We start from the raw sequence: 72089 nt of genomic DNA, 5'->3' as shown, positions 1-72089 counted from the left end.
GCTAATGGTTCTCTCGTCCAACCCATCTCTTGCTCTCAGCTCCTGGGCATACCCCAAACATTTGGGCTCTTCTACTAGATCTTTCTACCTGACTCTTCTAAGGACTTCACCTAGGTGGATCCTAAGATGACCTCACATTCTATCGCTCTTGTGGCCCACATCTAGCCCACCGGAAACAGACATGGATTCCTCTTCTTTTTTTTTGAGTCAGAGTCTCACTCTGTCATCCAGGCTGGAGTGCAGTGGCACACTCACAGCCACCACAGCCTTGACCTGCAGGGCTCAGGTGATCCTTCTGCCTCAGGCTTCCAAATAGCTGGAATCACAGGCGTGTGCCACCATGCCTGACTAATTTTTTTGTTTGTTGATTATAGAGATGAGGTCTTGCCATGCTGTTCAGGCTGGTCTTGAACTCCTGAGCTCAGGCAATCCTCTCATCTCGGCTTCCCAAAGTGCTGGGATTACAGGCATAAGCCACCATGTCTGGCCCAGACATGGATTCTTTGAGCTCTAAGAAATCCTGGGAGGATCGATCCAGCCCACGGCAGTATTTCCTTATTTCTGTCTCCCTTTAGCCTTTCCAGGTGAGAGTTGTGACCAGTCCTGGGTTTCCTGAAAACTTCAGAGGATGCTAATAAATATCACTGAGTGACTTCCTTGAAGCTCTTTTCTCTTAACTTGAGATGGAGGGAGAAACATTCCCATCCTTTCTTCTTGGGTGTGGAGCGGGGTCACAGCACACCATTAGTTTTCTCCAAAAAATCCTTTTCTCATCTTGAGCTGCTGACTCTTATAAATCACTTTAATAGTAGCATGCATAGTTTTTGGGTCACTTCTCTTGTAAGTGTTTCCAAGAGAGGGCTAGCCTGTGTAGAGCTACCCAATCTCGTTTGATCACAGAACTCCCTGTCTGTCATGATGGTACCTAGAACCTTAGAGGCATGCATGCCTCATAGGACTGCTATTGTTCCTTTACTCTTCCAGTTCCTGCCCAAACAGAAGATTCACCCATCAGAGCTCAGCCCACTTCCCCCGGCCTTAAGGAAGTATCCCGTGCCTCCACCAGTCGAGGTAGATATCTCATAAGTTCACAATACATGAACTGGAAGGTGGCAACTCTTTTTAAATCTATCCCTTGCAGGGCTCTAGTGAGGTGGGACTACGTATGGGTCACTTTGATATTCCTAAAAAGCAGCCCATGGCTGACATTTAGTTAATGCTCAGTATGGGTTTATTAAGTGACTGAATGAATCCTTAAGATTTGGCAAAGTCAGTCGGACATGGTGGCTCATGCCTATAATCCCAGCACTTTGAGAGGTTGAGATGAGAGGATTGCCTGAGTCCAGGTGTTCGAGACCAGCCTGGGCAACTTGGCGAGACCTCATCTCTGCAATAAATCAAAAAATTAGCTGGGTGTGTTGGTGAAAGCCTGTGGTTCCAGATACTTGGAAGGGTGCCTTGGCCTCTCAAAGTGCTGGGATTACAGGCATGAGTCACCACGCCTGGCCAGGCAGCTAAGATTTCTTCTGATCATGGCGGTGCTCTTTGCCACCTCACTATCACCAAGTTTTTCACAATTCCTCAAGCTCTCTAGTTTCTGTTCTACAGTCTTCTAAAATAGATGAGTTTCAAGGAAAAACCTATGGATGAAAGAGTGTTGATTTGATAGAGTGGTGTGTAAGCATCCTGTTGTTTCCACCTTTGCAAGAGGAAGGATGGTCCAAGAAAAGACACTTAGAACAAAGTATGGGCTGGGCATGGTGGCTCATGCCTGTAATCTCAGCACTTTGGGAGGCCAAGGCGGGAGGACTGCTTGAGCCCAGGAGTTCGAGACCAGCCTGGGCAACACAGGGAGACCTCGTCTTTAAAAAAAATGAAAAAATTAGCCAGGTGTGTTGGCATGCACTTGTAGTCTTAGCTACTTGGGAGGCTGAGGTGGGAAGATCATCTGCATCCAGGAAGATGAGACCGTGGTGAGCTGTGATTGTGCCATTGCACTTTAGCCTGGGTGACAGAATGTCACTCCAAATCCCCCCAAATTCCCCCAAAACAAAGTGTGATGTCCGACTAACTGATGCCCATGTATTTGGGAGATTGGGGAAAAACAGTGGTTTCAATCAAATGGCTTTATTTTGAGGTTTGTTCATTTACTCATTCATTCCTTCGTTCATTTATTCATTCATTGGGCCACTGGTTTTGGCCCAGGTGCTGAAGATGCCAGAGACAGTCAGCTACTACTTGTGAAATATTTAAATAAATAAGTTGGGTGCAATGGCTCATGCTTATAATATCAGCACTTTGGGAGGCTGAGGTGGAAGGATGGCTTGAGGTCAGAGTTTGAGACCACCCTGGACAGCATAGTGAGACCTCGTCTCTACAAAAAAAAAAAAGAAAAAGTTAGGCTAAGTGTGGTGGCTCACGCCTGTAATCCCAGCACTTTGGGAGGCTGAGGTGAGAGGACTGCCTGAGCCCACGGGTTTGAGACCAGCGTGGGCAACTTGGCAGGACCTCATCTCAAAAAAATTAGCAGAGCATGGAGGCGCTTGCCTATAGTCCCAGCTATTTGGAAGACTGAGGCGAAAGGATCACCTTTCCTTCATAGCCTGGAATTTTCAGGTTTCCTTTATGCCAGAGGGGGTCTGTCCAGTTGGTTGGAGGGCTTACAATTTTATTTTTGGTTTACAGGTATGACCATAGGGAGATCATGACCTGCACAACCTGGAGGGAAACCACATCAAAGAAAACCCAAGAGCTAGCAGGACTAGGGAGACAGATGAGCTGTTTCCAATCCTGTGTGCTGTGCACATGATCAAAAAGCTCCAATTTGTTGGTGAGGATAAGCAGAAGTTAGCTGAGGGTTTGGCTGCATGGTTACTAGAGGAGGTTCCTGCTACATGGACAAAATGGCCCATACCTGAATACAGTAGGAAAGCCATAGCACCACTAGAACTGAGGTTAGGTCAACAGAGGAAGGCCATAAATTCCTGACCAGGCCAAAGAGAAGACCAGATCATGAATCCCTCCAGCCACAGACACCCAAGGCCAGTGTCAGGGGAAGGGGCAGGTCAGCCTTCAGCAGTCACCAACCCAGGGAGCAGAGGGAACCGCGTGCCTCATGGCAGCGCACAACAAGGGCCCAATAGGACAATTCATGGACTCAAGAGCCTGCTGCCTCCCAGGCTGCCATGCCTATAAGCTTTCTGCATGCAACAAACACCATCACGGGTTAGGCAAAGACGGTGGGGACAAACCTAAGAGATCACAAATTTTACCTAAAGGGACTGCCTGAATTTGCTGCATTGCAATAAGATTCCAGGGTGGGATTACATCCAGTTAGCCTCCTCCCCTTCATACCTTGGTCAGGAGGTAGGGATTTGTAAAGAAAATCACAGTAGCTGCAGAGAATGAGTGTCCTTTGTTTTGTCCATTCAAATTGCAATGTGAGTAAATGTTCCAACTCTGTCACATTTATTTACTTATTTGTTGATTTTTTTTTATTTTTGGGGGTTGGGGTCTCATGCTGTTGCCCAGGCTAGAGTGCAATGGCACAATCACAGCTCAGTCCTGGGCAGCCTCAAACTTCTGGGCTCAGGTGATCTTTCTGCTTCAGCCTCCTGAGTAGCCAAGACTACAGGTGTGTGCCACCACACCCAGCTAGTTTTTTCTTTTTTCTTTGTGAGTTGGAGACTCTGTCTATTGTCCAGGCTGGAGTGGAGTAGCATGCTCATGGCCACTGCAACCTTGACCTGCTGGGCTCAGGCTTCCTTCCTCCTCAGTCTTCCAAGAAGCTGGAACTACAGGTGTGTGCCACCACACCAGGCTAATTTTTTGGTTTATTGTAGAGATGAAGTCTTACCACGTTGCCTAGACTAGTCTCGAACCCGTGGGCTCAGGCAATGCTCTTGCCTCCACCTCCCAAAGTGCTGGGATTACAGGTATGAGCCACTGTGCCCAGCTGGAGAACACCTTTTAAGACATTTACTACCTATTCTCTTGGAAGCTGATACTTAGAGGCTTCACTTACATAACAAGAACCTTGACTTCTCCAACCCCCCTTATCTTAATTCAAGCATTTCTTTTACTTACTTCAAACTCTTTTTATTTTGAGTTGGAGTCTCGCTCTGTTGTCCAGGCTGGAGTGCAGTGGCATGCTCACGACCACTGCATCCTTGGCCTGCTGAGCTCAGATGATCTTTCTGTCTCAGCCTTCCAAGTAGCTGAAACTTCAGGTACGTGCCACCACATCTGGCTGATTTTTTGATTATACTATAGACATTAGGTCTTGCCAAGTTTCCCAGTCTGGTCTCAAACCCCTGGACTCAGGCAATCCTCTCACCTCCGCCTCCCAAAGTGCTGGAATTACAGGCATGAACCACTGCACCTGGCTAGCTTCAAATTCTTTAGACAGAGCTTAACTATTTCTACCAATTGCCAGTCAGAAGATGCTTAAATTGATCAATCTATATTTGACCTAAAATAACCCCTCTTCAAGATGTCCTGCCTTTCTGGGCCCAACCAATGTGAATCGCACATGTATTGATTTATGTTTTGCCTGTAACTTGTGTCTCCCTAAAAATGAATAAAATCAAGTTGTAAACTTAACTACTTTGGACACATGCTCTCAGGACCTCTTGGGTCTGTGCTGCAGGCCTGGGTCACTCATATTTGGCTCAGAATAAATCTCTTTAAATATTTTAGAGTTTGGCTTTTTCGTCAGCATACTGGAGAGGTGTGTCCAGCTTAAATTGAGCAAAAACTTTTTCCTAAACTTCCATAAAATGTCAGGATCAACATACTACACCCTCTTTCCCTTCTCTTACAGATGTCTCCTTCCATCCATCATTCTTTGGAACTAGAGGCATAGGCTCCAATCTTTCTTTTCTCTATGTTGTACCCTTTTCCTCTAGGCTAGCATCTTAGGCCATAGTTTCTCTCCTAGGCTAAAGGTATTTCCTTTATTTTTATTTTTGAGTCAGGATCTCACTCTGTCACCCAGGCTGGAGTGCAGTGGCATGATCACATCTATTATGACTCATGGCAGCCTTGACCTCCTGGGCTCAGGCGATCCTTCCACCTCAGCATCCTCAGTAGCTGGGACTAGAGGCATGCACCACCACACTCAGCTTATTTATTTGTCTATTTGTTTCTTTGTTTGTTTATAGAGATGAGGTTTCACTATGGAAAGACTTCACAGAGTGAGGGCCATCCCAGTAGAGAGAAGGACCTATACATTGGTGTGTAATCTTGAAAGGCCCATTCAGAGTACGTAGATTTCAAAGGATAAAGCCAGTTGAATTGTTAAGAACCATACTGCCCTGCCTAAGCAACTGAATTACCTATTGACTTCAGTATTTGTAGTTTTCTTCTGATTAAAAAGTAATAAATGTTCACTGTGAAAAACTGAGGAAAATGAGATAAGTACCTGCACTGTAATTTCCAGTGGGTCTCCTTAACATGTATTTTGCATGTGTTGATCAAAGACATCAAACCCTATGAAATATTTAAGATGGTCTATTCTGAGGCAAATGTAAATGGCCTTACGCCTCAACGTAGCCATTTTTGCTTAGACTAACAAGCTTTGAATCTAGCACAGATTAGACACAGATAAATTTCCAATAGGCAGTTTTTAGGAAGCGTTCAGACATTTTACTGTTGGCCAAGCTGGCAGCCTATCTTATTCCCTCAGTAAACTCTCCATCAGATGCAGGACAAGAACAGCCCAAGAGGTCCTGAGAAGGTGTGCAACATTGGTTATATACATTTTAGGAAGACAGAAGTTACAAGAAACCCAAATTAGTACATGTGAGATTTATACTGATTTACCTGGAAAAGTGGAATATCTCCAAGTTGAGGCTTGCAGGTCACAGGTGAGTTCAAAGATTTCCTGACTGGCAATTAGAGTTCCCTAAGGAATTTTGAAAGTGGCAAAGGAAACAGGTGGCTTGAGGAAGGATGAGGAAGTCAAGTTTCTTGATATGCAGATGAAACCTCAGGGGTGGCAAACCTCAGAATGGTAAGAAAGGTGATAAGTGTCTTAAAAGGTGACCGATGTCCAAGAGTCCCCAAGAGACAGCTTTGCTAGTTCATTAGATACTTTTATTTTCCTTCTTTATCTGCTATGTGATGTTATGCCAGAGTCAGGGTGAAAAATAAACCACATTATATAGGGTTAATTAAAGAAAAAAATCACCTCTTCAGACCTCTAAGGAATTTGGCAAGGGAAAGAAAAAAATGTCAGGAGTTCATATTAGACTTTCTTGTGTGCAAGCAAGTGACCTGTACTAAATCACTAAATATTGGAATTAATTTGTGACCATAATAGGCCCTGACTAATTTGAAAATTGGTAGTAGAAGTGGGATGCTACTATAATAAAAAAAATTGAGGTCAGGCTTAGTGGCTTATGCCTGTAATCCCAGTGCTTTGAGAGGCCGAGGCTGGAGGATTGTTTAAGTCCAAGAGTTTGAGACCAGCTGAGGCACAGAGAGACCTCGTCTCTGTAAAAAAAAAAAAAAAAAAAAAATTAGCTGGTCATGGTGGTGCCTGCCTGTGGTCCCAGCTACTCAGGAGGCTGAGGAAGGAGAGTCCCTTGAACCCAGGAGTTTGAGGCTGTGGTGAACCATGATTGTGCTACTGCACTCCAGCCTGGGCAATAGAGACCCTGACTTAAAAAAAAAAACATTAAAAAGTTAAAATACATGCTTTGACAGATTGGTCAGGCAACAGCAGTGAGAAAACTGAATCAGAGGTTGAAAAACCAGCAACTCCTGTTATGCAGTGGTAAAATATTTATAACACTAGCCTGCAATAAGTTGGAAGGGGTACTTGCTTCCTAATGAACTGATAGCTCTAGGGGAAAATGTTAGAAATAGTATGTGCTGCTTGTTACTGTGGTTAACGAGATGTTACGAAGAAGAGATGGGCTCAGAAAATAATTGACTAATTTCTAGAAGTAATAAGAGGGATTGGAGAAAGGCCAGAAAGTAAAGTAGGAAAATGAACAGCATCTAGATAATAAATACTAAGTAATGGGATTAAGAAAGGCTTTGAGCCAAGTATGGTGGCTCATACTTGTAATCCCAGCACTTTGGGAGCCTGAGGTGTGAGGACTGCTTGAGCCTAGGAGTTCAAGACCAGTCTGGGCAACATAGTGAGACCCTAAAAAAAAAGAAAAAGAAAAAAATTAACCAGATGTGGCGCTGCATACCTATAGTCCTAGCTACTCACGAGGCTGAGGTAGGAGGATCTCTCGAGCCCAGGAGTTTGAAACCGCAGTGAGCTATGACTGCACCACTGAAGTCCAGCTTGAGCAGCAGAGTGATACCCTGTCTCTGAAAATAAATAGGCTAGGCTTGGTGGCTATAATCTTAGCACTTAGGGAGTCTGAGGCAGGAGGATTACTTGAACCTAGGAGTTCAAGACCAGCCTAGGCAATTAAAAGGAGGGACCCCGAAAAACTCAGAATAAACTTGGTTTACATTTTGCCTCAGCATAGCCATTTTTGCTTAGACTGACAAGTTTTGAATATAGCACAGATTAGACATAGATAAATTTTCCATAGGCAGGTTTTAGAAAGTGTTCAGACATTTTACTGCAGGCCAAACTGGCAGCTTATCTCATCCCCTCAGCAAACTCTCCATCAGATGCAAGACAAGGACAGCCCAACCTTTCAATTCATGATTTAGCTTAATAATCTCTAAGGAACTTTCAGGTTCCTTGTCAAAGGCAGAAGACCAAAGATCACCCCTTAGCTGGCTGAAGCCATAGAAATAAGACCACCTTTTTGGTTAAGGAGTTTGTAGACTGGAAATGTCTCACAGGTCTCTTGCAGAAAAAAACCCTCCCCTGGTCTCCTTCCATCTAGCCCACCGTCATGGCAACAATCATGTGACTAACCCACCCATCTGTCTGTTGCCCATTACCTGATGTCCGTATCTGCGCTTACCTGCCCCTTCGTGATGACATGGAGCAGACCACCACCCAATCACCTTAATGAACTACTCCCATCAAAGGGAAGGATAAAAAGGACTCAACCACAAGCAACCAGCCATCATCACCTTGCTAAGCTATGGTGTGGCCATGTGCTCTTTGAACTACGGCCAGGCCATGTTTCCTGGCTTTGGCCCCCTCCCCTACCTTGGTGAGGTGAATCTCCTCTTTCTCTCTCTCTCAAATTTACTTTCTAAATAAACTATATTTCCTAATCTGACTTCTGTGCAATTCTTTGCATCTTTCATGTGGCACTGGATTGCACATCAGATACCCACAACACAGCAGACCTGGCCTAACAGCAACATAGCGAGACTTTGTCTCTACAAAAATGAAAAAGATTAGTCAGGCGGTGGTGCATGCCTGTAGTCCCAGCTACTGGGAACTGGGATGGTCTGAGACGGAAGGATCACCTGATACCAGAAGGTTGAGGGTGACGTGAGCTGGTGAGCCTTGATGGCGTCACTGCACTCTAGCCTTTGTGACAGAGTAAGACCTCCGACTCAAAAAAATAATGAGATTAAGAGTATACTTCCCAGTTAGAATTAGGGCAAAAGTCAAATTAAGGGTGTGGCTCTCATACCTACTATTAAACTTTCCATCTGGCTACAACATGTCAGAGTAAATATCAGATTAAGACTGTGGCCTTTACAACTATTGTTCCAGGTTGTCTCAAGGTAGCCATCACTACATGGAGGGAAAGAATGAAGCAATAAAGCAGACCCGGAAACCAAGTCTGGAAAGAACAATGGGTGTGGTTCCTGGAAGAGGAACGGGGTACTACATTTTGAGTATCATTCTGCCAGCAAAACAAAGCACCGCCCCCAGCATGAGTCTGTCCTTAAAGAGCCTGTGATTATTTGAGACCAATAACCAGGCTTGAGACTTCAAGAGGCAAACAGGCGGAGGAAGCTCTGCAGCCCCCAAGGAGGACACATCATCCAAAGCTGGCCAAAGAGGCAAGGGAGCAAGAAGAACTTCCCCAAACGGGACCTTGCAGAGCAATAAAAAAGGGAGTGCCCAACAGAGAGCAGAATAAGGAACTAACCAGGGAACAGCCCCCCCACCCTCAGGGTCAGAGGTCTTTACAGTGGCTGTCAAGTAAGGCTTCAGGATTTCTATGGAGTCTCCCGTTTTTTCTCTCTATGCGATGACCATTTAAGTACCTAACCATGAATTGTACCCCACATCTTTTTTTGTTTTGTTTTGTTTTTTGAGTCGGAGTCTCACTCTGTTGCCCAGGCTAGAGTGCGGTGATACACCCACGGCCACTACAACCTCAACCTGCTGGGCTCAGGTGATCCTTCTGTCTCACTCTTCCAAGTAGCTGGAACGCCTAGCTAATTTTTAAAATTTATTTTGGAGACGAGATCTTGCCAAGTTGCCTAGGCTGGTCTCGAACCCCTGGGCTCAGGCAATCCTCTCGCCTCCACCTCCCAAAGTACTGGGATTACAGGTATAAGCCACCGCACCTGGTTACCCCACATCTTTAATATTAAATATATATATATCTATTTAATTTTTAAAATTTTTTTATTTTTTGAGTCGGAGTCTCACTGTCACCCAGGCTTGAGTGCAGTGGCATGCTCATGACCACAGCAGCCTCGATCTGCTGGGCTCAGGTGATCCTTCCGCCTCAGCCTTCCAAGTAACTGGAACTACAGGCACATGCCGTGACACCCAACTGATTTTATGTTTTATTGTAGAGACAAGGTCTCGCCAAATTGCCAAGGCTGGTCTCAAACCCTGGGCTCAGGTAATCCTCTTACCTCCGCCTCGCAAAGTTCTGGGATTACAGGTGTGAGCCACCATGCTCGGCAAAAAATAAATTTTAAAAAAGGAATATATATGGCTATTGTCCTGTCCCTGTTCCACCATTGAATACTAGGTGTGGAGAAGGCAAGTAACTTGACCCTTTAGATCAGCAGTTGGCAAACTATTGCCCACTGGCTAAACCCAGCCTTCTGCCTATTTTTGTAAATCAAGTTGGATTCCAGTGCAGCCAAGCCAATTATTTACATATTGCCCTTGATTGCTTTTTGTGCTACAACAGCAGAGATGAATAGTTACAACTGATATGTTGTGACCTAACATATTTACTCTCTGGCCCTTTAAGGAGTTTGCTGACCCCTTTAGGACAGTAGTCCTCTAGACTCAGAGGAGCTGCTCTGACTCCATGGGAGACCACTGTGCATCTATCTGCTGAAGATTCTAATCTTTTGAGCCATATGCCTCCAATGGAGGGGACTTTGCATTATCTCCCATGGAGTAAGAGTGAGTGTTTTGTCGTTTTAAGGAAGGAGGGAGATAAGAGGTATTCGTCTAGACTGTGGCTGAGACATGGAATGCTCACTAAACACCCACATGCTCTGCCTAGCTGACTTGTGGTTGGGCATGATCAGAAGGTAACATCTAGGCAATAGATCATGAGTGAAAGTGACATTTATCACGTCCAGCCTGAGGCATGGAAAGGCCCTTGTTTAATTCTCTATGCTCTCTCATCCTCTGACGTTGGACTCTGGAGGCATCAAGTTGAGACAGTGGAGACACAAGGTGGAGACAGCCTGAATTCCTGAGTCACCTCGTGGATGATCTGACTGGTACAAGAGGCATCACTCTTATGTCATAATCCAAACAAAATTGAGTTTATACTTATATACTATTTATAGTCAAGAATACAATTGTATACTTATGTTACTAATAGTGTCCCATGATATGTAAAATAGTCTTTGAAGATATGGCTTTTAATAACTTTGAAATATTTCATTAGATTGTTTCATTAATAATGCTCTATGCTTGGGAAAATATCATGAGAACAAGTCCGTTCACTGCTTATAGGAGGGTAGCTTAGTGCAATATTTTTTTCTTTAAGTTATTGATAAAGACAATTTTTTCTTTCCATTTTGAGACTCTGCACATTGCAACTTCACACTCTGGGGCTCAAGCGATCCTCCTGCTTCAGCTTCCAGAGTAACTGGGACTACAAGTGTATGCCACCAAGCCTGGCGAATTTTTTAACTTTTTTGCAAAGACAGAGTCTCACTGTGCTACCCAGGCTGATATCTACCTCCTGGCTGCAAGCAATCCTTCTGCCTCAGCCTCCGAAAGCTCTAGGATTACAGGCGTGACCCACTGTGCCTGGCCAATTTTGTGCAATTTTTTTTGAAGTACAGTTTAACAAAGTGTTTATCCCCTTTGATCCAGTAATTCTATTTCTGGAAATTTAGACTTAAGGGAAAAAAAAGGAGAAATGTGGGCAAAATTTTATCAACCAAAATTTTTGTTTTCACTTAATGTATAATATCAAAATTGGAAAGAATCTAAATGTCCAGAAGTAACTAATCTGTTACATACAAGGCAGTGCATTTCCAGGCCTTTTCTGTTTGTTGATGTGGCTTGATTAGCATGAAGGGGCTGGAACCTGAGACGCAGAACAGGGATCTGACCTCACAACTGGCAGATTGAATGTCTCTGTCTTTCACACTGTACTTCTTCATTTCCTGCTGACTGCCTTGGATTATGGATGGGCTGGCCAAGCTTCTTCTCCTCCTAATTTCCTTGGCAGCGCACGATTTCTGGCTGCAAAGATTCTTCAGATGGTCTCTTGGACATCATCAAACAGCTACAGCCAGGCATTTGGTTACATAAAGTGCAAATGAATCATGAACACGCGGATTATATTTCTGTTCAAACACACGGGGATTTCAAATTATGGGCAGTGGACTATGGGCTGTACAAATTAGCACTAGCTTGGGGAAGACTATGGAACCACTGAGCAGAGCCTCAGTTTAGATACGACCATCTGTCCTTCCCCTAAACTTTCTTCTTAGCACCCTAGAAATGAGAGCTACTTAATTCAAGAGAATGCTGAAAGCCAGACTTGCCTCCAAGAGAGATGGAGGCCAAGTGGATTTGTCAGAGGTTCCTAGGGTTTATTTATCTTGTCCCAAAGCCAGAGAAGGCCAAACAACATGCAAAATGAAGCCTCCTTTCCCCTTGGCTTCTGTGTTGGAACTTTCTTAATTTTCATCTTTCTTTAGTCTCTTCTTTGTCTTGATGTCACATGCCTCTTTTGTTGTTTGTCCCTTGCGTGTTGGTGTTTTTTAGGGTTTCATCCTTAGCCCATTCTTTTTTCTTTTCTTTTCTTTTCTTTTTTTGAGGTTGGAGTCTCACTCTGTCACCCAGGCTGGAGTACAGGGGCATATTCATGACCACCACAGTCTCAATCTGCTGGACTCAGGTGATCCTTCCACCTCAGCCTTCCAAGTAGCTGAAACTACAGGCGTGCACCACCATGTCCAGCTAATTCTTTGATTTATTGTAGAGATAAAGTCTCATCAAGTTACCCACGCTAGTCTCGAACCCCTGGGTTCAGGCAATCCTCTTGCCTCCTCCTCCCAAAATACTGGGATTACAGGCATGAGCCACCACGCCCGGCTAGTCCTTTGTTTTTACTGTACTTTCTAGGTTATTTTATGTGTGTATATTTGTATTTAGAGTCTGAGTCTCCCTCTGTCACTCAGGCTGCTGGAATGCAGTGACACACTCACAGCTACAGCAACCTCAACCTGTTGGACTCAGGTGATCCTTCTGCCACAGCCTTCCAAGTAGCTGGAACTACATGAGCGTGCCATCCTTCCCAGCTAATTTGTTAATTTATGGTAGAGACAAAACCTTACCAAATGGCCCAGGCTGGTCTTGAACCCTTGGGCTCAGGCAATCCTCTCACTTCCCAAAGTGCTGGGATTGCAGGCATGAGCCACCATGCCTGGCTAGGTTATTTTAAATCTGAGCTTCTGACTTCAACTCTTCTCTCTGCACTGGTGATGCTCACATTTCTGTCCCTATCCCAGATCTCTCCCCTCACCTCAAGTTCCTGCATGTGCCCACTGGCATCTCTACTCTCTGTAGCCCACTGATGCATCAAACTCTGCATGTCCGGACTGAATTCATCATCATCCTCCTCATTCCAGCTGTGCTCCCTTCATTTATTATTTGAGTAACCGGCACTATCAGTCATTCAAGAATCGATGTCATTATTTCATTAGTTTAGACAATTTTTGAGTTCTCACTGTGTGCCAGGCACTGTGTTCGATCAGGGGACACAAAGATAAATAAGAGCCAGCTCTTGTCCAAAATGTGCTCACAGCTTAGTGGAGAAGATGGCCAGACAACAAATAAGTATAGAGACTGGGTATGGTGGCACACACCTGTAATCCCAACATTTTGGGTGGCAAAGGTGGGAGAATTCTTGCAGTCAGGAGTTTGAGATCAGCCTGGGTAATATAGTGAGCCTTGTATCTATAATAATAATAATAATAATAATACAATAAATTAAAAAAATTAGCCAGAGGTGGTGGCATGCAATTGTAGCCCCAGCTACTTTGGAGGCTGAGGCAGAAGAATCACCTGAGCCTAGCAGGCCGAGGCTGAAGTGGCCCTGAGTGTGCCACTGCACTCCAGCCTGGGTGACAGAGTGAGACTCTGACTCTAAATACATAAAAGTAAAAAAAAAAAAAGTTAAAGAAACCAAATAAGTTAGAGGTAGTACAACATTAGAAATATATAGAGGCTCTTAGTAGCCTGGGAAAGGGACATGAATTACATTGGTCATGGGGGGACTTCAGAGGAGGGTTTCAGGAGGAGCATCCCTGAGCTGAGAATGGCAGAGTGAGTAAGGTCAAGTGCAAAAGCATGAGTGTGAGAGGCAGAAGGATAGGAGCAGGCAATCACGACAATTTCAGCATTGCTGAGCATGATGTTTGAGGCAGGGGAGGAGTTAGGTGGGGCTGCAGGAGTGCATGGAGGCCAGTTCATGAAGGCCTTACGTGGCTTGTTCAAAAGGTTTGGATTTTATTGGTTAGTTGCTATGGACTCTCAGAGGAGTACTCAGTAGGTGCAGTGGCTCACACCTGTAATCTCAGCTCTTTGGGAGGCTGAGGTGGGAGGACCGCTTGAGCCCAGGGGCTTGAGATCAGCCAAGGCAACATAGTGAGACCTCACCTCAACAACAAACAAAATAAAATAAAAAAAATTAGCCAGGCGTGTGTCATGTGTCTGTAGTCCCAGCTACTTGGGAGACTGAGGCAGAAGGATTGCCTAAACCCAGGAGGTCGAGGCTGTAGTGAGCTGTGATCGTGCCATTACACTCCAGAGTGAACAACAAAGTGAGACCTTGATTCAAAAAATAAATAAATAAAAGGGAAAGAAAATGTAAGGGTCAGATTTCTGTGGCTATGGAAGAGGATGAATTTGAGGAGAATAAGGCTGGCTAAAGGTGGAGAAATTAGGAGACTCTCGGATTACTTGGACTGCATAATATGAGTGCCCTAACCAGGTAGCAGAGAAGGCAATGGTTTGAGATATGTTTAGGATGTATAACTGTCAGGACTTGAGTTGAAAGTTGAAACAAGAAAAAAGAAAGAATTGAGTAGCTTATAGACGTCTGGCATGGATGGTGGGGAATATAGTAACAGTGCTAGGAGAAAAAACACAGGAGGTCTCAGAAGTAGTCTCAGTCCATTGGACTGTGGCTCCCTGAACTCAATGTCCTGTTTCCTGTCCCTGAGCCATGGTGCATACTGATTCCTGTGCCTCAGACACACTCATGACCCTTTTCCATCCAACCTATTCACCCGACCTTCAGAGTCAATGCATCCGTCCATCCAGAGCCTCTCCGAGCGGACTCGGCAGGGTCTGTGCCCCCACATCCCCTAGAGCCAGGCTTTATCCCCTGAACCAGCCCTGTGCAATGACCCTGCCTCTGTCCCCCATCATTTCCCATCATGAAGTTTCTGAGGACAGCAACCCATTAACTCTCTGCTGCATGTGTCTTGAGAAGAAATAAAGATTGTTCTTTCTGGTTATAGAATTGAAATCCATTGAAGCACAGGAAAGAGGATATCTGAGCTTTGATTTTGTGTTAATTACTACCATTGTAGTCTCAGTGAAAGAGGAGGGATGCAGCATGGTCTGTGACCATCTAATGGTGTGATTTGGGGCTGTAGCAACTTCTTTGCCTATTAGGTGAGTGACTTCATCCCTGTGAGTGAATGGCCAATAGCCTGGAGGCAAAACCCAGTGACCACAGGGTACAGGCTCAGGCTTTTCAGGGACCAGAGAGAAAGAAAGATGGTTGGCGGAAAGTAGAAACAGCAAGATGGTAGCAAGACCTCCAGAAGGAGGAGAGCTCGGTCCTAGGGCTTTAGGTGGGCATCTCCCGGGGTTTCTCAGCAGTGTAGGGGAGTGTCAGCTGCAATGGGATCCTTAAAAAAGGCAAAGACAGGAACAGACAAAAGTTTCAGGGGCTGAGAGTGAGAGAGGCAGAGACTGAAGCAGTGGACAGAAAAGGAAAGGTAAAAAATGTCTCTAGAGAAATAGTGGGGCTGTGTCCACTGCAGACGGAGACAGCAACCTGAGTGCTCTCCAAGCCTACAGTGGGGCTGTGTCCACTGCAGATGGAGCAGGCACAGAGAAGGCAACCCACGTGAGCTCTGGGCCTATAGTGGGGCTGTGTCCTCTGCAGATGAAGTGAGCATAGAGACAGCAACCCTAGTGAGCTCCAAGCTTACAGTGGGGCTGTGTCCACTGCAGGTGAGGTAGGCACGGAGAGGGCAACCCAAGTTATCCCAAGTCTACTTGGGGTGATACTTGTGAGACTCCAGGACCTTATAGCTTCACTGGGGGCTTCTGTTGGCCCTATGGCCAGTGTAAAGGAAAGTAGAAGTGTGAGGTGGCCTGGGAAGAGCTGGGAAGGTGTTTTGGAAGGAGTGGGAATGCCTTTGAAGCTAAGCTTAATGTCATCTCCTCCGTGGGTCCTAGTCTTGCCTGTCATTGTAGCAGCTCCTTTCTCTTCCAGGAGCTCACTCCTGGCCTTTAAGTCATCCAGTCTACCCACACACTCTGTTGTTAGCTTCTTGATATTCTTCTACTCTGCCTTTTGACACAGGGCTGAGGTCTGGTCTTTGCAAATTGACTCTTGGGCCTCCGGTGAGAACTGAGATAACTCTCTCAGTTATCAGACAAAAGTTTCAGGGGCTGAGAGTAAGGGAGGCAGAGAGGACCCCTGGCTTTGTGTGGATCATTGACATTTTTTTTTTTTTGGTTGGCATTCATCCAAGCACATACAGTTTCCCCTGGAGAGGCGGAATTTAGACAATAGTCCTTTGTGCCTCTGGCTTAGCATGCCGTGTCAGCCTCCATCCCAGCATTCCTGCCAAGCCTCTGCCTCCCCCAGCTTTCTCTAGCTGGGCATACTCTGTCATCTCTCCGAGACCAAACTGACTTAAAGTAGGAAGAACATAACCCACTCAACCCTCCAAATGATGGGCTTAATACCTACATATCCCCCTCAAGGGAGAGCGAAAGCTTGATACTCCAGGGCTTACCCTAGGACTTTCATGTTGGCTCTGTTTTCCCAAATCATTTCTGGTCTCCATCTCTCCTCTCTGGGTCCCCTGTTATTTCCTGGGCCCCTGTTATTTCCTGGGCCCCTGTCTGACTCATTTTGCTTCTTGATCCCTAAACAGATAGAGTGGCTGAAACTTCATGGTCAGTCAGTCAGCCAGAGAGTGACCAACACTATCAGTTGATTATTTGTTCGTTCCTTCCATGTCTTCTTGTCTAGTTCGGAGGAGATAACCAAGTTTTGATGGCATTTTACCATGTGATGCTGACCATACTCTGCCTTAATTAAGAGAGGTAATAAATATGAAGTGATGATCACCGTGCCTGGCATAGAGTAGAAAATGGTCATTGTTATCACTACCATCACTATCGCCCCCATTATAACACACCACCACCACCATCATCACCATTGTCATTACTGCCACCATCATCAGTATTTTTATTATCACCATCATCACCGCTACCAAAATCCCTATTTCATCGTCATTCTCACCATCATCATCACCAACAACATAACCACCACTGTGACTATCATTATCGCCACCATCATTATTAGCACCACCATCAGTAGCTGCACCATATCACCATCACCATTTTCACCATCATCAGCATAATTATCATCATCACCACCGCCTCTGTTATCATTCCCATCATCACCGCCATCATCACCAGCACCACTATCATCTTCACCATCACCATCATAGTCATCACAATTATCATCACATAATCATAACCACCACTACTGCCATCCTTACCACTACCACCGTTATCACCACCACTACCAGCATGATTGCTGTTTATTACAATTACTCATATATGATCTCTCCATCTCCCGCTGTCCAAGCCCAGTCTCCAGTATCATGCCATCATGTGGAATTCAGTCAGGGCAGCTGGCGGCTGGTGTCTTAAATTGAAGGAGACAGTTCCCAGAACAGAATAAGCATGCTTCATTCCTAGAGAGAGAAGACAAGCTGTAGTCCAGGGAGGAAAGCCAGAGGTCCTCAAGTCTGAGAGTCACTGGGTTTAGTCCATCAACTGCCAGTCTTAAATTGGAAAAAGGCTGGAGAAAAAGAGCACGGCTGGAACCACAGGAAGCAGAGCTCATGAGGAGGGGCTAGCAATGGAAGCAGGCTGAGGGCTGGCTCAAAGTAGCCTCAGGAATGTCGGCACTTGCTGCGATTTTCCGGTACTACCAAGAGTTGGCTTAGGTCAGGCCTGTGAGGGTAGAAAAGGGTGTTGTGGGAGGACAGGCACCTGGATTACCCATGCTGATCTTCTCCAGCATGGTACCGGACTGAGTGTAGGTACCCAGGAAGGTCTTGCTGCACTGAACTGACTTCCTGATGACAAAATACTATGGTGAGTTTCTCCCCTGTGACCCATGCTTGCTTCTGGGTTCCTCTTGGGGACTCATATGTGGTCAACTTAGTATTTGTGAAATTTTGCATATTGGCCATGGATAAGTAATGAGAAATATGTATATGTGTGTATATAAAATGTAAGATATATACACATATGTTTTACAACTTTTGCATTAAAATGACAAATAATGCAATAAAAGAACAAAACGAGACTTTATAACACTGTATCTGCAGAAAATATTTTATGGCAAATAAAAATATAAGATGAGATGGAGTATTCATAAATGTGATTTCCAAAGTACAAAGGGCATGAAAGATTGATAAAGCAAGTTCTACCCATCTATGCAATTTGCTGAAATGTCACCCTGCTTGGGATCCCCTGTGGATAAAGGAGGCTCTGACCAGGGCCTCTCCGAGCTTCTCTTTCAGGTCTTAGTGTTCAGCAGACTGGCCACTACAGGATGATGGAGCGAGCTCTTCATTCCTTAGCCATCAGCAGGAATGGCTGAGATGGATTCTATGGGCAGGGGAGAGACTGGCAGAAGAGAAGTTGGCATTTGTGGCCTTTAGGACACTTACTGCTTCTGTGATTTTTTTGTCCTCGAGCAAGTCTTTTTTCCTTCTAGGCCTCAGTGTCCCCATGTGTGTGATGAGAAGGCCGCTTTAGGACAGTGTTTTCCTGATGTGCTCAGCAGAGCTCCAGGATGTGCAGAAGAGGGGTAAGAGAAGAGGCTGGGGCCAGGGGCAACCAACTCGCCACTTTGTCTTCAACTGGAACAACTGCACATTTATTTGTTTTAGCCATTGTGTTCCATGTGGGACGTTGCTTGAATGAAGAGATATGGTTCTCTTCACAAACTGGCAGGATGTGGTGGCTTATGCCTGGAATCCCAACAATTTGGGAGATAGAGGCAAGAGGATTGTCTGAGCTTATGAGTTTGAGACCAGCCTAGGCAACTTGGTGAGACCTCATCTCTACAATAAATAAAAAAATTAGTCAGGTGTGGTGGCATGTGCCTGTAGTTCCAGCTACTTGGAAAGCTGAAATGGAAGGATTGCCTGAGTCCAGCAGGTCAAAGCTGCAGTAGCTGTGTTTGTGCCACTGCATTGCAGCCTGGATGACAAAGTGAGACTTCAACTCAACTCAAATAAAATAAAATAAAATAAAATAAAGCAAAGTTTGTAAACCACATGTGCTAATTCATCCCTAAACCCTTCCAACTCTGACTTTTATGGTTCCATGACTTTGCTCACCCAACGTTTGGAGTGGTACAAAAGATTATTGCCTTCCCTTCTTGGGATGGGTGGGATAGGTCGTTTACATGGATACGGCTACTTGGTTCTTGGTTGAGGAACTGTAATTGGCACTTTTTTTGGTCATTACATAAGATACCAGGTGCAAGATGATGCTGGCAGGCAATCCCTCTGCTCTTAAGTGTTCAACGTGACTTGATGGTGTCGACTGGGAACGCAGAGGTCCAGGCAATGGGAAATGGGAGGAAGAGGACTGTGGGAACTGGTCCAGGGGCTGCCATGGGTCTGGCCCCTCGGGAACACTGTGAGTCTATTACATAATAGGGAGTGGTGGAGTCGGACTAGATGTGGACTGTCTGCCCTGGGGAAGTGGCCTGTGCTGAATCTGTAGGGATGGGCAGTAGCTTGTGGCCTTGGGAGGATGAAGCAGTGGCTCCAAACTGCATGGCTCAGTCTCCACGCTAGAGGCCGCTAATGTGATGGAACATACAGACAAAGGCAGGATTTAGGGCAGCCTCCAGGTCCACCAGGGAACAGTCAAGCCAGTCAACAGGAGCAAGAGGCAGACCAGGCCAGCACATGAGACCTGGGAAGACTCAGGGCTCACTCCAGGCATTGGGGTCCCCCACTTACTCAACAGTCGCCTCAAGGCTAACCGAGCTCTCTTACCCTTCCAACACCCTGGCTAGCCTTGAGGGTCTGGAAGGGTACTGTTGAGTAAGTGGGGGACCCCAATGAGCTCCCAGTGCTAGAAGATTAAAGGACACTGCTTTGGGGGACACAAAAGCAGTGAGAAGAGGACTGAGATTGTAATGTGGGTGGTTGGAGTTATGTCTCACCCAGGTGGTTTAACTAGTGAGAGACAGGATCGCTCATGCGTTGTTGTAGGCCCATGGGTGCAGCCAAAAGGTACTTCCTTGGCCTCCTTTGTATAGGTGAGGGATGGCAAGGATTTGGGTTTGTGTATAGGAAGAGGTCACATAGAAAAAATGGAGGAAATATGGCCGGGTACCGTGGGCTCACGCCTGTAATCCTAGCATTTTAGGAGGCGGAGGCGAGACAATTGCCTGAATCCACGGGTTGGAGACCAGCCTGGGCAACATGGTGAGACCTTATCTCTACAATAAATAAAAAAATTTGCCGAGTGTGGTAGTGTGTGCCTGTGGTTACAGCTACTTGGAAGGCTGAGGCAGAAGGATTACCTGAGCCCTGCAGGTCGAGACTGCGGCGGCCCATGAGCATGCCACTGCACTCCAGCTTGGGAGACAGAGTAAGACTCTGACTCAAAAAAAGAAGGAAGGAAGGGAGGGGGGAGGGAGGGAGGGAGGAAGAAAGGAAGGAAGGAAGGAAGAAAGAGAGGGAGGGAGGGAGGAAACAGGCAATCACCCCAAATGCAGGACCCTCACATTCTAGCTCTTCTCTTTAGTGATCATGATTGGGATGACACTTTTTGACTCGCACTCAGTCACCTGGCTTAAGGGGCCTATTTTGGAGGGGAGGAAGCTGTGCAAGGAAGCTTAATGATTTGGGGTCTTCTGTCTGGGGCTGGTGGTGGCCCAAAACTCAGAAGTCAGTGTCAAGGGACTTCCTTCTGAGACCCATGTGGATGGAGCCCTCAAGCCGAGCGCTGGCAGCTCTAGCCTAGTCTCAACGCTGCTGCAAACTGAAGAAATGTCAACCCCAAAAGACCCGGCATCTGGCTAAGTGCTTCCAATATAGCCCCCAAACTTGCTGCCAAAGCCCCCAGGAACACACAGAACAAGTTGAAAACTGTGGTCTCAATGCTGAAAGCTGGGCATCTAGATTGTCTGAGAGGCATGGAAATTGGTTGAGGAAATTATTCGACAAATATTTTTTGAGCTTGTACAATGTGCCAGCCACCGTTCTAGGCACTTGGGATAAATCAGTGACCCAAGCAATGATTTTCTTCTTGGGCAACCCCTCGGGTCCCCTCCCACTGTGGGAAATTTTCTGTTCTCTCAATAAATTCTGCTTTCAAAAAAAAAGATTTCCTCCTCACTGAGAATACAGTCTCTACATATATATGTAGTTCTGGCCTCCCAAAGACTAGGGCTTTCCATATTTATTTTTAAATTTATTTTTAGAAATGGGGTCTTGCTATGTTGTCCAGGCTAGTCTTGAACTCCTGGCCTCGAATGATCCTCCTGCCTCAGCATCCCAAGTAGTTGAAACTACAGGCATGAGCTACTGTGTCTGGCTCCACATATAAATATACGAGGAGGGACCCCCAAAAAACTGAAATTAACTTTTGGAGGGTAGCCCTCCAGGTGATAGAGTCAACCAAAGTTTTTATCTGGAAGTTTTGAGAAGGTTGCGTCATGATTTGTGGAAGAAATATCCCAAGTAGTGGCAAACAGGTTACCAGTTCTTCCACCATGACAACACACCTATCTATACCACACTGAATGTTCAGCAGTTTTTGACCAAAAATGACATGACCGCTGTGCCCCACCCTCCCTATTCACCAGATATCGCCCCAAGCGACTTTTTTTCCTGTTTCTCCAGATGAAAAAAGTCCTCAGAGGGAAACGTTTTGCCAATGTGGAAGAGGTGAAACAAAAAATGACAGAAGCACCAAAAGGCATCCAAACTGATGAGTTCAAAAACTGTTTTGAGCAGTGGAAAAAGTGTTTCAATAGGTGTCTTGCATCAAATGAAGAATACTTTGAAGGAGACTGAAGTTTAAACATATAAGAATAAATAAACAATTTTTAACAAATAAATTAGTTTTTTGGGGGTCCCCCTTCTATATAGTAAACCAAATGACACTTCATTTGTCATCTATATTGAGTGAGTGAGAGGCACAGTGGTGTAGGGGGAAAGAGAGAGAGAGAGAGAGAGAGAGAGAGAGAAGATTTTTTCCCTTTTTGCCAAGAAACAAAACTGTTTCTTTTGTTAAAAAAAAAATTAGTAAATACAGAGAAAAAGAAACAAAAATTCTCATAGTCCCACACTTCTGTTCAAACCTTAGCATGTAGCCAATAGACTATTTAAAGGAAAAATAATTATGCAAAAACACATAAACTTCCTTATTTCTCTGTAGTTGAACATAACTGTTAAACCCCCATTTCTGAGAATGATGAAAATTTAATTTTGTTCATTCAAAGTAAATTTAGTCACTTCTAATTTACAACTCAGTCTCCTCTAGGTAACCACTTGGTCCATTCAGGGTTCTCCCACCTGGCTGCTGTGTCATGGCATTTGGAAGGTGCACACAACCCTCAGGTCTCTGCTGCAAGGCACTGAGGATGGAGCCGTCAGCCTCTTTGTCCTGGGAGATTCCATCCTTCCAAAACTGGCTCCAGAGGAACCTGGTTTTCTAATCCATGAGTGTCACCTTCTTTCTTCCGCGTCCAACTGTCAAGAGCACCCAGGCTCAGCTGGCACATCCAGGTTATTCTAGATATCTCTTCAAGACACAGGACACTTTAGCACCACTCCCATCCTGACAGAGACTCTGGAGAGAGTTTAGAGAATCTCTGTCTAAATATCCCAGTGGACTTTTCTACTCTGCGCAGGCTCAGGACACTCAATGAGGCTATTTTTGCCCAGAATTTCAGACAGGAAGTAGGACACAGGTCTCTGAGCTCTTTCCTCCAGTGCGCACTGCCCGTGTCTCAGAAAGGAGCAGAGTGGGCAGAGCCCTTCTTGGGCCCCCACCCGTGGCCTCTGACCCTAACTTCCCTCCAGCTGGGAAGACTTTTATCTCTGCATGGATAAGAAAAAAACTGCTCTGATACCATCTTGTGTTCTTCACCAATTCATGGTTTAGGATATAAATTTTGTGCTTTGAGTCCTCCAGGCCCTTCTCTTTATAGTCAAAGCCAAGCTTTTGGCATTAAAGAAACAAACAAAATAAAAATAAATCCAAATGTATTTTTATATAGACCACACAAACTTAGTGGCTTAAACAACACGAAGTTATTTTCTTACAGTTCTGGAGGTCGGGTGACCAACATGGGTCTCACAGGGCTAAAATCAAGGTGTTGGCAGGGCTGCATTTTTTTCTGGAGGCTGAAGATTCTATTTCCTTGGTTTTTCAGCCTCTGAAGGCCACCTGCATCTCTTGGCTCGTGGCCTCTTCTTGTACTTTTAAAGTCAGCAGCACAGCATCTCCTAGTTTCATTCTGACTCTGACCTTCCTCTTCTCTTCTGCTTCCCTCTTCCACCTTTTTTATTTTAAGAGTCAGGGTCTTGCTGTGTTGTCCAGGCTAGAGTGCAGCAGCTATTCACAGGTGCAATCACAGGTGTGATCAGGAGTTTTGACCTGCTCCATTTCTGACCTGGACCAGCTCATCCCTCCTTAGGCAACCTGGTTGTTCCCTGCTTTCTGGAGGTTACCACATTGATGCTGAACTTAGTGTGAACACCTGACTGGCATAGAGAGCTATAGCCCAGAACTCCTAGGTTCAAGCGATCCTCCCACCTCAGCCTCCTCAGTAGTTGGGGCTACGGGTATGCACTACAACACCTGGTCCTTTTTCACTTTTTTTTTTTTTAGTAGGTGTCTCACTCTGTTACCCAGGCTGGAGTGCAGTGGCATGCTCATAGCCACTGCAGCCTTGACCTACTGGGCTCAGGCTATCCTTCCACCTTAGCCTTCCAAGTAGTCGGAACCACAGGTGCACACCACCATACCCAGCTAATTTTTGGATTTATTGTAGAGATGAGGTTTTGCCAAGTTGCCCAGGCTGGTCTTGAATCCCTGGACTCAGGCAATCCTCTCACCTCCGCCTCCCAAAGTGATGGGATTACAGGCATGAGCCACTGTGCCTGGCCCATTTTCACTTTTAAGATCCTTGTGCTTTTTTTTTTTTTTTTTTGAGTTGGAGTCTCACTCTGTCACCCAGGGTGGAGTGCAGTGGCATGCTCACAGCCACCCCAGTGTCAACCTGCGACTCTGGCAATTCTTCCGCCTCAGCCTTCTAAGTAGCCAGAATTACAGGCATGCACTACTACACCTGGCTAATTTTTTATTTATTGTAGAGACAAGGTCTTGCCAAGTTGCCCAGGCTGGTCTAGAACCTGCGGGCTTAGGCAATCCACTCTCCTCGGCCTTCCAAAGTGCTGGAATTACAGGCTGAGCCGCCGAGGACCCTTGTGATTACACTGGGTTCATCTGAATAATCTAGGAGAGTCCTTCTTTTGAGGTCAGCTAATCAGAAACCTTAATTCTATCTGCAATTTGAATTCCCCCTTGTTATGTAACATAACATATTCACAGGTTCCTTGGGTTAGGATGTGAACACCTTTGAAAGAGGCCATTATTCTGCTCATCACACCAAATAATAATTACTTTGTCAAAGGCTTGATTAACGTGATCAAAAACCATGGCTTCCAAGATCACAATCTTTGCTATTGATTTAACAAAGTCTACTTAGGAATTCTAAAGTCAATGATTTGACTTAAAATATATATTTTTTAAATTTAAAAACTGTTCTATCACTCTATAGATGGAATGAATTGAAGGCTATTACTATTTAGGGGAATTGTGGGGGTAACAGAATAGGTGGTGAAAGGCCCAGAGGGATATTGGGGAGCTCATGGTGAAAATAAAAAACAACAACTCAACTTTATTTTCCTAAATTTAATCTTGTTTCATGTATGCAGATCATACTATATGTCCTGTTTTTGTGAATGGTTTTATTCACTTAGCAGTATGCTGCAGACATCTTCCTTTTTGTTGTTGTAGTTGACAGGATTTCACTCTGTTGCCCAGGATGGAGTACAGTGGCTCAATCCCAGCTCACTGCAACCTCAACTTCCTGGACTCAGACAGTCCTCCCACCTCAGCCTCCTGAGTAGCTGGGACTAGTGTGTGCCACTGCACCTGGCTAATTTTTGCATTTTTTTGTAGAGACGAGGTTTTGCTATGTTGTCCAGGTTTAGATGTCTTTCTACCGCAATCAATCTTACTTTATCACATCATCTTAATTTCTGTAAAGCATCCCCTAGTCTGTCTAGACTGTTGGCCATTGTTGCTGCTGTTGCGTTGCTGGGTATCACCAAGATGCAAGGCCAGTTTCTGGCCCTTGTGGTGTTCATGGCATGGCTGCAGCATCCTTCAGGGATGCAGTTTCAGGGCCTGGGCAGTTAATCAGTTAATGAGAGCAAGGAAGGGCTGACAGCTGGGAAGTGCCAGCCCTGGGTCCCAATTCTCACCCTGGGGTGGGGATGGCTCTTGGGGAGCTGTTCTGACTCCAGGTGCTGATAGTGAGGCTTTCCTGGCAATGTGCAACACTGCCTTGAGAAACAACTATCTAAGTTGTGTGTGTGTGTGTGTGTGTGTGTGTGTGTGTGTGTCTCCCTCCCTCCACCGTGTGTGTGTGTGTGTGTGTGTGTGTGTGTTTGTGAAGGACACAGTGACCTGAAGGTGGGTTAAGTGATGGGCTGTGACCCTTTGGAGCCCTGAGGGGTGACATCCATCAAGGGGCCAGAGGCAGCCATGGCAGGGGGCCTGGTCACAGCAGGAGGCCCATCCCAGAAAGACTTGAGACTTGGAGCCCCTGCTGGTGACAGGTAACTCAGGGACTAGACCAGTGTCTATCTCGCTTGCTTTTCTCGTGGTTTTTTCTCTCTTTAGCACACAGAGCAGGCTTTCCCTTCAATCCAATCTCACATCGCCATATCTTGAAAATTGTCACCCTCTTCAACCAGAAGTGTGAATATCATTCTCCATGTTCAGCTCTGTGTGTCCCCTTATTGTACATTCCTTTGGTCTTTTAACCTTGGAGATCCAGGGATTTATTTAACCCATCCATCCAATGGGTCATTTAAAAGAATAATGTCTTGTCCAAGTTCAGAAATAAAGTCTCCTGGTATGAGAAGACAAACAGGGGAAATTGAGTAGGTTGAAGCATTTTATAGCCTCACCAGCTGGGGCTCAAATTGCTTTTCCTTTTGTCCCTTTTTGTCTTGACATGGGTGGGGGTCAGAGTGCCTTCTGTGTGTCTTGATTAAAGTCAGCCTCCACCTTCCCCCGAGCCCAGCCGCCCTTCTGGGGACACAGGCTGTATTCACCACGAGAGGCTGTGCCCAAGCCCCACAGATTTTATGAAAGGCGTTTTCACTTGGATTAAACAGGCGCAGTGTTTGTGTGTGGTGTGTGAGAGGGAGAAAATGAATCACTTCAACTTTGGGCAAAGATTTTAGGTGTTATGTTTGTCCCATGCAATTACATAAACACACCAGAAGTCATTAAAAAGAAAAGTGGGGGGTGGGGCCGAGACTCAAGCGCCCAGGATGATCTAAACAGTGCGGCACATTTTCCATACATTCGACCTCAGAAACAGTTGTGTTCTGCCCTCTCACAACAAACTCAAGTCCAAAGGAAAGTTTGAGGTTTTACATTTCTGTTTGTGGTGCAGGAAAAGGCTTATGATCTGAGGGCTTGATTCAGTGAAATAACATTGCCTTTATTCACATTTGCTTCTCAAGGAGGGCAGGCGTTGGAAGCGACCGTTGTGAAACGTTAAAGATTTTCTGGCAGAGGGAAAGGGATTTTTTTCCCTTCCCTCCCTGCCGAGGAAAAAACAGTTCTAACGAGAAGTTACTTTGTAGTTTTAACTCATATCCAAATACTCCCAGGGTAGAAACTGTGGGCGATCTCCCCCTCCCGGACTCCTGATTGGGGTTTGGAGGAACTTTTCACGGAGCGCTGTCATCCCCGGAGCTGGTGGCGATGAGTCTGCAGAAGAGAGTCTTCCCGAGGAGGGAGAATGGTAAGTGAAGCTGCCTCTCCTGTCTCAGGGCACTCATGGGAGGTTGAGATGGAGGGGCTGACCCTGCCCGACATCCTCCCAGAGGAGTGGACGCATGGTTTGGCTACTCAGTGTAGTGTGGGAGCGAGTGTGTCCATGTATATGCGTGCCATGTGAGTGTGTACACACGTGAGTGTATTGAGTAGTGTTTGCACACGTGCGTGCGTGCACGTGTGTTGCAATAGGACATAGCGCCTGTCTGTCGTTGCAGAGGCTGGCTGAGAGCGCGTCCTGTGTTGGACGCAGAAGTGAGGGCAGAGTGCAAGACCCCCATGGGTATATGAGAGTGAGCCCTGGCCAGGGGCAGTGGCTTTCCACGTGCCCTCGCTTCCTCTTCGAGAGGCAGGGGCATTGGTGCCTGGATGCTGTAGCTGGGCTCCAGCTCCAGCAGGAAGCAGCACAGAAGAGGGAGCTGCTCAGCTCCTGGAGGGAACCTAGCGCAGGTCTCAGGGATCTGAGAGCTGGGAGGGGCCTCCGGGTACCTGGCCTGAGCCCCTGCCTTCCTGCAGGTACAACCCCGCACGTAAGAGAGCTTTCTGTATGACAGCCTTCCTTTGTTCCGGAAGCATAAACAAACAAGCACTGGGGCAAAGGATTTTAACCCTTCTGCCCAACTTTTAAAGTCAACACTGGCGGAACTTCAGCTCTGTTGTAACTTTGGCATAAGAGAGTAAACACATGGTTTTCTTTAAAAAAGGAGAAGGAGGCGAGTCAAAGGCATATTCTGACGTTTCCAGTTCCAGGAAGATATGGCTAGAACCCCGGGACCCATTTGGTTAGGTTCCATTAAGGCATCCTCTGAATTCAGAAGAAAGGTGGTGGGTATAAACCTCGGACTGTGGGGTCTAGCCATCTGAGACGGAGTCTTGGCTGCAAGGGTGACAGGCTCTTTGATCTTGAGAAAGGTATTTAACCATGCTTGGGCTCACTTTTCTCCTTTGCAAAGCAGCGGTCATAAATTCCTACCTCACAAGATAGCAGAAGCAGTAAATGAGTCAAAGTTGGTGAAATGCTCAAAACAGCATACACATACAGAGAACATGTCAGTCCTCATAAACATGTTGCCCCCCTATGTTGACACCGTGACTGTCACAGCCACCTAGGGCTTAAGGATCAAAGAAAGAGGACTCAAGGGCCCAGAGTAGCCCTGACTCCCTCTGTAGCAGAAAGTGGGGTGAGTGTTCAGACAATCTCCCTCTGGAGACAGACTGTAGGGACACATTTATTTACACTGGGGAATCTTCGAGGCTGGGACTTGACCTGGTATCTAGTAGGTGCTCAATGTGTGGTGAAACCATTTTATTCAGTTGTATTTACAGGGAGATGTTACCACTTCCTGGCCCTGGCTGCATCGCCTTTGGTTAGACTTCCTTGGTAACAGATGCTGGGACAGAGATTTGTGTATAGGAAGTTCATCAGCAAGTGTTCTGGGAACCACGCCTGCGTAGGGCGAGGGAAACAGAACCGGACACAGATGGAGAAGTTGGGTTGTGATCCCAGGGGCTTTGTGCCCCTGCAATGATCAGTTGTTGCATGTAGGCTGCCCAGGGACTGGGGCATGACCTTGGGCAGCTGGTTGAGGGCAGTTCCTGGATAGGGACTCAGCTATGAGTGTCACAGGCTACTCTGTGTCAGCTGTGGGAATGGATGTCTCAGTTCTGAGGTTAGGGATTCATCAGGGCAATGCCCCACAACATCTTCTCAGTATATTTTTTGGAGTGCCTTTTTTCTCTGCATTCAACAGTTAAAAGGTTGGGCATTAACATGCAAGGACACCTGTCCAGATAAATTCTTGCACAGCAGTGTGACCTTGGATAAACTCCTTTCCATATCTGGACCTCAGTGTCCTTGTCTACCAAGTGGACGGAAGGTATTGGACTAGAGATGACTTCTAAGAACTCTCCCAGCTCTGCCATTTCACACGCACATACAGAATCTTTTTTTTTTTTTCTTCCCTGAGTCAGGGTCTTGCTGTCTTGCCAGGCTGGAGTGCAGTGGCACAATCATGGCTCACTGCAGCCTCAACCTAGGCTCAGGCTATCCTCCTACCTCCAGCCACCTGAGTAGGGGGTACTACAGGTGCATTACAACACACCTGGATAATTTTTTGCTCTTTTATTGAGACAAGGTCTTGCTATGTTGCCCAGGCTGGTCTCAAACTCCTGGGCTCAAGCAATCCTTGGCCTCGGCCTCCCAAAGTGTTGGAATTATGGATGTGAGCCACCACACTGGGCCACATATGCAGTCTCTCTCTCTCTCTCTTTCTTTCTTTCTTTCTTTCCTTCCTTCCTTTCTTTCTTTGTCAGAGTCTCACTATCACCCAGGCTGGAGTGTAGCAGCACACACAGCCACTGCAGCCTCAACCTGCTGGGCTCAGGTGATCCTTCCAGCTCTGCCTTCCAAGTAGCTGGGACCACAGGCATGGGCCACCATGCCTGGCAAATTTTTTGATTTATTGTAGAGACGAAGTCTGATCAATTTGCCCAGCCTGGTCTCAAACCCCTGGGTTCAGGCAATCCTCTCACCAAGGCCTCCCAAAGTGCTGGGATTACAGGCAAGAGCCACAGCACCCAGCCATGTATGCGGTTTTTAAGCATGTGGCTACGGTGGTTGGTTGTGTCCTCGATGGTAATTCGGTCGCCCAATCTCTGCCACAGGTACCTCATTTCCTTCTGCTGGAAAATAGGAATCAAGACACCTGAGGATCCTTGAGACCTGGCTGGCTGCCATCAGAGAGGGGCTGGGCCTGTGGGATGCAGAGGAGGCTCTGCATAGGGTTGAGGGGCGGGAGTGGGGTTGGAGAATTCCGCCACACACCTTCCCCCCTCCCCGACATTTCTCTTGGGGAGAAAGTAAAACCGCACAAGTCACTGCCACATGTCTTTGATAGTTAAGAGCTTTGTAACGTTACCCGGGACACACATGGATATAGCTGGATTTATTTTATTACTCTCCCTCTCCTCCCAATTTTCTATTTATTTTTCAATATACAAAGAGTGAAATCACTTTCTCAAACACTTGGAATTCATTTTCAACAAATTATTTGGAGCATTCTATGCTCTGGGCACTGGTGCTGGGCTCTGTGGATCTTACGGGACACATTAAACAAACAATCTCATACACATAAGTATAACAACAAAGAGGGTTAAGTGCTATGAGAAGCTTTAACAAGGAACTGGCCTAATCTGATGAATCAGGGTGGGCTTCTCTGAAGAGGTGTTGTTTCAGTTGTTTTCTGAAGACTGTGTGGGAGTTAGATCAGGGGCAGGGATGGAGAAAAAAGCTCTAGGTAAAGAGAGCAACCCATTGTAGTATAGAAATGGAAAAAGAAATTTGTTTCAGTTCTTACCAGCATAACCCAGCCACTGTGAACAGTATTAGATGTTTTAGAGTATTTCCATCCCGTCTGTTTTTTTTAAAGCATCTTCAAAAAAATAATCATGGCAGGTTGGGCGCGGTGGCTCAAACCTATAATCCCAGCACTTTGGGAGGCTGAGGTGAGTGGATTGCCTAAGCCCACAGGTTCGAGACCAACCCGGGCACATGATGAGACCTCGTCTCTGCAATAAATAAAAAAGTTAGCCGGGTGTGGTAGTGCTAGCCACTAGTTCTGGCTACTTGGAAGGCTGAAGCAAAAGGATCGCCGGACCCCAGCAGTTTAGTGCTGGGGTGGCTGTGAGCCTGCCACTGCACTTCAGCCTGGGTAACAGAGTGAGACTCCAACTCAAAATAAATAAATAAATAAATAAATAAATAAATCATGGCAGTTAGGCATGGTGGCTTATGCCTGTAATCTCAGCACTTTGGGAGATGGAAGAGAGAGGATTGCCTGAGTCCAGGGGTTCGAGATCAGCCTGGGCAACTTGGCAAGATCTCATCTCTACAATAAATCAAAAAATTAGCTGGACATGCTGATACATGCCTGTGGTTCCAACTACTTGGAAGCCTGAGGTGGAAGGATAGCCTGAGCCCAGCAGGTCAAGACTGGTGACTGTGAGCGTGCCACTGCACTCCAGCCTGGGCGACAGGGTGAGACTTCAATTCAAAACAAACAAACAAAAATTCTGGCGACTTGTTAGCTCAGAGAATGAGAGTTTTTTGTTGGTGGGGCAGCATTTGCCCAGTGTTATCAGCCAATGATCTCTTCCCCACACCTGGCGGCCAACTTCCAGGTATGCATCCCTGGTTCTGAGGGGCCTTGCCCACACCCTGGAAAGCCTTAGGGAATAGTAGTGGCTCCTTCTTCCCAAGAGCTTTCAGCACCAGGCATTGACTTAAGATCATTGTGAGTCCATTTGATCTTCCTCAAAACCCCATGGGTCACATGCTGTTGTTTCTATGTTACAGGTAAACCAAAATGAGGAACAGGGAGTTATCCAGGTGGTGAGTGGTAGGATTGATTAAACCCGGGAGGGTTGACTCCATTATTTCTTTTTCCTTTCTTTCTTTCTTTCTTTTTCTAATAGAGACAGAATCTCACTCAGTTGTCCAGGCTGGAGTACAGTGGCACAATCATGGCTCACTGCAGCCTCAACCACCTGGGCTCAAGCAGTCCTTCTACCCTACCCTTCCCAGTAGCTTGGATACAAGTGCGTGCCACCATGTCTGGCATTTTAAAAAGATGTTGTAAAAATAGGGTCTTGCTCTGTTGCCCAGGCTGGTCATGACCTCAGATGAACCTCCTGCTTTAGCCTCCCAAAGTGCTGTGATTACAGATATGAGCCATTGTGCCCAGCTACTCCATTCTAAAGCCTGAACTCTTAGCATGCTACCCTGCAGCTGAAAAGGAATCGTGGTGCTTATATACATATGCACCGCTTTGCATGCTGATATTTCCATTCAGTGTTGGGTTATGGATACCTTCTCAGTTCCTACAAAGTTATCCAATCCAAATCATCCTTTTTTTTGAGTTGGGGTGTCACTCTATCACCCAGGCTAGAGTGCAATGGCACAGGCATTGTTAACTGCAGCCTTGACCTCCTGGGCTCAGGTGATCCTCCTGCCTCAGCCTCCTGAGTAGAGGAACTCCAGGCACGTACCACCATGCTTGGCTAATTTTTTGTAGAGAAGAGGTCTCACTGTGTTGCCTAGACTGGTCTCAAACACCTGAGCTCCAGCAATCCTCCTGCCTTGGCCTTCCAAAGTGTTGGAATTACAGGTGTGAGTCACCACACCTGGCCACCATTCTTAACAGCCTTAGAAGATCACACTGAATGCCTGTGATTTAATTTATTTAGTCATTCCTCAAGTTATTGACTCTTTGGCTTGCTTTCAATTGTATTTTTTTTCCAAAATATCATTATAAAAATTTTGAAACACACACAAAAGTGGAAAGAATGTAGTTAACATGCCTTATGCAGATTCTACAGGTAACAGTTTGCTATTTTTGCCTTATCACCTGTCTATCCTTCTCTCCATCCTTCTATCCATCCATGCACCCATCTTTTTGTTTTTGGATCCATTTCCAAATAAGTTGCAGGCATCACTACCTTCCAGCATGTATACAATTAACTTGAGTTCCATGTTGATTTGCTGTATTTCTTTTAGGTAAGATTCATATACAGTGAAACGTACACACCCAAAGTGCTCCTTCAGTTAATTTTAGGAAGCATGTGTGCCCCTGTGTAAGGCAAACTTCTAGCAAGCCAGAAAATGTGACCATCACCTTAGCTCTCTCATGCCCCTTCTCGGTTGCTTTCAGTTTTTATTGATGATATATAATGTGCCACCAACTTTAAAGGCCTGGTTAAATAAAGGACAGCACCTGCTTTGTCCTCTTTTGCCAGTGGGGCAAAATGATTGACTGGAAAGTCCCAGCCTCACAATGGGTTCAAGTGCAGACCATGACTGAGTTTGTGAGACAAGAGGGCAGCACTGAGCAGTAGGCTATTCTGGGCTGGAGGGAAGCAAGTTACAGAGTGATCCAAGGTGTCTCTGGGTATAGGTCAGGGCTGTGGCTCTGGGTTCTGACAGCGGCATTAGGGACAGAGCAGGGAGGATGGAGCAGGTGCCTAATAAGAAAAAGGCACCGACCCAATAGGTTAATCGTGGAGGTGGACACCATGTTGATGGCATTTGGCCTGGTGTCTGGCTGTCTGGTTCATGACATCGTGAGAACTATGTCAAGGCTCTCCTGTGTCCTGCGGGTCTCACGCGGGTCCCCATGGATGCTGAGGCTGGGTGATGGGTGCCAGGCTGTTCACACTAAGACTGTCCTCGTACTTCCTGCTGCAGTCAGGTGGCACAGGCATGGGCGGCAAGGTGTGCATCTTTCACCGGCAAGATGAACACAGAGGCAGCCCCCAGTAGGTTGCAGGTGGTGCTGGGCAGCTGTGCTTTTCTTCCTTTTTCTTTTTTTTGAGTCCAAGTCTCGCTCTGTTGCCAGGTTGGAGTGCAGTGGCATGCTCACGGCCACCACACCACAGCCTCGACCTGCTGGGCTCAGGTGATCCTTCCACCTCGATCTTCTAAGTAGCTGAATCTACAGGCGTGTGCTACCACACCTGGCTAATTTTTTTTGATTTATTGTAGAGATGAGTTCTGGCCAAGTTGCCCAGGTTGGTCTCGAACCCCTGAGTTCAGGCAATCCTCTCACCTTGGCCTCCCAAAGTGCTGGGATTACAGGCATGAGCCACCGTGCCTGGCCATGCTATGCTTTCAACTGTCTGACTTGCTGGGATGTGATGAGGTGGAGGAGGGCTGTGTCCAGACACAGGGCTCTCTGGCTCCTGCAAGCTGCTGTTCTTTCCTTCCTGTCACGACGGGTGTCTGGGACACTGCTGGTGGGATGGGACTGGGGAAGACAGGGCCCATGTTTGTTGAACCTTCACCGTGTTTCAGGCAGTGAGAGCACTTAGTGAGAGAAATCTTAGAACAGCCCTGTTTACACATGAAACATCTGGCACCCAGAAAGGGGAATGACTTCTCCCAGGTCACACACCAGTCGGCAGCAACCTGGGGGATACGAACTCAGACTGTGGACTCCTGGACCAGTGCTCTTTCAGTGCACACCCTGCCCCCTGTGGCTAGATGTGCATAGATGCCCTGTAGAGAGTTAGATTGGCATATCTGTGCGTCTATACTGTCTCTGTGTCTATGCATCTGCTCACAAAGGTTCCTCTCCTTCCTTCCCCCTCTCCCTGCCCTTTTCTTCTCTTTTCGTCTTCTCATTCCTCCCTTTCACGGCTGTTCAGCATCTGCTTTGTGCCAGGTACGTCCTGGATGCCAGGGCTATGCAGAGAGACATAACACAGTCCCTGGCAAGAAGGAATTCAGTGACTGGATAAGGCAGATACACACATGAGGGAGGTCAGCATGGAGTGCTTTGAGAACACAGAAGGGCAGCCCTAATTTAATGTGCAAATTGGGAGGGGGTGTCGGGGAAGACTTCCTAGAGGAGGTGACTTGGACCGAAACCCTGAAAAACATATGAGAATTAACTTGGGAGCAGGGAGTTGGCGAGTCCCTGGGTTAGGAAGGGCAGAGCGTGCTGACGGAGATGGGGAAAAGCTCAAAGCATCTGGAAGAACTCCAACTGTGGAGGAGACAGGCCTGCGACCCTGGGCAGGGATTTAAAATTTTTACTTATTGAGTCAGTCGTGTCAGGACAATAACAAATTAAGAGAAGAAAGTAGGGATTTCTTAATCTTTAAAAATGTTGCTTTCTGAAGCCAGGCAGGAAACGGCGTTGCTCAGATACTCATGTGGGCAGAAAGACAGAGCGAGTGTGATGGGGAACAGCCTGGCGGGGCCCAGCACAGCCACCCTGGACTCCACGCTTCTCCAGTCTGAAGCCACACTAGAGGGAGGAGTCAGATCCCCTGGCTGGGGCATCTCTGGCATCCTGTAAGAGCCAGAAAAGACAAAGGACCCAAGGCCTCCCCTCCCTTGAGAAAGATGAGACCCTAGGCTGAACACAGGCTCCTGCCAGAGTCTTACTGAGCGGAAACATTCTCCCACTGGGTGTGTCATTTGTCCATACCTGGCCTTTCCTCATTGCCAAGTGGTGCTGTTCAAACCATCCTAATCCTGGCCTTGAAATAGCACCGCCCACCTAGGCACCGACCCTCCCTCCCGCTGTGGTGTTTAACCCTTTCCAAGTCCACCATGTGACAGGATGGGTCCGAGACCTCCAGAGGCTCAGCTCGGCAATGTTTGTTTATTCTGCTTCTGTCACCAGGACAAGGACAGCCTGGACTTTGTTTTTGGGTGACCTTGGGCTCACGTCTTGGCCCTGTGCCTTGGGGAAGTTGTTTTACCACCCTTGATTTCTTTTCCTTCCTAATAAGAAAAAGGCACCAACCCTATAGGTTAATCGTGGAGGTGGACACTATATTGATGGCATTTGACCTGGTGTCTGGCTGTCTGGCCCACGACAAGTGCTGCACCAACGGTTGTTGTTACTATTATTCGTCAGCCAAGGTTCTGTGTCTCTGAGTGTTTTTCCTTTGTCCTAGAGTGTAAATTAAATCAGGGATTCTGCATGTCCTATCCAGAGCATCATGGGAAACTCTCTTCCCTTGCAGAGAACATCCTCAGATTTATTTATTTATTTTGGAGTTGGGGGTCTCACTCTGTCGCCCGGGCTGGATTGCAGTGACACGACCACAATTCACCACAGCCTTGACCTCCTGGGTTCAGGTAATCCTTCTGCCTCAGACTCCCAAGTAGCTGGGACTACAAGCACTCGCCACCACGTCTGGCTAATTTTTTATTTTTATTTCTCATAGCGACAAGATCTCGCTATGTTGCCCTGGCTAGTCTCAAACTCCTGGGCTCAAGCCATCTTACCAACTTGGCCTCCCACTGTGCCCGGCCAGTATCCCCTAATCTGTGGCCTTAAGGAGCTGGGAGAGAGCATGTGAATATGTTTTTCAAGTTTCATTTAAACCTGAGTCTAACCATCTAAACACTAAGGAAATATCTGTGAGAGCTCTTTGTAAACTCTAAAATAGAAACAAATGTAGAAACTCATTACATGACATTAGTCATTTATTTATTCATTCAGTTATGCGTTGATTCATTCAGTAAATGTTTATCAATCCCTTATGGGCCAGGCATGCTCTAGTGCTGGGGACCCCGCAGTCAATAGGCTGATGAGGTCCCTGTGTGGGGGCTCATACTCTAGGTGGGGTAGATGGGTGATACACAAGTCCCCAAACAGACTAACAAGACACCTTCCGATAGTGGCAAGTTATATGAAGGAAATAAAACAGATGTAGCAGGGAGCACTCGGGGCCAGTTTAGATTGGGTGGGCAAGAAATACCCTATTTAGGAGATTAAGGCAGGAAGGAGCCAGAAATAAGATCTGGAAGTGGAACCTTCCTTTAAGAGGGGACAGCTAGGGCAAAAAGCCTTAGGGTGACATGGGTGTGGCTTGTTGGAGAAAGAGCCAGAAGGTCAGGGTGGCTGTGGTATGCAGGGAGCAAGAGATGTAGAAGAGGAGGCTGAAGTTGGGGAGATAAACAGGGGTAAGCTCATGTAGCTCACTGGATCATGGAAAGGAATTTGGATATTAATCTGAAAAAGCAATGCAAAGTCTTGGGAAGGGACAGAGAACAGGGCATTTTTAGGGCAGCAAACATATTCTTCTGTTTGATTCTATAGTGGTAGGTATATGACTCTATGTATTTGTCTTTTTATTATTATTATTTTTTTTAGTCAAAGTCTCACTCTGTCACCCAGGCTGGAGTGCAGTGGCATGCTCATGGCCACTGCAGCCTTCACCTACTGGGCTCAGGCGATCCTTCCGTCTCAGCCTTCCAAGTAGCTGGAACTATAGGCGTGCACCACCACACCTGGCTAATTTTTTGATTTATTGTAGAGAAGAGGTTTCGCCATGTTGCCCAGGCTGGTCTTGAACTCCTGGGCTCAGGCAATCCTCTCACCTCGGTCTCCCAAAGTGTTAGGAATACAGGCATGAGCCACCGTGCCCAGCCTATGTATTTGTCAAAACTTAGGGAACTGTGTGACACAAAAAGTGAACACTAACATAGACCATGAACTTTAGTTAATAACCATGTATCAATATCTGTTTAACAATTGTAAAAACATACCACGCTAATGCAAGATGTTGAGAGTGAGGGGTACTGTGTGTGGAGAAGAAGGGGGTATATGGGAGTTTTGTACTTTCTGTGCAGTATTTCAGCCTAAAACTGCTCTGAAAAATAAAGTTTCTGAAAAGTTAAAAAAAATTATTTTAGAGATGGGATCTTGCCATTTTGCCCACGCTAGTCTCAAACTCCCAAGGCTCAAGTGATCCTCCTGCCTCAGCCTCCCAAAGTGCTGGGATTAAAGGTGTGAACCACTGTGCCCAGCCTAAAATGTTTCTTAAAGCAATGCAAAATCCTTGAGAGTTTTATGTTATCATGATCCAATTTATGTTTTCAACAAAATCTATTCATAACTATGTGGAAAATGGATTGTAGAGGCCCAGGTAGGAGCCAGAAGCCCAGTTAAAAAGTGAGTGTAGGCTTGGCGTGGTGGCTCTGTAATCCCAGCACTTTGGGAGGTTTAGGTGGGAGGACCACTTGAGGCCAGAAATTTGAGACCAGTCTGAGTAACACAGTGAGATCCCCATCGCTCTATTTTTTTTAAATATGAGTGCAGTACACAGGTAAGGGGCACTGGTGGCTGGATTAGGATGGTGGCAGTTAAGACAGAGAATCACACAGATTTGTGGTAGCTTCTGCGGGGGGGGGGGCAACAGGAATCTCTGATAAGTTGAATGTAATGTGGAGGATCAAAGGGAGGAACCAAGAGTGAAAAGAGCTGTACCCACAGAGGGCTTATTCTTGTAGACACTTTCCTAAGAACTATACAAGTATCACCACATTTGTTCCTGTGGCCACCCATGAGAGGCAGATGTTAGCACACTAAACATACTAGATGAGAAAACCGGTCTATAACAGGCTGTCTCTTAATCTGCCTATGATTATGCACTGGCCCTGGAAGATGAGCCCAGGAATTCTGGCTCCAGAGCCTGTGTTCTTAGCTCCTTGATACTGGTTTTTTGTTTTTTTTTTTATTTGGGAACTTGATGGATACCAGTGACAATTACCAAAACATGGAAATTTAGGGGAAGAAGCAGGTTTTTACTGGGGGGAAATCAAGAGCATTATTTGGCAGTGTATGGCAGTATTGCCTTTTTTTTTTTTGAGTTGGAGTCTCACTCTGTTGCCCAGGCTGGAGTACAGTGGCATGGTCACAGTCACTCCAGCTTTGACCTGCTGGACTCAAGTGATCTTTCTGCCTCAGCCTTCCATGTAGCTGGAACTACAGGCATATACCACCACACCTGTCTAGTTTTTGATTTATTGTAGAGCTGAGGTCTCACCAAGTTGCCCAGGCTGGTCTCGAACCCACAGGCTTAGGCAATCCTCTCACCTTGGCCTCCCAAAATGCTGGGATCATAGGCGTGAGCCACCATGCCTGGCCACCTTTTTGTTTTTTAGAGATGGGGTCTTGCTCTGCAGTTCAGACTGGAGTGCAGTGGTGGGATCATAGTTTACTCCAGACTTGAATTTCTGGACTCAAGCAATCTTCCAGCCTCTCAAGTAACTGGAACTATTGGTACTTGCCACTAGGATGCCTAACTAATTTTTAAAAAGTATTTTGTAGGAACAGAGTCTCACAATGTTGCCCAGGTTATTCTCCAACTCCCAGCCTCAAGTGATCTTCCTGCCTCAGTCTCCCAAAGTGCTGGGATTATAGGCGTGAGCCACCGTGCTTGGCCAGTGTTACTTTTGAAATACCAGTTACGCTCCAGGTGAAGATGTTAAGCTGGTGGTAGGGAAAAAGAGCTAGAACTGAGGGGCAGGCCCAGGGCTAGAGATGTGAGTGTGAGGGTGGTTGGCGTATTCCCCGGCAGGACTGGCTGCACCTGCGTGTGTAGCGCCTTAGTGGTAGAATCTTACTTTGCAAGGACGTGAGCCCTGAAAGGCAAGTTGAAAGAAGCAGAGCCCAGGGAGAGAGCAGCATGGTCTAGGGGAAGGGCAACCAGAGGTTGTGGATGAAGCTGAGATCTTTGGTTTGAATATGCATGTTGCTGTGTGTGGGGGGAGAGGGAGAGCCTGTAGTGGAGTCAAAGACGAACGGCATCTGTGTAACTTGGGTGTGTGCTTCTTGGACACGTAAATTCTTTGAGTCTCAGTATCTGCATCCATAGATGAGGGCATATGAGTCAATGGACAAATCCAGGGCCTCAACCTTCTCTGTAAGTTGAAGGTGATATATGAATAGGGAATTTATTATCATTGTATTGTGATGTTGCATTTCCAGTTGAAATAAATTATATTCTGCGTCATGATAATACAGTTCTCGTGACCTAAAATTCCTCAGGCGATTTAAAGAATGCAGGAGGTTGGGCTCAGTCATTCGTGCCTGTAATCCCAAAGCTTCAGGTGGCCAAGGCAGGAGACTGGCTTGAGGCCAGGAAGTTGAGACCAACCTGGGCAATATGATGAGACCCTGTCTCTCAACAAAATAAAAAATAAAAGAATTCACTGGGAATGGTGGCACACAACTGTAGTCCTAGCTACTCAGGAGCTGAGGTGGGAGGATTGCTTGAGGCTGGGACTTCAAGGTTGCAGTGCACTCTGATTGCATCACTGCACTCCATCCTGGGTGACAGAGTGGATGAAATAAATAAATGAATGCATCAATAAAAGAATGAGAGATGACTCCCTCCTTAGACCTCTAAGCAGCCCTGTCAGATTGCTGGGCGCTTTGTGGACATGGAAACTGAGGCTCAAGAAGGGAAAAGGACTTCCCAAAGTTTACAGGGTTGGTTAATGCAGAAGCTGGGCCCTCCACATTGCTCTTTATCTTGCTGCAGTTTGATCAGAATAGGAGGTGATCCTATTGTGTTGTTAAAAAAAACAACCACTTTTTCTTTTACCTTCTGAATATTTTCACTTCCTACAACAAACATGTATTATTTCTGTAGTGAAAAAAAGAAAGTGGGAGTATCAGAAGAAAATATAGGTTACTGGTTATGAAACTTTAGCAAGCCTCATGACCGCTTGCTGAATACAGTCTGAACTCCGTGGGGTATAAGGAACAACAAGGTGAACAGCTATCACACAGGTCGGCCACTCTTCCCAGACTTCCTGGACAGCATTGCCTGCAGCTAGGTTCAGAAACTTTGAGGCACACAGACATGGTTTCATATGCCACTCTGTTACCTAGCAGCTATGCACTCTAGAAAGGCAAGCTGCTTGCCGTTTGAGCTTTGGTGGTTCCACCTGTAAAACAGGTATAAAAGTAGAACCTAATCCATGAAATCACTGAGAGAATAAGTGAAATAAATTGCTTATCTGAGTGTTCAACATGAGGAAAGCTATCTGTAAATGGTAGTCATTCTTTGATAATTAAAAATGGTGGACAGGTGCCTTGGCTCACACCTGTAATGCCAGAATCTTGGAAGGCCAAGTCAGGAGGGCTGCTTGAGCCCAGGCTGAAGTTCAAAACCAGTCTGGGCAACATTGTGAGACTTCATCTCTACAAAAATAAAAAAGTTAAGTCTAGTGCAGTGGATTACACTTGTAATCCCAGCACTTGGGGAGGTGGAGGTGAGAGGATTGCCTGAGCCCAGGGGTTCAAGACCAGTCTGGGCAAGTTGGTGAGAACTCTCGCTACAATAAAATAAAAAAATGAGCGGGTGTGGTGGAGTGCACCTGTAATTCCAGCTACTTGGAAGGCTGAGGCAGAAGGATCACCTGAGCCCAGCGGGTCGAGGCTGTAGTGAGCTGTGATCATGCCACTGCACTCCAGAGTGAGACCCTATCTCAGAAAATAAATAAATAAAATTTTAAAAATGAAAATGTGCATGTGTGTGTTCACGTACAATAGGGAAGACCACATGGGCAAACTTTGATTGGGTTTCATGCTAAGGGAAAATTATAGCGATGAGGGGAGCATGCAGTTGTTTCCAGCAGCACTGCACATTGCGGGGCCATTAGCGGGGTCTTCCTCTCTGCTGTCTCATTCTCTCCATAGCACTCTGCAGTAGGAGCTTCTAATTCTATCTGGCAGATACGCAAACTGAAGCCGACACATGACCAAGATGGAGCCACTGGAGCTCAAAGTGGTGCTTGGACTTCCTACTTCTGACCAAGGCAGGCTCTCTCAGGGGCATACTTCTTCCCTTTCTTTGATCACGTGGTAAGCTATGGAATATAGGGCAGGGAGGGAGACTCTCTTCTTTTTCTTCAGGAGGTACTAAAGGGCACAGGTGTAATTGAGTGTCCACCCTGAAGTGCGAACCATCCTGTATCAGGAAGGGTCAGGGCAAGGTCTCAACTACACTTTGGAATACATTCTTCTTTTCTTTTGTTGGAGTCTCCCAGGCTGGAGTGCAGTCGCATAATCACGGCTACCAGAGCCTCAACCTGCTGGGCTCAGGGGATCCTTCTGCTTCAGCCTCCTGAGTAGCTGGAACCACAGGCATGTGTCACCATGCCCGGCTAATTTTTTGATGTATTGTAGGGACAAGGTCTTGCCAAGCTGCCCGGGCTGGACTTGAATCCCTGGGCTTATGCAGTCTTCTCGACTCCCCTCCCAAAGTGCTAGGATTACAGGCATGAGCCACAGCGCTTGATTGAGAATAAATTCACCTTCTCAGAGTGAGAAAGTGGGGACTGAAAACAGAGGGAAAGATGGGAACTGGGTTCAGGCACAGGTGCCAAGAGAAGGTTTACACCTGGGGTAGCAGGGAGGCTGTGGGGGCCCTCGCAGGCCTCAGGATCCAGGAAGGGCGAGGCTGTGGAGCCCTCCACAGGCTTGGGGTACTAAATCACTTCCCGCCCCCACCACCTTTCCACCAGAGCAAGACAGCCACAGTGGCGGGTGCCTACCCTGGCGGCACTGCACCCAGGCCATTGCGAGAGAAGCTGTGGGTATGAGCAGAGTGAACGGCACTCACAGAGACCTCCCTACTCCCTGCAATTTAGAAATCCCTCCACTGCACTCCAGACTTAGCCCTGCCATGAGGAACTGTCCCCTGCACCCACTGACAAAGGCGGCTTTATCCCCGGAATGTACCTCCTTCTATGCCTCCCTTGTGACCATGGACCTGGGTTCTCCGGCAGTGGCTGCTTCTCCACAGCCCTGCATGGAATTCCAAGGGCTGCCTACGAGTTGCACCTACACCCTCATTAAAGCCCCCAGGAAGCCCTGAAACGTTTGGTGGTGAATGCTAGAGAACATTCCGTTCTTTAGAGAGAGGACCATGCAGAAGTCCCGGCGCTACCAACGGCCCACAGAAGCTGTGCTCAGGAGCAGCGTGTGGGACGCTGTCGGGGGGCAGATGGGTTAAATGTCACCCTGAGATTAGGTTCTCCAAGGGCACGTGTGGGAGAAAGGAACTCGGGTCACATGACAGTAATGCCAGGGGACACACAGAATTGTCTTGTCCTTTCCTTCTGTAGTTTTCTTTTCTTTTCTTTTTTTTTTTTGTCTTTGAGATCCAGAGCGGTTGCCCGTCTTACACAAGCCACACTGTGCAGATGGCAAAGCCGCCTGGACCTAGACCCTGATTTGTAGGATATGAGATTGAAGGTGTGTTGGCTGGAGGGGACCAAATGTATATTTAATTTGGATAAAATTTCCATAACATAACCTGCTGTGGTTTGCAATGCACACTCATGCAAGTTTAGGTCATTGGCTCTCAAACTTGAGTGTGTACCAGGATCGCCTGGAAGGCTTGTGGAAACAGTGCTGAGCCTCCCCTCCAGGGCTACTGCCTCAGGTAGACTAGGCCGAGGCCCGAGAACTTGCATTTCTTACAGATGATGCTGATGCTGCTGGCTAGAGGACGAGACTTGGGAGCCAGTTTGTTGTTTCTGGAAAAGGCTGGCACAGACAGGAAACAAGATCCCTTGGGTAGGGCCTGGGTCTTGGAGTCAGGTGCATCTTGAGTAGACTTCCAGCTTGATAGTTTGCTAGCTGTGTGACTTTGGGAAAGTTGCTTGACTTTGCTGAACCAGTGATTGGCTGTGACCATGGAATTGCCTGTGTGCATAGAATGCGATGGCATTTATAGAAAGCTCCCAGCGGTGTGCCAGGCACATCATAGGCACTTGCTCTCCCAGCCGCTTCCATGTTGTCTGAAGTAGGCAGGGGCAGACTGGGGCTGGACAAGAAGCCTCACTGTGGTTCTGTGGCTCTGGGAGGGGGGTGCCTCGTGGGTGTCTTCTGCCAGCCTAGCAGATGGTGGACCTTGTTCCAGGCTGAGCTTCTCAGCACTGGCAGTCCCTTTCTGGACCAAACCTTTTCATGTGGAGAAGTCAGATGGCTCAGGTCAGGAGTCTTCGAGCAATTCCGTGGCAGATTGGCCGCGTTGGCCCTGAGTCACCTGTCCAGAGCAGGTGAAGAATGCAGCATCCAACTCAGAGCACCCCAGCCACAGAGCCTGGAATCTGACTTGAAGGCTGGCCTCTGTGAAAGAACGGAGCATCCTTTTCTCATTCTTTGCCTGCTCGGACCCAGGCCTGGACCATGGGCTGTCCAGGATAAATGGTGCTGCGGTAGATGGAGCGAGAGGCGAGGGAAGTGGCAGCCCCAGGGGGCCTGTGCGAAGGGAGGTAGGTGGCCACCAGGTGAGTGAACGTCTCTTGGGCAGCTGCTCTGGCCAGGTAGCCGTTAGCTGAGGCAGGAGGCTGGCCTCTCTGACTGGAATGGGGAGAGTCTTGGTTGCTAGGATTTGATTTCATACTTGGAAGCAGTCCTGGGGTCAGGACAGGAGCAGAAGCCAGCATCACTTGGGGAGGAATCCCTGTGTCACCGTGTCGCACAGTTAGACACAGGAAGAAGCAGCTTCGGGAGGTTGGGTTGGGCAGAGAGATGTCACTTGTCCTGGCTCTGCAGTGCTGAGAGCATCAGCTCCCAGGATTTCTGACTTATCAGCCTAATTCCCTCCTTAGTAATGGGGATGTGAAGGAGGTGGAGACAAGGAAGGAGGAGGGAGGGAGGAAGGTCATGAGCTGAAGGAGGCTTTTCTGCTCCTTGGCCAGGCTTCTCCTCTCCAAGGTGGGCCTGGTGGGTGGGTGGGCACCTCTGCAGACTTTGACCTTGGGAAGACTGTTCTCTTTGCCTGTCAGCCATTCCACTCACTTTAGACGGAGGTCCCATGACTGTTTGGCGCCAGGGCTGGTGTTCTTTTGGTCCATAGCATGTTTGCTTTCTGTTGTTAGAGAAGGAGGGGACTGAGCATGAGACTAAGGTTTCCTGAGGACACAGGGAAAGTGTCTTCTCCTCCTGTCCTTGTTGGGTGAGATCATCCCATTTCAGGCTGAGTCACCCGAAGACCCATGTGTCCCAGGAGGCCAGGTCAAGCCACCATCCGGCTTCCAGAAGCAGCCTGGGATCTGCTGTCTCTGCAGCCCCCCTTCCAATTCCTCCAAGCCCCCGGGAAGGAAAAGATGGTTCAGCCCTCTTCCTCCCCCTCTGTTCTCCCTTTTGTCCTGCAGATAAGTGGTGATGAACACTTGTGAGAACAGTAGGGGACACTCCCCCTGCTGCAGACATGTGAAGCACGAGCTGTCAGGTGTGTAAGAACCCCCGTTCGAAGCCCCTACTGTTCACTTATTCAACCCCCAAGGTGGCTTATTAATGATACTTAATACTCCAACCATGTCCTGGGCATTCTTCATGCCTCAGGAACTTTTAGAATCTTTACATGCATCATCTCATTTAAACTTTCCAATAACCCAGAGCCTAGGGAGCATATCCCCAAACCGAGAGGGAGATGACTGGCTCAGGATCACGTGGCTAAGAAGAGGCATCCCAGACCTAAACTTGGCCTGTTGGACTCATCAGTCTGGTCCCAACCTTGGTACTGGGGATGTGGAAGGGAGAGAGAGGGAGGAAGGCCATAGTGCCCGAAGGAGGCTTTGACACTACCCAAAATCCATGTGCTAACTGCTTTGTGGCATGCCCCAATAAATATAAATAGTTCTGTTTCCCAAACACAAAGATGATCTTATGACCACAGGGTTAGAAATATATCTCTTTTGGATTGCAGTTACTTTCTAGTTCTTTATACTCATGGAAACCTTTTTAGAATTAAAATCTGTTGTGAAAATTCATATTAAATAGTGAAGGCAGAAGAGTTTTGGTAGAAGGATGAACTTGAGATCTGCCCTTTTGTCTCCCTTTCTGAATCCCAGCAGTGACCCAGGGGTTCGGGAATTGGGGGGAAAGAGGGTATACTTTGAACTGAAATCCTCTTACCTGGCTAGATGGATGGTTGTTATCTCAGCCACTTAGGAGGCTGAGGTGTGAGGATTGCTTGAACCTAGGAGTTTGAGTCCAGCCTGGGCAATGCAGCGAGACTCTAAAGAAAAAAATGTTTTTTCTTTAGTCGGAGTCTCACTCTGTCGCCCAGGCTGGAGTGAAGTGGCACACTAACAACCACTGCAGCCTTGACCTGCTGGACTCAGGTGATCCTTCTACCTCAGCTTTTCAAGTAGCCGGAATCACAGGCATGCATCACCACGCCCAGCTAATTTTTTTGATTTACTGTCGAGATGAGATCTTTCCAAGTTGCCCAGGCTGATCTTGAATCCTGGACTCAGGTAATCCTCTTGTCTCCGCCTCCCAAAGTGCTGGGATTACAGGTGTGAGCCACTGTACCCAGCCGAGATTTTGTTTTTTCATTTTTTATTTTTAAAATCCACTCAACAGCAGGAGAGGGCCATCATTCCTTAAGGGACTTGTTGATTCTTCTTGTTGGTCTGAATTGGCTACTCATCTCTCTCTTCTCTGCTCATGCCACAGGGATTCTTGCTACCAAGAGTTTGCCCTGAGCTGAAGATGGAAAAGGGTTTTTCTACCTCAAAATCCTTATTCAGTTTTAAGCCTCTGCTCATGGGTTAGTTCCTTGGTGAGGCCATTCATGAAGTCACTTCAGAGGATGGCACTTTATTCAAACCTTTCTTATGAAACTTCCCACATGGAATATTATCCATGTGCATCTGTCTTTTCCAAAAGGCCGTTAAGGACCATGTCTTCATTCTTTATAACATGAGTGCCTGGTATATGATGAATCTCAGAAAATGATTATTACATAAATAAACAAACAACATCAACAATAATAACAGCTTTCACAGTAGCAATACATGTTGAATATTTCTTATCCAAAATTCTTGGGACCAGAAGTATTTTGGATTTCAAAATTTGGGGAGGATTTTGGAATGTTTACACTATATATTTAACCCCAGTTCAGCATTCCTAATCCTAACATCCAAAATCTCAAATGCTCCAATGAGCATTTCCTTTGAATAGTATGTAGGTACTTGAAAAGTTTCAAACTTTGGAGCATTTTGGATTTTCAGAACAACCTTAAATTGTGCTGTCCATTTGGGTTGGCAGTGCATTTTCATGCATAAGATATTTTCTAATATTAAAATGCAATTCAGTGTGAATAGCAACACACTATATACATGCGGAGAAAAATATTTACAGGGCAAAATAGATCGTTCCAGAGCTTGGGGTCTGGCTAGTTGAGAAGAGTGCTTGAAGTTGAGAATTAACTTCAAGTTCTTTTCAATTCCTGTTGAAATAAGGACACACCTCTGTCAGTGTCTCACAGTTACGCACAGAAAGAAGCAGCTTTGGGAGGTTGGGTTGGGCAGAGAGATGTCTCTTGTCCTGGCTCTGCAGTGCTGGTCCTAGGATTTCTGACTTATCAGCCTAGTCCCCTCTTTAGTAATGGGGATGTGAAGGAATTGGAGACAAGGAAGGAAAAGGGAGGGAGGGCTGCCCAGTGGGTGGCAGAAACACTGAGGTGGGGAGTGGTCTCTGTGCCAGACTACAGAGCAGAGAAGGTGCTGAGCAGGGTGTGGGGGTGATGGGCCGCTGGGAGGAAGGGCAGAGCCCCTCACGAGGGATTCGCTGCGCTTGTCACCCTTGGAGACGCTGGTCGAGAGGTCGGCGCCGTGACCGGATGCTGGGGACCACCCCGAGGGAGGGAAGATATTCTTGGGTCTTGCCTCTGCCTTAGGCTTGTCATCACAGTTGGGCCAGACAAGCTCCTACCGGGACAGTGACAGCGGCTAGGACAGGCTGCCCTGTTCAGCCGACAGGAGGCGCCATCACAGACGTCCCTCCCAGAGGTCAAGGCCCGAAGGACTGGTGAGCCAGGGACTGGTGCGCCCTCCCTGCTTCTCACTGCAGCTCTCACCAGGCAGAGAAAAGCGTCAGGAAACCGGAACCCTCTCCTCAATCTGCCATCTGCATGTGAAAGAGTCCAACAGGGAATTTTAGGTCCCTTCCCAGCTCCCAAGTCAGAATCAGCACAGGTCTCTTGGGTGGGGACCAGTGTGGGGAGCAAGATCAATGTCCACGTGAAAAGATTCAGCCGCTCAAAGAAAAGAGCTAAATAAACCATCAAAGCAAATACCCCATGTGAAATTGCTAACGAAATCAGAGAAAACTTTACAATTGTGGTTTTCAAACAAGACGCATTCGTGGATTGTAAATCAATTCAGAGAGTTGAGACCATTTTTAAAAACAAAGCAAGAAAGACTTTGCAGATATTCAGACTATCTCCTTTTGACAGGAAGTCTCCATAATGTGTGTTTTGTATTGTAAACATATGACATTTTATTCCTTCAGGATTGGTTATAGGCTCCGTGCTTTCTTTATTGTGAGTCCTTAACATTGAATGTGGGATCGATCTTTAGTTTCTTCCTTTATTCTCGTTAATCTCTCAGATATGATGCCAAATAAAACTCAGACTTTCTCAATATGAAAAAAAAAAACCAAGAATAGGGTACATCAAGATGCATCAGGTTCTTAGCAAAGTCACACTTCATATGCTCTTTTTCTTGCTTTTACTTTTTTATACCATAGTAAGGATATTGTTTCACGAAACTTTTGTTTTAGTGATATATATTTATTTTATACTCATTTGCATATTTATAAACATTTATATTCAATCACATCGTGTGTGTTTATGAAATATGTACTATTATGTGAAATCTTCCTGTAAGTCAAGATTTTTCTTTTTTTTTGAGTCAGAATCTTACTCTGTCACCCAGGCTGGAGTGCAGTGGCATACTCACGGCCACTGCAGCCTCCACCTGCTGGGCTCAGGTGATCCTTCCACCTCAGTTTTCCGTGTAGCTTAAACTACAGGCATGCACCACCACACATGGCTAATTTTATGATTTATTGTAGAAGTGAGGCCTTACCATGTTGCTCAGGCTGGTCTGGATGGAACCCCTGAGCTCAGGCAATCCTCTCGCCTCTACCTCCCAAAGTGCTGGAATTACAGGCGTGAGCCACCGTGCTCCGCTAAGTCAAGATTTTAAACGTTTCAAAAGTAATACCACAGAACACTGGGCAGGCTTTGATATGGTGGAAAAGATGTGTAAGGAGATGTCTTAAACTTAAACTTAGAAGTTCACGATCTTCTCTTTTGACAAAATGACCTACTCCCCATCATCCAAGGATCCCAGGTCTAAGTCGGCTATGAGCTAAGTTCCCTCTTTTTTCTGTCCTTACCTCCTTGTAAATGGATTAGAAGGGCCTTGAGCAACAGTAAGAACTGGAGCAGGTGGGCAGGGCAGGTGGCCTGGCCTCATGTGCTTTCTCTCTCTTCTTCCTTCCTTCCTTCTCCTCATCTTCCAAGGATGGTTGCAGCCAATTCCAACCAAACTGCAGAGCAGAAGTGCCCTGCAGCAGTTGCTGAATAATACAGGAGACTGGTCACATTTATGACTGACTGATTGTTTGATTTTCAGTCAGAGTCTTACTCTGTCACCCAAGCTGGAGTGCAGTGGCACAATCACAGCCACCATAGCCTCGAACTGCTGAGCTCAGGTGATCTTTCCATCTCAGCCTTACAAGTAGCTGGAACTACAGGTGCATGCCACCATGCCTGGTTTATTTTTTGAGTTATTGTAGAGATGAGGTCTCACCAAGTTGCCCAGGCTGATCTCAAAACTCTGGGTTCAGGCTATCCTCTCACCTCTCAAAGTGCTGGGAATTATAGACGTGAGCCACCATACCCAGCATGTCATATTTATGGAAGCAATGTTTGGGCAATGTGTACTCTGCATTGAGCTAATTGTCAGAAGCAGATAATAAAAGTTTGCGTGTATATGTGGTAAGAGAGAGTTATATCTAATCTAATGCTTTTTATTTAACATAATCTTTTTTATTTTTTAAATTTTAGAGACATTATGCTATGTTGCCCAGGCTGGTCTCAAACTCCTGGGCTTAAGCAGTCCTCTTGCCTTGACCTCCCAAAATACTGGGATTATAGACATGAACCCTCACACTTGGCAAAACACAATCTTAAAAGAAGTGATGTATCATTTTTTACCAAAACCAAAACCAAAATTAATCACACACATGCAAACATACTCACACACAGAAATAAATGGCAGCAGTTAAACCCCTAATGTCTGAACAATTATTTCAGGCCAAAGACTATGATAATCTGTAGGCGTAATTCTGTATTTCTTTGAATCGCCTCTCAGTTCTACTTAGAGATCAGTGGCTGTCAGTTTAATGCCTGCACTTAGTTCCCCAGAAAAGGGAATCTCTCTCCTGATCTAGTTCTTCCAGTAGGCAGGTCATATTTTGGGTTTCTTTATTTCATGCTTTTTTTGTTCTTAACTTTTTATCTTTTTTCCGTTTTAGGTTGTAATTAAATGATATATACAAACTTATTAGTGACTTATTATATTGCCACTTTATATTTTACTGTTTACTATTTAGTTTTGCTTTTGGTAAAAATGCTGTAACGAGTAAGTGTGAGATACCCATTTTCTCCCATCCCCTGTTCTTTGGAGGTAATCACTGATAACGGTTTGGTGAAGAGTCTTTCTGATTTATTCTATCACCAAACACATATACATACACACACAGATACAACCCTGAAACATGTTTTGTTTTTCACTTCTATGTAGTACAAAAAGATTTAACATTATTCTTTTCCATAGTTCAAAAATGTCCCATATGTCTTCATGATCACCCAAAACATAAGGCAAATAAGCATTAACAATTCACCAGATTTGATTCAGAGATGCAGTTCCTAACGGAACTATTCCTCATAAAAATTATCCCAGGCCAAAGCTGATTAATAACTTTTAAAATATGTTTTTCTACTTTATAGATTTTATCTGTCCAGGGAACACCTTTAAACATTAAATGCAGGCTGAGCGCAGTAGTTCATTCCTATAATCTCAGAACTTTGGGAGACTGAATGGGAGGACTACTTGATGCTGGGAGATCAAGATCAGCCTGGAAAACATAGCAAGACATTATGCCTACAAAAAATTTTAAAAATTAGTTGGACACGGTGGCACGCTCCTGTGGTCCTAGCTACTTAGGAGGCTGAGGCAGAAGGATGGCTTAAGCTTAGGAGCATGAGGTTGCAGTGAGCTATGGTTGCACCACTGCACTCCAGCCTGGGCAACAAAGTGAGATCTTGACTCAAAATAAATTTTAAAAAATCTTGGAAAAGATGATATATAATGTCCCCCCAAACTGTCAATTGCTCTGAGCGTTCCTGACACTTCACCTTGCAGAGGGAAGAGGTAATAGACACAGTGTCGTTCTTGGAATGAATGAAGAGGAAAAACATAGGCTCAAATATTGCTTCCAAAGTTTTTTACATAGCCACCAGTACTATAAAAGAAAATGAATGAAACCTCTGATTCATGAAGAAGGAAAAGAAAGTGTTAATAACTTGACTGGAAAGCAAAAAAAAAAAAAAAAAAAAAAGGAGCCATAATAAGAAAGCAAAACAAAACATGTCAGAAGAAAGACAGATCAATTAAGATACATAATAATAAGGTTACATATTATTACAGGAAACTCTCAGATTCAGTTTAAAAAGGGAAAACAAACAAAAATCTAAAGAAACAAACCCTCACTCTAAGTCCAATTATATCCCACTTTCAAAAAACACATGTAAAACTAAACCTCTCAGGCTGGGCAAGAGACTGAGACTCTATCTCTACAGAAAAAAAAAAAAAAAATTCGTTGGGAGAGGTAGCACTTAAGAGACTGAGGCAGGAGGACCACTTGAGCCCAGGAGTTGGAGGCTGGAATGAGCTATGATCAGGCCACTGTACTCTAGCCTGGATGACAGAGCGAGAACCTGACTCTAAAAAAACATAATAAACTAGAATTAAATCACATAAAGTTAAACATAAAGGGATGGGTAAATACTGTGCAAATGCAAACTAAAAGACAGTGAGATATTAATGTTAGTTTTATGAGACTAAAATTGAGGCAGCTGTTAAATGGATTGAGAAGTACTTTTTACAAAATGCTAAAAAGAGCATGCAGTGAAGATATGAAAGTGAGAAAGCTTTCTGTAACCAAGAAAGACACCGAAATATGTAAAACAAACACATTTTGGAGATGCGCTGCAATATGATGTCAGATTTCAATGCATGCTACTTATGTAAGATGAATTAGACAAAATATACATAAGGATCTTGAGGTTTTTAATTCTGTGACTTATAAGATTAAATACTCATGTGTCACTTAATGATGGGGATAAGTTCGGAGAAATGTGTCGTGAGGTGATTTCGTTGTCCTGTGAACATCATAGATTGTACTTACATAAACCCAGGTGGTCTAGCCTACTGCACACCTGGGCTATATGATGCAATCTATTGCTCCTAGGCTGTAAATCTGTACAGCATGTTATACACTGAATATTGTAGGCAACTATAACACAATAGGAAGTATTTATGAATTTAAACAGATCTAAACACAGAAAAGGCACAGTAAAAATGCAGTCTTATAATCCTATGGGACCACTGTTGTCTATGCAGTCTTTTGTTGACCATTACATCATTATGCAGCTCATGACTATTTTAATATCACATTTGAATATATGCATCTTTGAAACTCCAGAGAATAATAACTCTTTGCAAATGTGCATGAAGCACTTAAAACACTTAGTCACATCACAGTACTGGCTTACAAAGTAAACCTCAATAAATTCCAACAAATAAAAACATCCAAGACACATCCTGTGGCCACAATGCAATTAAACTGGAATTTTTCTAATAAAAAATTGCAAGAACAACAAGACAAAATCTGGGAAATTTAACCACATGAAATTAACAATAATGACAAAAATCTTCTAAAGAACTGGGTTTAAATTGGAAATCAAAACTGCAATCAGACTATTTCTAAAATAGCAACAGCTAGAATATCATATTTCAACATTCATGGGTTGTGGCAAAGAGATATTCAGAAGAGAATTTCTGGTCTTAAATAATGATCATGATGAATGCAGTGATGGAAATAATAACCACCCAACACACATGCTAAGAAAGTTACATTCAATATTTCAGTTTATTATCACAAAGTTGCTGTGAGTGGCTACTATAATCAACCCATTTTACTGATTTTTTAAAAAAGACAGTCACAATAAAATTAAATAGTTAAAAAAATGTTTTTTTAATTGTGGGGTACAATTCAGGGTTAGGTATACAAATATTCATTGTGCAGGTACCCTTGTTGATGAGGTGTGCCCCCCCTTCCCCAGGGAGTTTCCCACTACTACCAATCTCATCTCCCCACCCCCCAGGCTCCCACAGTTTTCCACTACTGTCAATCCTATTCTTATAGTATTACGATAGTTGTTCAAGGTCCACTTATGAGTGAGAACATGTGATACTCAGCTCTTTGTTTCTGTGAGAGATCGCTCAGTATTGTAGACCCTAAGACCATCCAGGTTGCTGTGAAGTTCATGATTTTGTTCTTTTTTATGGTTGTGTAATATTTTACTGTGTATATGTACCACATTTTAAAAATCCAGTCCTCTTTAGATGGGCAGCACGGTTGGTTCCATGTTCTTGCTATTGTGAAGAATGCTGCAATAAACAAACATGTGCAGTTATCTTTTTTACAGAGTGATTTGAGTTTTTCCGGGTATATTCCCAGTAGGGAGATTGCAGGGTCATATGGAAGGTCAATTTTTAGAACTTTTAGGAATCGCCACATTGTTTTCTACAGAGGCTGTACTAGTTTACACTCCCACCAACAATGTAGATCTGTTCCCTTTTCGCCACATCCTCTCCAGCATCTGTTATTTTTTAAGTTATTGATGATGACCATTCTGGCTGGAGTTAGGTGGTATCTCAGTGTAGTTTTAGTTTGCATTTCTTGATGACTAGTGAGGCTGAACATTTTTTCATGTATCTGTTGGCTGCTCGTATGTCTTCTTTTGAGAACTATTTATATCTTTTGCCCACTTTGTAATGAGGACTGTTTGTTTTCTTTTCAGCACATTTGAGTTCCTTGTATATCCTAAATGTTAGGCCTTTGTCAGACATAGAGTTGGCAAATATTTTTTTCCCAGTCTGTGGGCTGTCTCCTTGCTCTCCCTGATGGTTTCTTTGGCTTTGGAGAAGCTTGTCAGTTTGATGAGGTCCCACTTGTCTATCTTATCTCTTATGGCATGGAGCACTTGGGGTTTTGATCAGGAATTGGTTGCCAGTTCCAATTTCCATAAAAGTGTCTCCTGCATTTTCTAAGGTTCTTATAGTTTGAGGTTTTACATTTAGGTCTCTGATCCATTAAGAGTTGATTTTTGTGTATGAGGATAGGCAGGGGTCAAGCAGTTTTTTTTTTTTTAAGGTCAGACACAGTAAATAATTGGACTGGGACTGAAACCTTGGTCTACTTGGTAGCACACGTAATCACTACATCATACGCTACCATTTCTAAAATAGAAAGAATGGATTTGAAGTAATGAAATATTAAACTCTTGAAGATAAAAAAGAATAAAACAAATTTTAAAAAGGAGGAAAAAAGTAACTAAAGCAGGAATAAATACATTGGAAAGCAAACCCAAAAGACCAGGAGATGTTTTCACTACTGAGAATGCGAACTGGCGGTGGCTCACGCTTATAATCCCAGGACTTTGGGAGACCCAGGTGAGAGGTTTACCTGAGTCCAGGGGTTTGAGATCAGCCTGGGCAATTTGGTGAGACCTCATTTCTACAATAAATCAAAAAATTAACTGGGTGTGGTGGCTTGTGCCTGCGGCTCCAGCTACTTGGAAGACTGAGGCAGAAGGATCACCTGAGCTCAGCAGGTTGAGGCTGTGGTGGCTGTGAGCATGCCACTGCATTCCAGCCTGGGTGACAAAGTGAGATTCCTACCAAAAAAAAAATAAGACCTTTGGTAGGATGGATGGAGCATCTGCTTCAACCCTTCAGTGGGAAAGGAGACCAACAGACATGCATGACACTGGTTGAGAGAGACAGAGCATGTGTACAGAGCTTCAGAGAACAATTTTCAAATTGTGAGTCTGTGATGGACAACTCAAAATGAATAAATTTGAAAATCTGGATGAAAAGGTAGTTTTATGACAGTAAGTGGTCAAAATTAACAGAGGAAAAGATTTTTAAAAATTGCATTGACCAATAACCAAGGACATCATGGAAAAAGTTGCAAAGAACAACCTAAAAGTGATGCCAGGACACTTTACGGACAGATTATTTTAAGCCTTTACTGACTAGATGTATTTTAAGTTATTAAATTATTTTAGAAAGTAAAAAGAGATGTCTAGCCTCCCGCTGTTCCTTTTACAAGGCCAGCAAAACCTAAGACACCCCAGAATGAGGTGACTGACCATTTCTATTAGTGAATATAGATAGATATAAAAATCCTAAGTGAAATATTAGCAAACTAAATCCAATTCTCTATTAAACGAAGTGCACACTGTGGTCTAATGGGGCTTCAGAAAATAACAAAATGTAGGTGGCTCAATCACAAGAAAGCTATTAATATATTTCTTCACTTTGACAAATCAAAAGAGGAACAGATATAGTGGCAAAGAGCTAAAACTGAATTTAATAAACAACAACTGTTCTTGGGTAAAAATGCTTCCAAAGTTACAATTAGTAAAATATATTTCCTTAATATGATAAACATTTTATCTCAATATAGCAGTGACTACCCTACATACCAAAAAATGCTAGAGGAATGAATGCCTGGAAAAAAGATGTAGAAATCTTCATAATTACTTACTAACCTTCTGGAAACTTCAGTCAGTAAGTTTAGAAAATAAAATGAAGAAAGTCATACAAATATTCTTCTTTTTATTTATTTTTTTCTTCTCTCCTTCCCTCTTTTCTTCCTTCTTTCCTTCTGCAGATATTTTAAAATCAAGCACATTTATTAAAGTTTAGAGATCACCTTGTGGAAACTCAAAATAAGCAATTGAATAGTTATTAGAGTTAAGAGATCTGTAAGGTTTACAATTATGAAATAAATATTCAAGAATAATAACATGTGTATATAAGGAAAATCATCTAGAAATTTTATTTTACAAATGTTCAATTCAAAACAGAAACAAAAATATTCAGAAGTAAATGTAATAGAGATATTTAGAGCCTATATAAAGAAGAATATATAATTTAATTGAAGGTCTGAAAAGAAAATTTGAACAGACATAAAAACTGAACAATGATTTTTTTTATAAGTCTCCGGTGAGAAGACTTTCTCCCCAAACTCATCTATAAATGCAAAGCAATTCCAGCCAAAATTTCAAGTAGATATTTTAGAATATGAGAAAAGTGTTTTGGGATTACTAACTAGCAAAGATTAGGCATAAATTTCTATTTTGTTCCCTCAAATAGAAAATCTTTATTTTTCTGATCTTAATTGTGGTACACGATTGCTGCAAAAAGCAACTAAGTATAGGGAATTAGGTGGAAAAGAAAGACTCTTTGTCAGTATCACTTCCAGAGCCTTGCAACACCTTCCAAAAAGATTATTAATAGTTTGGTTTTATTCTTATTTTTTTAAGACAATGCCTCATTCTGTTGCCCAGGCTGGAGTGCAGTGGCATGATCATGGCTCACTGCAGACTTGACCTCCTGGGCTCAGCATCCTTCCACCTCAGCCTCCTGAGCAACTGGGACTACAGGCACATATCACCATGCCTGGCTAATTTTTTGATTTTTTGGTAGAGACCAGGTCTCGTTTTGTTGCCCAGATTGGTCTTGAACCCCTGGACTCAAGAAATTCTCCCTCAGCCTCCTAAAGTCTAGGATTACTGGTGTGAGCTACTGCACCTAGCCTTTGTAGATAAAACTAGTCTATACAACTATTTTGTGGTGTTTCTCAGCTTTGCGATATATTTCAGATCTCTTTCTATATTTATACATGTATATATATATACTTTTTTATAATAAATATTTTTTATTATGATATTATGGGGTACAGTTAAGGGTAAGGTATACAAATATGCTTCGTTCAGGCACCCTTGTTAAAAGTTGTCTCCCCGTCCCCAGACAGATATTTACTACTGTTTACTATTTTTGTTATTGGCTGCATAGTATTTCTTTTTATCAGCTTCTTGCATTCTTGTCCCACTAAGTACTGCCACAGACTACATGGGTTCTTTTTTTTTTTTTTTTTAATTGGAGTCTCACTCTGTCACCCAGGCTGGAGTGCAGTGGCACACTCACGGCACCGCAGCTCAGGCAATTCTTTCGCCTCAGTCTTCCAAGATAATATTCCATCCTATGAATGCACAATAATATATTTAGCAGAATCTCCTATTGATGTACATTTAGGTCGTTTCCACCAGTTTTTACTAATTTTTGAGTAGACTTTTTTTAAATTTCATGCTATGTACTAGGCAATAAGCTAAGTACCTCTCAGAATTGTTTTCTTTCTTTCTTTTTTTAAATAGGGATGGGGTCTCACTTTATTGCCCAGGTTGGTCTCAAACTCCTGGCCTTGAGGAATCCTTCCTCTTTGGCTTCTCAAACTTCTGGGATTACAGGTGTGAGCCATTGTACCTGGCCTATAATTTTTTTTCTTTAGCCTTCACAGTGGTTCTCGTTGTCATCTCCATTTTATGGGTGACTCACTAAGCCAGAAAGTTGTAAAATACTTCGCTTAAGTTGCACAGATGCTAAATGGCAGATCTGGCCTACAGACCAAGGTCAACTCAAATCTAAGCCCTTAAGCAGTATATTTGTTACTCCCCCCAATTGGAAACGATGCTGTGTGGACATTCCTTTCTGTAGTTTGTGAAAGTAACTCCTCATTTCATTCTGCAGCGACATTTATTGAGCATCTCCTATGTGGGAAGCCCTGCTCTAGCTAGCCACTAGGATTTCGTGAAGAATGAGCCTTAGCCAATCCCTCCAGAACAATGAAGGGCGGATATTCCCTTATGTATCTAGATCCTTCTTGAGATCAATTATACAAGAGGTGCCAAAAAATGTATACACATTTTAAGAGATGTTGTCTATGTATTCCTTTTCAAAGTTGGATTAAATTATGGTAGCAATGTGTAGTATGATGTTCACTCCACCATGCTTCTACCATTTTCCTTGACTGTCCTTCCTGTCTCATGACGATACTAGCATTCATTTGATCGATGCCATCTTTTGAGTAAACATCATACTTAAAATGTGTGTGCAATTTTGGGGGCACCCCTGTATGTTTCACCTTTACTAGCTTGGAGGTAATACATGCTGTGGAAGATAATCCCTGTCCTGGGTTTTTGTTTTGTTTTGTTTTGAGTGGGAGTCCCACTCTGTTGTCCAGGCTGGAGAGCAGTGGCACACTCATGGCCACCCCAGTGTTGACCTGCTGGGCTTCAGTTATTGTTCTGCCTCAGCCTTCCAAGTAGCCAGAACTACAGGTGTGCGCTACCACAACCAGCTATTTTTTAAAAAATTTATTTATTGTAGAGACGAGGTTTCATCATGTTGCCCAGGCTGGTCTCGAACCCGCGGGCTCAGGTTCGAGGATAAAAAAGCAAGCAAAAAAACCAAGGATAAAAAAGCAAGCAAAAGTAAGCAAGCCTTTGAGGTGATCAAAATGTTGAACTTAACAGGCAAAACTTCAAAGCAGCTATTATACCTATGTTCAAATAATTAAAGAATTTATTTAAAGAACTTAAAGAATGTATGCTTAATTAAAAGAATGTATGCTTATTTAAAGAACTAAAAAAAGTATGATCACAACGATTCATCAAATAAAGAATTTTAATAAAAGGTAAATATTTTTTAAAAATCAAGTGGAAATTCTGGAATTGAAAAGTACAATACTGAAATGAAAGAAAAAAATGACTAAAGGTGCATGTTTTAGTTTGCTAGGGATTTCATAACAAAATACCACAAATTGGATAATCACCTCGGCCTCCCAATGAACTGGCTTGAGCCACTGTGCCCTTCCCCCGTCCTGGTTTATCCTCTGTCCCAGGAGCCTGGGTCTTTCTGAATGTTCCTGATGCCCTGGTGTGCCCATGCATGGATGGTTAGCAGCCATCATCAGCAGTTTTCAGGACTTTTCTGGGGTGCAGTATCCAGAATCTCTTTCCTCATGGCTCCGACTTGAGGTCAACCTACTGCGGTTCCTTGTCACTATGATGTCAGTTGGTTTCCTGGAGTCCTTCATTCCGTGATCTTAGATGAGTTGGCTTCCCTGGGAACACTTCATGTTGGGCTGGTTCAGGAAAAGTCTCTGAGGGTTCTCTGAGATTCTCATCTTCCATTCATTCATGCTAATGTCCCTACTCGGTGCCAAGCCCCAGCAAAACTTTAGGAACACAAAATTAATGAGACTATAGCTGTTTCCCTCCTCCAGGAGGTAAGAGTGTAGAGGAAGAAAGATGACAGGGATAAAACTAACTTCAACACAACCTGCTCACTTTACCAGTTTGGAAACTGAGGCCTAGAGACTTTGTGCCATGTCTTCTAGTCCTGTGTTTAATGCATAGAGACACATACAGATCAGACCCAGTTGCAGGTCCTGTGGAATCCTATTAAAGATACTCTTAGAAAGAGAAGGAACCATACATTTCTTTCCTTCATTTCTTATCACTGAGTCACTCTTTAGTGCAAGACAAAAATTACCCCCTGGGCTGGAGTGACCAAACTTTAAAACTTGCCTTTGATATAGGACACTGTCGGAGAATTCAGAAATTTGAAACACATTTCACCAACGAGTTCCCCTTTCTCCATATGGTTATTTACCCTCTCAAAGCTCTCCAGTGAGTTAAACGTAATTTATCCAGATGGAAACACAGTGACCTTTCCTCTAGGGGGGAATAATAACAGGCACATAGCATTTCTCAACAAGTGCTTGCTGAAGGGAAAAATATGCAAAGGAAGGAAAGAAGGAAGAGAAGAGGGAAGGAGGAAGGGAGGACAAGGGAAGAAAGGAAGGGAGGGACAGACTTACTCATCCTGCTCCCCAGCACACATTCTGGAAGTTTTTAAAACTCCTTTAAAGGAGGAACTATCTATTTCTTTGCAATTCAGCTCTATCCTTTTGGCTTTGCATTTTCTATAAGGATGACAGCTCTACCGTGGTCAAAATATATATTGATTAACTATGATGATGATTCAGTCCTCATCCTTATTTTAGGTATAATGTCCTTCATATGATGTAGGGAGACCCCTTCCAGTTCTAGTATCCTGTGGAAGATATAACATACTATCTCAAACCTAGTGTGGTGGCTCATGCCTGTAATCCCAGCACTTTGGGAGGCCAAGGTGGGAGGATTGCTTGATCCAAGGAGTTTGAGACCAGCCTGGGCAACGTAGTGAGACCTTGTCTCTACAATAAAATTTAAAAATTAGCCAAATGTGGTGGCACCTGTAGTCTTGGCTACTCAGGAGGCTGAGATGGAAAGATTGCCTGAGCCCAGGAGGTTGAGGCTTGCAGTGAGCTGTGATCATGTCACTGCAGTCCAGTCTTGGTGACAGAGTGAGACCCCAACTCAAAAAAATTAAATAAATAAAATAAAATAAAACTCAGCTTTTGGGAGGAAAAGCTTCCATGGAGTTGAAGAGCTGTTTTCTGGGGAAAGCAGATCCTTATAATTTTTCTTCTGGATGTGAAAGCAACTGATCCATGAGCTCAGTCATGCTAGGAAACCCTCCTTGTGCTTTTCCCAGAAGCCTCTGGAGAGGACCCACAAGGCTGTCTTGTGGAGGGTTACCAGGGGCAGAGAAAATCTGGCAAGCATTTGGCAAGTTGTCAAGGAGCCTGGGGAAAAATAAGGGAAAGCTCATTCGTTCTGACCTTTCGAAGGCAGCTGGGATGGGGATGGCACAGGCTTGCCCCCAGGCTCTGCTGACATTTGGTTCCATTAGGGAGCAATGGCTGGTTCCAATGTCCTGAGCTCAATTACTGAAGCTGAGCTGTGCTGTGGCACTGTGTTTTCAATTATTGTCTCTCTTCTTTTTTCTCTCAGTGCTGAGCCTGGGGGGAAGGCAGTCTCCCTCAGAAGTCCAATTCTGGCTTCTCCCCTGCAGCCCTTCTGCAGTTGTTCCCTTCCTGTTTTACATTTTCCACCATGACAAGGCGCATTTTGAAAACCGTCTTTGCTCTTAACCAAAGGGTTAACGCCTTGACCCTAGTGCACAGCCAACTCCTATTCTCTGACCCCTGCCATCCCACGAGAGAACCCAGGCCTTAGAAATGGTGATTCCTCTGGGAAAACTTATTTTTTCGAAGTTGACATTCATTATTCTTCAGACACTCTCCTGCAAATGGTCCGCTGGGCTTAACACAATTTCCACCAAGGAATTTGATCCCTCTGCTCTCCTAAAAGCTGCATGCAGTTAACTTCTCCAGTACCAACTGAAGCACACAGGCTTGCACCTAGCTCCAAAGGTCCTTAACTATTTTTGTTCTGGAAAATGGCCAGTCAGTGACCTCACCATTGCTGCATTGCTGAGACAGTTATTGTCGATTGGGAGAGGATGTGGAGGAGAAAGGGAGGTGGGTTTGCCTTTCAAGAACCCATGTGGGCTGAGCGAGGCAGCTCACACCTGTAATCCAGCACTTTGGGCGAGAGGATTGCCTGAGCCCAGGGGTTTGAGATCAGCCTGGGCAACTTGGCGAGACCTCATCTCTACAATAAATCAAAAAATCAGCCGGGCGTGGTAGCGCGCACCTGTAATTCCAGTTACTTGGAAGGCTGAGGTGGAAGGATCACCGGAGTCCAGCAGGTCAAGGCTGCGGTGGCCGGGAGCGGCTGCTGCACTCCAGTCTGGGCGACAGAGTGAGACTCTAACTCAAAAAAAAAAAAAAAAAAGCTGGGCATGGTGGTACAGGTCTGTGGCTCCAGCTACTTGGAAAACTGAGGTGGAAGGATCACCTGAGCTCAGCAGGTCAAGGCTACGGTGGCCACGAGCATGCCACTACACTCCAGCCTGGGTGACAGAGTGAGGCTGTGATTCAAAAAAACAAAACAAAAAACCATGCAGACTGTGGCAGAGCTTGGTGGGACAAGAATGCAAGAAACTGTTATGCTAGAGCCTGGCACTGGGGACGAGAGTCAGAGTTCAGGCCTTAAATGGCAGTGACTGGCTCTTCTCCTTGCGGTGGGATAAGAGGCCATTTCAAAAACTGTCTTGAGTCTCAGATGCCACTGTTTTCCATGCCTTACTCCAGCAGCAGTGGAGAGAAGAACCACTATTCCAGGAAGATTTTTTTTTACAGCAAAAGGAGGAATCTACTGGTTTGCATAATTGCATAGATAGGTGTGGTAGCTTCAGGCCTGGTTGGATCTAGGAGCTTATAAGAGAGCATCTGGACTCAGTCCCTCACATTTTCTCTCTTTCCTCTTTCCTTTCCCTATTCCTTCTTCTCACCTCTGCGAGCTCTGGACCTTTGGCGCTGGCTTCTCTCTCAAGCCACCCTCTACATGGGGTCCCTCAGCAACCCCGTATTTATATCCTTCCTGTTTACCACCAGCAAAGTCTGGCTGTCTTTCACATTTCTAAATGCCTAAAGGACCAGTGTTAGCCTAGTGTTGGCTGTGACACACACACACACACACACACACACACACACACACAAACTTCCTTTTCCATGAATCTCTGGTGAAGTTGGAAGACCTAAGGAGATGATCAACATGGAAAGAGGTTTGGCTATATCCATGTGAGTAACGACGCTGGTGTGGAGAATCACCAGCAATGGGAAGGTGAGTTGACACAGGCAGAGGTACCTTTGTTGGGGATGGGGGTGGAAGGAGAGCTTTCACGATTTTTATCGATTTTATTTTTATTTTTTTAGAGATGAGGTCTCACTCCGTTGCTCAGGCTGGTCTTGAACTCCTGGGCTCAAGTGATCCTCTTCGCCTCAGCCTCCTAAAGTGCTGGGATGACAGGTGTGAACCACTGCACTCGGCCCACATTCACAGTTTGTATTTGGAAGGTGATGTCTGGAAGTAAAGGCGATTAAAAAAAGCGAGGGTGGGGGAACTACTCTAAAAGCTTGACTTCTACATACTCTTCAGCCGGTAGATTCGAGCACTGATATCCTGGGTAACACATCCTCTCAACGTGAAGCAGGTTTTAACCAAACAGATCAGAACCCTTGGACTTTGGGTTCATGGTGTCAGGACACATACAAGGCAGAACTAATCCAACCACATTCCTCACAGTGGCCTTAGGGAGAGGAGGTAGACCTTGGACTGAGGTTGGAAGAGGAGGTTATGTATGAGGAGAGACGTATGAAATGGAAACTATTTGCTCCAGAGGACACAAAGGGTATTAAAAGAAAGATAAGTGACAGGGGAGGACATGGGGTCAGCACACTTTTATTTTTGAAAGACGGTAGAAGTTTGAGTGTGTTTCCACGTTGAGGGCAGAGACCCAGTGCAGAGGGAGAGACTGAGGCTGATGGTGAGAGCAGCACTCATCAGTGGCCTTGTAGATCCAGGGTAACGTGTGCAGGCTTGAGTCAGACTATATGCTTCCATTCCTGCTTTTCCTGGGTTCTAGCTGTGTGATCTTGAGAAAATCCCTTAACCTCTTTGCACCTCAGTTGTCTCTTATGTAAGATGAGGGTATTGATGGAGTCTACAATCCAATTTATGAGAACAAAGTGGTAAAGCAGTGAGAATAATATCTGGTACACCATAGTGAAGTTTTGAAATCGACATTGTTGGGAAGGTGTGATCAAGTTAATTATGGAAACAGCGCCATTGACAGCTGGAGATGGAGACCCAGTGGGTGACTGTGAATGTTTCATGGTGCCAATCTGTTTGTGAGAGAGAGTGTCTTCTTCAAGGCTGGGAGACCTGCAGGCAGGTGTGGAACTCTGCAGAGGGTTAGATTCATCTGCGGTTGGGATTTGACTATCATTTGAGATGCAAGGGCATACAAAGCTTTGGAAGGTTGGCGAAAGGATGCTTGATGAACTGGACCCACACTGAGTTAATTTATATTAAAGTGTCAAGCACAGTGCCTGATACATAGCAGATTTTCACATATTCTTTTTTTTTCTTTTTTCTTTTTTTGAGTTGGAGTCTCACTCTGTTGCCCAGGCTGGAATGCAGTGGCACAGTCATGGTCAACACAACCTCAACTTGCTGGGCTCAGGCGATTCTTCCACCTCAGCCTTCCATGTAGCTGGAACCACAGGTACATGCCACCATGCCCGGCTAATTTTTTGATTTATTGTAGAGAAGGTGTCTCGCCAAGTTGCCTAGACTGGTCTCTAACCCATGGGCTCAGGCAATTCTCTCACCTCTGCCTCTCAAAGGGCTGGGATTATAGGTGTGAGCTACTGTGTCTGGCTCATTCATTCATTTTTCATAGCAATTGATTGCTATAGATGGTTGGTGAATGAATTGATACAATTAAAGAGCTCATCAGGCACAGTGGCTCACGCCTATGATGCCAGCACTTTGGGAGACTGAAGTGGAAGGATTGCTTGAACCCAGGAGTTCAAGACCAGCCCGGGCAACATAGGGAGACCTCATTGCTACACATAATCAAAAACTTAGCTGGGTGTGGTGGCATACGCCTGTAGTCCCAGCTTCTCGGGAGGCTGAGGTGGAAGAATCACCTGAGCCCAGGAGGCTGAGGCTGTGATGGACCATGATTGCACCACTACCCTCCAGTCTGGGTGACAGAGAGAGACTTTGACTCAAAAAAAAAAAAAAAAGAAAGAAAGAAAAGAAGAGAGAGCTAATGTAGAACACAATACATATGCATATGTATAATTGGGTGTTGAAAAATACAGTCTTTTTAAAGCAGAAGGCCTCCTTTGGAGGGCTATGTGAAAGGGTTTCCATGTCATGAAGTTTTAGGAGATCTCTGCTTTTCCTTATTCAATATTGGATGTGCACAAACAGCGGTACCATGCCAAGAGCATCCCACAATTTGTTGTTCTGGCAGCAGGCTTTGTTTTGTGGCTTGGGCCTGAGTCAGGACTTCCTTGGATGCGGCACCAGAGCCCCTTTCACCACCTGCCTCATGGAAACTGGAGCCATGGTAGGGAGGTGCCTCTTGGCAAAGCTGAACCGGGCTGAAAGCCATGCTGCTGGCCTGACTGGGAAGCCGATCTCTGGTCCCTCAGGCTGTGAGAGCTGGATCCGGTGGGGACAGAGGATGGAGCAGGAGCCCCAGGCCTGGCTCTGACCCTGGCCAGTGTGTGACCTTGGACCTGGGGAAGGGCACACATGTTGGTTGAGAACCAGTGACGTGTTCAGTCCTTTGGCGGGCACCTGCCAATTCTTCACCTTTTACATTCATGTCGACTCTGGCAGGTCCGTGTCAGGGGAGATGCCCAGGCTTCCTAATCCTGAGTGCTTCATCTATGAATGGAGCACAGAGACATCAGTGGGCTTCAGACTGAGCTCCATGGATTCTGGAGTTTCTCTGGAAATACTCAGGAGTCATCAAGCGAGGGTAAAGGGACCAGGTGGATGGAGCTTAGTCCTCCCTTCTGCTTTGGTCTGCTCTCTACACTGGAGTTCCCTGTGAGCTTTTGCTTGAAGAATGGCTTCCAGTTTGAGAAACCTCACAAGGCCCTGTTTCCACGGTCCCTCAGCTATCTCCTGTGACTCTGATGACTGGTTCTCCGGCCAGTGCCTTGGGTTTATACTCCCTTTCTCTGCACTTCAGGCTCCCTGTCTGTAGAATGAGAGCTTGGGCCAGAGAAGCTCTGGGACTCAGTGTCTATAAGCCTGGGAGTGAAGTGGGTGTCAGTCACTTGGGCAAGACCCCAAAAGACGATCCCAAGCACCCTTGGCTCCGATCCAGGGCTCGTGTTCTGCTCCACTTGTCAGCAGCAAGTCACATTGCTTCTTCCTGTTTCTTCTTTCCTCCAGGGACTCATGAAGTGGCAGCTAAGCCCAGTCCTGTCGCCACCCGTCCACCAAGGGTCAGAGATCAGGAAAGGAAGAAAGGCAGCTTCACTTCCTCTCTAAGGATGGAATCACACAGCCGCTCTGGAAAGAGCAGAAAATCTGCAAAATTCCGGTCCATCTCTCGGTCCCTGATCCTCTGCCATGCTAAGACCAGTGACGACGGGTCTAGCCCCGATGAGAAATATCCTGATCCCTTTGAGTTGTCCCTGGCCCAGGGCAAGGAGGGAATTTTCCACTCATCTGTGCAGCTGGCAGATACATCGGAGGCTGGACCCAGCAGCATTCCTGATCTAGCACTGGCCTCTGAGGCTGCTCAACTCCAAGCATCTGGGAGTGACCGAGGCAAGAACTGTAGGAGGATATTCTTCATGAAGGTATGCCCAGGACTTGTGGGATTGAAAGAGTTGGTTGGTTTCTGGTGCCGTGTATGAGAGTCTTTGGATCCCTTTGTTCAAACGTCAGGAAACCACAGTTATAATTCTGAACAAGAGCAAGGTAAAAATTGAGGTAGAGCCTGCTGTAACTATAACAATGAGTAGGGTAGTGAATAAGGCTCAGTTGACACTTGCTTGAGAGATGTATTATGTCAGTCTGAGGTCACCTGAGCCCAGATCCCTGATGGAAAATGGTAGTTGTGGTAGTCAATATACTGAGGAATTCTCATCTCTAGACAGGCACTTTTGGGCATACCACAGGCAGGTCAATCATATCTTTCTTGTAGACTTACAAAAAACAGACTTATAGGGCCTGGTCAGAGTAGGAGGCCTAACTGCAAACAAGGTAAGGAATATAGGGTGAATGGGTTTGTGCCCTGAATGCTGACTGTGAACATTCCCAGGTGCCCTTTGCCAGTTTCAACATAGGCTGAAGGTGGCCAGTGGAGCTATAAATGAGGGAGGGGTAACTAAGTAGTGTTTGAGGACCTGCCAGCCTTCAGAATGTTTTCTTTTCCATTGGGTCCTATTTCAATTTTTATCATCAACATGAGATGGAAATTGCCAAGTACCATGAACTCCAGGCTGATTAAAGGTGTTGGTTTTCAAACCATTCTTAATCAAGCACTGTGCCTTCTATCAAAGGTGGGATTTTTCAAGGATCCAGCGGCCCTGAACCTTGGGGTCAGTGCTGCTTACTCATATGACCAGTCTTAAGACGTTTCTCCTATAACCTGCTGCTAAGCTGTGGACAGCAAATAGCAAAGACATTCAGTAGCTATGGAAGAGGTCTAACACCTGTGTGCAACATGGCTTCTTCAGGAGGAAAATCACCACTAAACACTATGGAACAAACAGCATCATGTAACATTGTACAGCATATCAGGAGGCTAGGCCTTCTAGAGGGAACCCCAAGAATCTCCAGACACAGACAGCATCCTTAAAGACCCCACTCAGCCCAGGCTACTCTGTCACCCATGATGTGACTTCTATTGATATGTCCTGAGCTCCCCTAATAGGGTAGAAGGAGGAGCCAGCAGCCTGCTGAATTTGGGGGAGGCTGGCCAGGCTCCCCGTGTGCCATGAATGATGGGAAAATCTCCAATCCACCAAATGCATCAATAATAACATCAATGTATCTAGATTAAAGCTCAGAAAAATGAAAATTTAAAAGTATTTTGAGATCCCATAAGACTCCTAGAATGGATCATGCACTTGCTTTTATTTAATTTCTTCGGCATTTCCTGAGCAGCTGTCAAGTGCTTGGCACTCTGGGGATCCAGTCCCTGCCCTCAAAGAACTTACTTAGAGTGGAAAATATACTCCAAGAGGGGTGGGAGAGGCTCAAAGGATGAAGGGAGCATGTCTCTGGGGGCGTTGTCATTCATTCCTTCACTCGGCAAATATTTATGAGCACCTTCTTTGCCAGGCACAGGGAGTGAGCCAAACAGAACCTGCCCCTGCCCTTTTATTCTGATGGGGTATATCGACAGTAACAGCTTGATATGTGATATAATATTAAATAGTGAAGGGCTATGAAGAAATATTAAGCGGGATAAGGGGATAGAGAGGATAAGGAGGGGCTACTGCCCTTTTTGTAAAGGTGATTACAGCCCCAGGCATGGTGGCTCACACCTGTAATCCCAACACTTTGGAAGGTAGATATAAGAGGATTGCCTGAGCCCAAGGGTTTGAGACCATTCTGAGCAACTTGACAAAACCTCATCTCTACAATAAATAAAAATATTAGCTGTGTGTGATGGCACACACCTGTGGTTCCAGCTACTTGGAAGACTGAGGCAGAAGGATCACCTGAGCCCAGCAGGTCAAGACTGTGGTGGCCATAAAGGTGCTACTGCACTCTAGCCTGGGCAACAGTGTGAGACTCCTACTCAAAAGAGAGAGAGAGGTGATCATGAAGTCTTTCATGAAGATGTGACATATGAGCAAGGACCTGAATGAAGCAGAGAAGTGAATCATGTGACCATTGAGGGATGGGCATTCCAAGCAGAGGGAGTAGCATGTGCAAAGAGTGTTCTAGGGAGCATGGGAGAGACCAGTATGCCTGGAGTAGGGAGGAGAGGGGAGAATGGTAGAAGACAGAGTCGAGATGGTAGCCAGGGGCCAGAACAAGGGCTGTGGCATGGACTTGGAATTTTATTCTAAGAAGGATGGGAAGCCACTGGAGGATTTGGAGCAGGGAAGTGGCATGACCAGATCTGTGTTTTAAAAGGAGCATTCTGACTGTTGAGAGGAAGATGGCACATAGGGAGACCAGCCAGCGGGGCTACGGCAGTAACCCAGGCCAGAGAGGACATGGCTGGGACTGAGGTGGCAGTGGGAGAGGCATTGAGAATGGCCAGGGCAGGGAATCATTTTCCAGGCAAAACCAACAGGATTATTGATGAAAGGAGTTGGCATCGTGAGACTGTGATAGGTATCGACTTCAGCTGCAAGGCCCAAGCACCTGGGGGAAAGGAGGGGCCGTGTCTTAACACATGGAAAGCAGGGACTGGAAAAATGATCAGGAAAAAGGTGAGCTGTTCTTTTCATGATACCTGACTTCACAAAGAGGGGTGGCTGGGAAAGGGTTCCAGGTGGAGGGACTCGCATGAGTGAAGAGGAAGGTGAGGTGGCCTGAGGGCTTATGCTGGCACCACTGGCACAGGCAAGTGTCTAGAGTCCTGGCTTAATACCTGTTCTGCAGCAGGGATGGACACTTGGGGAAGGTGAGGCAGCAAGGGGTGGGAGTGGACTTTCAGAAGGGCCTGGGAGGGACAGGGACTTCACGTTCTCATCTCTTTGTGATTCACCTGTGCACCAAAAGTTGGTTTAAAAAAGTTTAGCTGGTTGCGGTGGCTCATGCCTGTAATCCCGGCACTTTAGGAGGTCGAGGTAAGAGGATTGCCTGAGTCCAGGGACTCAAGACCAGCCTGGGCAACTTGGCAAGAACTCATCTCTATAATAAACCAAAAAATGAGCTGGGCCTGGTGGCATGTGCCTGTGATTCCAGCTACTTGGAAGGTTGAGGTAGAAGGATCACCTGTACCCAGCAGGTCGAGACTGCAGTGTGCATGCCACTGCACTCCAGCCTGGGCGACAGAATGAGACACCTACTAAAAAAAGTAAAAATGATAAATAAAAATAAAAACAAATTAAAAATTTTTCATAGCTTTTATCTCATTGCCGCCCTTTCCCCCAAACTCTGGGAGGAAGGTATTATAGTAATACATTATCTGATAATATAATAATACTATTATATGATACTATAACAATATAGTGGTGTTATTTCTGGAGGGCAGTATGGCACAGGGGTTTAGTGATGTGGGCTCATTCCGCTGATTCCTTGAGTTGGGGTCTAACTTTCTCGTTTACTAGCTGTGTGATCCTGGTCAATTCACTTTACCTCTCTGTGCCCCAGTTTTCTCACCTATTAAATGGAAAGATGTTAGTAATAGTATATACTTCCTATGGGTTTTATGAGGATAAAGTTATAGGCATTTTTATGAGAAAAATTCATCTAAAGTTGTACAGTGCACATAGTAGCTGCTTGGTAAATATTATTATTTCTAGTTTATGAGGACACTGATTCTGAATACTTAATGAGTTCAATAACAATTATTTTGTTTTTATTTTCATTTTTGATTTGGAGTCTCACTCTGTCACCCAGGCTGGAGTGCAGGGGCTGGATCATGGCTCATGGCAGCTTTGATTTCCTGGGCTCAGGTGATCCTTCCACTTTAGCTTCCCAAGTAGCTGGGACCATCACACTCAGCTAATTTTTAAAATTATTTTTGTAGAGACGAGGTCTTGCTATGTTGCCCAGGCTGGTTTCAAACTCTTGGACTCAAGCAATCCTCCCACCTTAACCTCCCAAATTACTGGTATTACAAGCATGAGCCAGCGCGCCTGGCTCAGTAACATTTCTTGAGTCCCTTCAATGTGCTAGACAGTGTACACAAGTTGTAGCTTTGATGATGTTCAGTGATGGAGACAGGGAGAAGTCAGATCATTCTTATTTCTGATGTGGTCAAGGTGGGGGACAGGCATGTCAAGGTAATCACAGGCACACTGAGGAGAGTGTGCAGCTCGATGTGGGGTGGGGTGTCCTGTGAGAGGTAGCTGCTAAAAGCAGGATATTCCAGGAAACAAGTCAGGTGTGGGGGCGGGGTGGGTGGAAGGACACAGGCAGGGGCTCAGTGGCTGGGGGGGGTTTGCAGGGGGCATTGGGGAAGGGGTGATGCAGTGAAGTGAGGTTTGAGGTAAGGATTCACTAGGACGGGCATTGCCTGGTTCAGAACCTAAAATCTGTTCCTTTTTTAAGGAGCACAGTTGATCCTTCTAGACCCACGGATGAATTCTAAGCAAGTGAAGGTTTCAGGTGTCTGTGCAGGTCCTGCAGTCACAGGTGCCAGGTCAGAAAGGCCAAAGGGGACAGCAGGTCCCCACATCCTTCCTGGAGGGGCCTTGAAGTACTCATTAGCACCCACCCACCCACTTCTCCCTCTCCCTGGGACCGGCTAGTCCATTCCCTGGGCTGCCTTCCCTCACCAGATTGGCTCTGAACCCAGGCGTGACTCAGTTGGCCCAGGCGAACTCTTCAGCCTCCAGCAAAGCCATGGTTTTGGTGATTTCAAAACAGCATCTGGAATGAGGCCCTGTGGCATCAACCTCTCTTCTAGAAATGCTTCAAATGAAAATTAAAGAAGAGGAAGTTATATAAACTGCCAACTTAAAAAAAAAAGCCTTGTTGGATAGGTTGTGTTTGGCACAACCAGGACTGAGTCAATTACTGCCCAGGATGTGCCAGGGCTGGGCACAGATGTGCAGAATTCTAAGTGAACACTTGAATCTGTGTTGTGTGTTAAGGTACTGATGGGGGTTCTTTCTTCTGGGGGACCTCAAAGCCAGGTTTCTTAAACTAACAAAACAAATATAGTCGATCAGATCTAGAACTTTGAAAGAAGGAATATAGGAACTCCCTGGTTACCCTAGACCTACTGCCTTTTTTTTTTGTAAATAAAAAGAGTATTTTTTATTCTTTAAAAATTATTTTATTTTATTATTTTTCTCTTTTTCTTTTTGTTTGAGTTGAAGTCTCACTCTGTTGCCCAGGCTGGAGTGCAGTGGCATGCTCACAGACCTTCCGCCTCAGCTTTCCAAGTAGCTGGAACTACAGGCAGGTGCCACCACGCCTGGCTAATTTTTTGATTTATTGTAGAGAGATCTCAGCAAGTTGCCCAGGCTGGTCTTGAACCCCTGGGCTCAGGCAATCCTCTCGCCTCCACCTCCCAAAATGCTGGGATTGCAGGTGTAAGCCTCTGCATCAGGTAGTTATGATTTTTTTTTTTAGAGACAAGATCTCGTTATGCCACCCAGGCTCGTCTCGAGTTCCTGCATTCTAGTAATTCTCTCATTTTGGTCTCCCAAAGGCACATGTACCTGGGATTACAGGCATGTGCCATCATGCTCAGCCGGAAAAAGTTTTTAAAAATGTCCTTTAAGTAGAATGTTGAGGTCAAGGGGAAGGAAGCTTAGACGGAACTGAAGCTCACCCAAACCCTCCCTCTCTTTCCTCTGCTCTTTCTTCTCCTTTCATCTTCATTCCTTTCTTTCTGTTTCTTCAAACATTGGTAAGCACCTGTTAGAAGCTATCCCTCTGGGGCTAAAGAAACAAATTTGATACTTTATCATTGGGGACATTGCCATCCAGAGAAGGTGGCAGGTGTAATACTTAATCCTGTCTCTCCTTTGTTCCCTTCCTCAATCTGAATGGCTTTGCGTGTTCAATTTTTTTTTTTTTTTTTGAGTTGAAGTCTCACTCTATTGCCCAGGCTGGAGTACAGTGGCACGCTCATGGCCACTGCAGCCTCGACCTGCTGGGCTCAGGCGATCCTTCCGCCTCAGCCTTCCAAGTAGCTGGAACTACAGGCATGCACCATCATGCCTGACTAATTTTTTTTTTTGATTTATTGTAGAGAGGAGGTCTCAGCAAGTTGCCCAGGCAGGTCTTGAACCCCTGAACTCAGGCAATCCTCTCGCCTCTGCCTCCAAAAGTGCTGGGAATACAGGTGTGAGCTACCACTCCTGACCTTTTTCAGTTTTCTTAAAGAAAGATCTCATGCAGAAGATTAGCAAGATAATAGATATATTATAAATATCTTTTATTTCCCTAAACATTCCACGGTGATAGGATTTACCCCCCTCATTCATTATGGAACTTCCCCCCAAGAGAAATCTAAGCAATCTAAGAAACAACCGAATGATTTCAGGTCAAGCTGGAGTCTCCTGTCAACCCTTCCAGGCAGCATAGCGCACCTGGGTGAGGACAAGGGTAGTGTTTCCCTGGAGAGTTAAGGAGGGTGTCAGAGCATGGGCTGTGCAGATAGTGACAGAGGTGAAAATGCAGCAGGGACAGTAGAGGAAGGGAGACAAAGCAGATGGCAGAAGAGGAGACACTCCTGTGCCCTATAAGTCAAGACTGACCACAGTCACAAATGATCCTTTTTTTAAAAAATTAAGCAGGCCAGTCTCAGTGGCTCATCCTGTAATCACAGCACTTCGGGAGGCCAAAGCGAGTCCCGCAGGTTTGAGACCAGCCTGGGCAACTTGGTGAGACCTCGTCTCTACATTAAGTAAAAAATTAGTGGGTGTAGTCCAAGTAGCCAGGACTACAGGCTGAGGCGAAAGTATTGCCGGAGCCCAGCAGGTCGAAGCTGGGGTGGCCGTGAGTGTGCCAC

At 45.4% G+C, this 72089-nt stretch overlaps 1 pseudogene across 1 annotated transcript; it reads left to right on the top strand.

The window, feature by feature from the left end:
* Positions 1-26451: 26451 nt before the first annotated feature.
* Positions 26452-65289, top strand: LOC103261795 (annotated as a pseudogene). Its single transcript, XR_504384.1, has 2 exons — positions 26452-26750; positions 64877-65289. The product of XR_504384.1 is annotated as a pro-interleukin-16 pseudogene (transcript).
* Positions 65290-72089: the final 6800 nt, after the last annotated feature.

Source organism: Carlito syrichta, unplaced genomic scaffold, assembly GCF_000164805.1.
Source record: "Carlito syrichta isolate Samal-C Ts95f unplaced genomic scaffold, Tarsius_syrichta-2.0.1 Scaffold304011, whole genome shotgun sequence".
NCBI classification, from domain to species: domain Eukaryota; kingdom Metazoa; phylum Chordata; class Mammalia; order Primates; family Tarsiidae; genus Carlito; species Carlito syrichta.
The sequence above is the reverse complement of the archived record's forward strand: the minus strand, read 5'-3'. Positions and strand labels throughout refer to the sequence as shown.